This window comes from Thunnus thynnus, chromosome 8, assembly GCF_963924715.1.
Source record: "Thunnus thynnus chromosome 8, fThuThy2.1, whole genome shotgun sequence".
Taxonomy (NCBI): domain Eukaryota; kingdom Metazoa; phylum Chordata; class Actinopteri; order Scombriformes; family Scombridae; genus Thunnus; species Thunnus thynnus.
This window is the reverse complement of record NC_089524.1, coordinates 5,970,768-6,042,856: the sequence shown is the minus strand read 5'-3', so window position 1 is coordinate 6,042,856 and position 72,089 is coordinate 5,970,768. Positions and strand designations below refer to the sequence as shown.

The 72,089-nt window shown below is 39.4% G+C and overlaps 3 protein-coding genes across 7 annotated transcripts; 1 reads left to right on the top strand and 2 right to left on the bottom strand.

Moving 5' to 3' along the window:
• Window positions 1-18,111: 18,111 nt before the first annotated feature.
• Window positions 18,112-25,538, bottom strand: sirt5 (sirtuin 5). The gene is made up of 9 exons (XM_067596231.1): window positions 25,437-25,538; window positions 24,490-24,605; window positions 24,236-24,369; window positions 22,722-22,947; window positions 21,797-21,884; window positions 20,794-20,847; window positions 20,552-20,675; window positions 20,078-20,193; window positions 18,112-19,401 (listed from the first exon to the last, which is right to left on the bottom strand). Exons 2-9 carry the CDS (start codon window positions 24,590-24,592, stop codon window positions 19,332-19,334), a joined length of 915 nt encoding a protein of 304 aa, XP_067452332.1. The 5' UTR covers window positions 24,593-24,605; window positions 25,437-25,538; the 3' UTR covers window positions 18,112-19,331.
• A 1,748-nt stretch (window positions 25,539-27,286) lies between these two features.
• Window positions 27,287-63,525, top strand: phactr1 (phosphatase and actin regulator 1). 5 transcript variants are annotated; one of them, XM_067596228.1, is made up of 13 exons: window positions 27,287-27,486; window positions 49,522-49,686; window positions 53,187-53,267; window positions 54,081-54,203; window positions 54,299-54,502; window positions 54,591-54,846; window positions 55,276-55,472; window positions 56,882-57,038; window positions 59,267-59,322; window positions 59,433-59,494; window positions 60,738-60,878; window positions 60,964-61,040; window positions 61,637-63,525. In XM_067596228.1, exons 1-13 carry the CDS (start codon window positions 27,375-27,377, stop codon window positions 61,650-61,652), a joined length of 1,647 nt encoding a protein of 548 aa, XP_067452329.1. In that variant the 5' UTR covers window positions 27,287-27,374; the 3' UTR covers window positions 61,653-63,525. The 5 variants fall into 5 exon arrangements, 4 of the variants coding, with proteins under 4 accessions (XP_067452329.1, XP_067452328.1, XP_067452327.1 ...); XM_067596226.1 differs by lacking the exon at window positions 27,287-27,486 and adding an exon at window positions 44,220-44,796 and having other exon boundaries at window positions 54,081-54,167; XM_067596225.1 differs by lacking the exon at window positions 27,287-27,486 and adding an exon at window positions 44,223-44,796.
• tbc1d7 (TBC1 domain family, member 7) lies at window positions 63,446-71,814 on the bottom strand. Its single transcript, XM_067596229.1, has 8 exons — window positions 71,504-71,814; window positions 70,698-70,831; window positions 70,377-70,457; window positions 69,011-69,201; window positions 66,295-66,432; window positions 65,669-65,814; window positions 64,297-64,426; window positions 63,446-63,978 (listed from the first exon to the last, which is right to left on the bottom strand). Exons 2-8 carry the CDS (start codon window positions 70,807-70,809, stop codon window positions 63,892-63,894), a joined length of 885 nt encoding a protein of 294 aa, XP_067452330.1. The 5' UTR covers window positions 70,810-70,831; window positions 71,504-71,814; the 3' UTR covers window positions 63,446-63,891.
• Window positions 71,815-72,089: the final 275 nt, after the last annotated feature.

Below are 72,089 nucleotides of genomic sequence, written 5' to 3'. Positions count from 1 at the left end.
CTGAAAACGCTCGCACTGCAGACAGAGAGAAAGGAAAACCAGGGACATAATCACAAATACTCATTATCACCTGGAGCTGTGTGTGTGTGTGTGTGTGTTTTTCACACTTAACACTGGTACTTATCCCCGACAGATTATAGCTCCACACATCAAATATTAAAGCAGTGGTGTGAATTATTGATCCCAATCAATGTTTGCAGATCAGAGCTCTCAGTTGGCAGAGGAGGATCTAATGAGTGGGAGCTAAATAGACAGCTGAGCATCACCACAGAGCCTCAGATACACTCTACTGTACAGAGGTGCTGAAACATCTATCCAGTGATTAACACAGTGATGATCATCAAAACAGCTCACACGTTTCAAGCTGATGAGCATCGGATTTATTTATTCATCAGTCCATCCAGCAATTTGTGAACTTCCAGTAATGCAAATTCAGCCAGTCCTGGCAACACTTGAGAGAGCTTGCAATTATTTTAAATCCCTGCAGATTTTACATAAAAATGGCCAAACTAGATGAATGCCTGCCAGTTCTACCAATTACTGCAGGCTTCCACATGAAAAAATCTAATTCAAAATTTCATCTACACACCAAAATCCAACAACAATCAAATCTCAAACTTAATTAACAAACTTTGTTGTAGCTACAGTGCAGAAGACTTTTTTTTTCTCCCTACAGCTTCTCAGGTAATGCAAGCGATAAGTCGATACCCAGCAAGCTTGTCCGACTGACCGTTATTGGAGTTGCTGTTGTGGAAATTGTCTGAAAACACTAAACACACATAAAATAAAATAAGATAATACACAAAAGAAGGAGACAATAAGTTCATCTCAGCATCAGTTCATCTCAGCAAGCAAAATGCAACCCTATCCTATTATAGTTGGAGAAAGAACAAAGAAATTATCTGTGATCGATCAAATCATACAAACTTATGGATTACAGCCAATGAAAAAAAGCCACAAGATACATTTACATGCACATGTACGTTAACGAAGAGACACATCACCTAAAGACACAAATCAAGGAAGAAAATCAAGTCATATGTGGCCTTCAACCCCCCTAAACATGTCCGGTTTACCGCAAGACACAGAGATTTACCTTCTTGGGGATGAAACAGGATAGAGAAGGCCAGTGGGCCCCTCAACAATAACAAAATAACATGTCTGTCCAAAGGCAAACACATTTGTATATTAAAATGATAAGCCAGTCCTTTGGGATTTCTTTTACATTGCCGACCTAAAGAGATGAGAACTCCAGCAACACTTGTAGTATGAAGAACAACTTTATTAGTTGACCCACATGTTTCGGCTTGTGGCCTTCATCAGGGTCTCATCATAAAACACATTACAAACAATATTTAAATAAAGTAAGTTCGTTATGAAAAAAGGTCAGCCAATGGGGCATCTACAAAGATGGGTTGGATATATGGTCATGTGGTTTCAGGCCAATCATTGTCCAAGAAGGGACATGGGTGACGCCATATTTGGTCCATTAACTAGAAAGGTGCAACTAGGGGGTGGTACTTGGGTTTTTGTTAATTCAAAAATGTACCTATTAGATATGGCATACATTAGAAACACTTTGATTAGGATAATAACAATAATAATAATAATAGAAATAGTAAAGATAAAAAGCTTTATAAAGTGCTGTGTATAGAGAGAGCAGAAAGATACATAATACAACATTATAAATTGATAAAATAATAATAAAAAATGTCATCATAAAAAACACTACAAAACCACATAAATAAGAGGTATCAAAAAACCACTACAGAAACTCATTAATTGCCCTCTGGAGATAAACTTTGGAAATAGAAAATCCAAAATGCTTCTCTCTTTTTCCTAAGAAAAATAACATTACCACCTCACTTCTATGCCTGTGAAAAATAAAGATGAGATATGCTTTTCATTGAAATGTCTTGCAACAGGGCTGCTTACATCCTTTCTCTTAATAGAGCTCCTGTGTTCAGTGATGCCAACCTAAACCATCTCTAAGCTAATACAGAAAGAAACATCTGGTTTATGAAGTATGCTGGCAGCACTACATGATTACTTGATTTAGTGCAAAACAATACACCCAATAATACCCATTAATTTCAGTATGACATGAAAATTAGCAGACTCAGACTCCACTGTATACTAGGGGTGTGCCTGAATACAAATATGTTGTTCGGCAAAGCACAAATAGTGAGCTTTTTTCCGAATATTTGTTTCATACAAATATTTTTTTAAATTATTTGTTTTCGGGAAGAAGAAAAAAACATGTCAAATTCCAGTGCGCAGGTCGGTTACATCGCTATTTCAGTCTCTCTCCTCTGCTCCGCTGTTACGTCTGTTAGCAGGTCTCAACAAGGGGAGTCACATCCACCTGCTGCATGACGCACATTTCCTAATTTGGACATCACTCCCGGAATTGGGGGTGTTCCCCAGAGATAAAGCTGAACTACTGACTACTCCTAAGGGACTCTCCATAACCTGTTGTTCCCCTTCTCCTAGTTAGATTGTAAAAAATAGGCAATAAATGAAAAGTGCAAAGCAAGAATCACCTGTGAAGTTCTTCCCTACACATTACATGCTGTGCTGTCTCTGTGTTATGGGTGTATAAATAGTTCGAGACCTGGTGTAGGAACCTCCTTCATAAGTAGTTTATTTATGAACACTTATTGTAACACTTTAACTGTCTAAAATTAAAAGCGTCATAAAAACAAAAACAGGATTTTAAAGCCTCTTTCAGCTTTTATTCGAATACAAATACAAATAATTTTTCTGCCTAAACAAATACAGACACAAATACAAATACTGGGCTCTCTGCACATCCCTGCTATATACTTAACTCTTTGTAACACATCAGAGTGAAAACTGAACACGATGTTAGTGTGGACCAAAAGAGAGAAAGAGAGAGAGAGGTTTTCAGATTAAGCCATCTTTGTGTGGACACAGCAGCTGTAATGTAAAGTATGTATGAGATTTGCAGTAAATGTGCTGAATCCAACAAACCGACTTTCACATCCTTACTTTCCATCTCGCTACATAAACGACACACTACATCCTTCACTGGCACTGAATGTTAGATTCATTCAATATGAACATAATTCCTAGGGATACTGAGTAGAACATGCAAAACCATTTGTGTGGTCCGCATCCATAATGGATTGACAGAAGTCCCCACAAGTGTTGCACAAAGTCAGTGCTACAATTCTTATAGTTTACCCCAAGCTGAACAAAACACCCTCCCTAAAAAACACTCCGATGTGCTGGAAGACAACACAACAACAAAAAAAAAGTGTTGTTTTCAAGCACTGCACTGTATTCTGTATTCTTCTCTCTTGTTATTCTCGAGAACACACAAACACACACTGACACACTCACAGGTAGAGCAGCTGTGAGCCCCACATCTGATTACGTTATTGACACCGGGCAGGAAACACAAGTGGAAGCGTGCCTCATCTGAATGTAAAATACACAGAGGACGAGACTGCTTCATCACATCAAATGACATAACTAGTTTACATCACTTTACTGCTTTACTGAGTATAGGGGGAACAAAACTGACAGATTAGCACGGGGGAGCCTCGCGATCCATAAATCGATTTGTTTATGTAGTAGAATTGTTAATGCAGCGTGCTGGTTTGCCAGCCTTAGTTGTGTCTGAGCGTCTCTAAACCCCCAGAGGGTCTGCGCTACAACTGATGATTAGCATTTACATAATGAGCTAAATGTTAGCTGCTGCCTTAAACTGCTACTTCGGAGCTGTAGGGGGCAAGCTGACCTCCACAGAAACAAACAGGAAGGCTTGGGGAAGGGGCTGTGACAACGAGATGACGTGTAGGACGATGTTAAGGTTCAAAATGATGGATGTGCTGAAGATAATTTTATTTTTAGAGTGCCTTATCAAAGGATAAGGATCCATATTTGTCTTATTGTCTACAAATTCCATAAAAAGACCAAAACCAACAACGAATTGATCCACTAATGAATATTATGTGTTTATCCAAAGCCTCCGCTATTGTTGCCCAGCACATGGAAACTTCTCATATACATGCGTACATGTTCAAGCCGAAATCCAATCTGAAATATGTAAGTGGACAACATGAACAGCCCCTGGAACAACCTCAGCAACAAAAGACTACGGCCGGCTGTCTGCGGGCATGCACAAACAATCTGACATCAGTTTGATGGAGAAGGCGAGGCATGGATGTATAATAAGAGCTGGATACGGCGCCGCCGTTCAGCCTTGCATCCAATTTGGCCCATTGGCCACTGGCGGTATTGGAGCGAAAAATTCTCCTGCGGACCAAAAACATTTTCCCTACAGACCACCATTATAAAAGAGACTTCTAAAACTGTTGACAGGTCAATTATGACTCTTTCTATTATGAATTTTTGATCCATGGAGGTTTTATATTTGGAAAACTTTCCTTGAGCCGAGACATCATCAAAATGTGAAGTCTATGGGCCGAGCAGGAGCTTGTTGGTAGGGGTATTCAGTGGTCCGCATACCCCAAGAAGTAAAACTGGAAGCTAGAAACTTTTTTGGGAAATGCATCAGGCAAGCAATTATTATTGGACTGTATAGGCGCCATTTTGGGTCATCCATGAGTAGAGGTAACTTTGCAAACGGAGTGCTCAGAGCGGGCTGGCTTTTGACTTTCAGGGAGCATTTTTGCCATCTTGAACTTTGGCCATATTTATCATTGACATCCAATATTATATCAGTATAAAAACAACAGACATCATCACAAAAAGCATGATGTCCCCTTTAAAAAAGAATATATGCACAGGACATCACGTGTCCCTTTGAGAAACTCTGCATCATCTGTATCTTCATTTCACTGTTTCCCCTGAACAAGACACAAGACACTGCCTCCCTTTTTCTTTAAACACAGCCTTTTCTCCCTCTTCCTCCTCTCTATCGCAATCTGTCTTCTCAAACCATAGACAGCTTGTCTGACCGCCTGGAATACACATTCAGATCTGCTTGTCACTTCACATCTCCTACGTCTTTGTCTTTCCTCCTTCTCACTCTACCTCTATCTGTCAAGCTCTCTTCCTCATAATCTCTGTCTGTCCATATCGTCCCTTTCCTTTATGTGAGCTCGCTAGTCAATAGAGATTTCCTGCTTTTAATTCTTCTGCAGGGGAACCAAGGGAGGACAACCGGGAGCAAGAGGAGGGGGGCTCTAAATCTAAAGAGGGGGCTCTAAATGTAAACAGTGGCACGCAGAGCAGCTTAAGAGGGCTATAAATAGAGTGATAGAGCAAGAGAGGGAGCAAGCAAGAGAGAGATAGAGTGAGAAAGCTTTGCTTACGGAATAAAAATTGCTCCCGACAGTCAGGGATTAGTGCTTCCCTGGAGGATTTTCACTCCAAAAGCCCAATCTGGGGCGATTGGGAAGAGCACCAGCCTCAGTCATCTTAATTCAGTTAAACCCTGCCCAACACAGATGCATACATGTTCACACGTAAACACACACATAAAGATATACATTACATATAAACACATATAAACGCCTATAAACAACTAAAAGTCAAAGTGACTCCCAGTTGCCTCCCTGTATAGCGATGTGCCCTAAATCTATTGATACATGGAAAGCATTTACACTTGTAGGTTCAGTTTTGCCATAGGTGTTTTAAGAAAGTAATAAATATGATTAGCATTATGGAAAACACAGTTTAAGTGTTAGTTATAGTTCTATAAAACATGAAGTTTAGCACACTATGCACGTATTCTACCTGTCCCTATAATATGCTTTATATAACCATACAGAGCTCTCTTAACCCTTTCATGCATGAATTATGATAACCTCAGTCAGGATTTTTGCTCCAAGTGTTTTTATTCCTCTTTAGGCATGAAAAAAAAAATTGAACTTCATTTTTTTAAACACGCATTTTTCAAGGAGTTTGTCCAACTTAGCGGACATATCATTAATTGTCATTTTCTCCCAACATAAAATCAAAACTTGGAAATTTTAACAATTGTATTACCCCTTAGTTGTTACTTCATGTTACAAAATTTTATTTACCTGCAAGGGTCTACTATCATGGAAGGATTGGCAAGATATTCCTGAGCTGGTGAGCATTTCCGGCTGGCAGGCGGCCATCTTGGTTTTGAGCTTTTTCAGTCTATGGTTTTTGAGAAATTTGTGTTGCACTTACAAAGGCTAGCCAATGGATGGCAGTGTACAGGATGACACACTAGAGTCCACTGTGTTGGCTGATGTGCAACTATACCATTAAAACCCCCATGCATATATAAGAAAAGGGCTTTTGAATAGCTGCCCACTGTAGTGACCACTATGCATGAAAGGGTTCAAATCATAGACTGTATAAAAATATGGATGTAGTTACCGTGACGTCACCCGTTGGTTTCTGAAGAGCGGTTTTGAAGCTCAAAGTGAGCCGCTCCGGCCGACGCCATCTTGGCAGTACATGACTCTGCCTAACTCCCAGCCAATCAAAAATGGGCAAAGAGGTGGGCTAAATGGCTGAAACAAGCCACCTAGCGGCTGGCGGACCTGTCACTCAAAGCAGCCATGTCCTTCATTACGCATAACTTTACGGCTTAATAAAATTTAAACAGGTGAGTTATAAAAAAAATTCACCCCCCGTACAGTTGTCATGAAAGGGGAAATTAGCTACAGAGACCAAAACCGTTGTTTGTACCAGGCTGTAAACATGTTTATTTCTGCTGTAAAGTTGGGCATTTTAACATGGGGGTCTATGGGGATTGACTCGCTTTTGGAGCCTCAAGTGGCCATTCAAGGACCTGCAGTTTTTGGCACTTCCGCATTGGCTTCATTTTACAGCCCTGGAGGTTGCCGCTTGGTTCAAATGAGACGTAACTATATGTATCTGTTAAGCCTATTTGGTCACATATCATAATATTTAGCAATCACTCCCCAGCTGCCTCCTTCCAGATGTTTCTGTCAAGCAGTGAATCCCTTCACCTTACAAAGGTTAACAGAGGAAAAGTAGGGGTATTTTTATACTCATCTAAAGTCTGTGAAGTTGCTCCCACTGACATTAATAGCATGAATAATGCAAAAATGTTGCACTTACTGTATTATGTTTGTGTCAGAAACAAAACGTGAACATTTTTTTAACCAATATAACCCAAATGGTGGAGCAGTTCCATTTACTTTAGTTATGCTTTGACAGCTTGAAATTGTTTTTCTTTGATTCTGCAGGTTTAAAAAACTCTCTAACCACCTCTCAGGTTTGAGTGGATAAAGTATCCAATACATTTTTCTGACTCTCCTGAGTAATCTGCATAAAAAAAACATAGTAAGTAAGCTTAAATATTGGTATAACACTGCTGAAATATGGTTGTTAAGCTCATACTGTACTCTGTTGATAAAGGATTTCCAGAAAACAGAAATTCATTTTAGGAAGTTAAGGGTTCACAAAGATTATCCCATCCCAGATAACCTTTCAACACGAGTATACTGATACCAGGCTTTCCTCGGAGTGATTCGGGTTAATGGGAATTATGGTCATAAACGGACGTTCTTGAAACTGATGTTTTACCCTCGGATTGGTCTTGAAATTCCTTTTTTTTCACTGTTAAAGTGACCTGTTGAAGTAAAATGGCGCAATTTTAGCAAAGATAATTGTGCTCTGATATTTTGTCACGCAACTGCAATTACAGTCCAGATAATAATCGCAAATCCACATCTCTATGAATATGCTGTTGAGAAAAATATTAAAATTCATAAATCAGGTGCATAGCATGAATGATGACTTGTATGTAAATAGTTTTCAAAACAGCTTTTTATTTGTATTCTTTGTTTCTAATACATCTTTTTTTACTCTTTATTACCTATTAGCCTCTTTCCACATACGCTATGTCAGCACTGCAAGTTTGATCCGCCTAATCCCAGCATTTTATTGAAGCATCACCAACTGAAGCAGCTGCACCACTCAGCAAAGAGGACCCTACATATCATGCATATACAGCGACTGTGTATAATCCTTAAAGACTGCAGGTGTGTTGAAAGCACACCTTAGCAGATTTTATACTGGAAAAAACTGGAACAAGTGATTCGAATTTGTTGTCATTTCTAAATTAGTGTTAATCCAGAGGATAGTGATAATTGTGTGAATGTAATTAATCCATGCTGTAAGTGTGTTTTGGCAAGAGAATTGAATAAAAAAAGTAGTAAAAAAAAAGACAAAAAATCATTATGAACCTGGCAGAGCTGCTGGAAGTTACGTAGAAAGATGAAAAGGTACCACCAAAAGTGCAACACACTTTATTCAGGTATCAGCCAGGGCTCCCATCACCGTCTCCAGCTGGTCCAAAACGCTCCTGCTCATCTCATTACTGGGACAAAAAGGTATGAGCACTGCACCCCTGTGCTTGCCTCCCTACACTGGCTCCAAGTTAGCCTCCGTATTGATTTTAAAATTTTTATTACTTACCTTTAAGGCAATAAACGGCCAGTTACATATCCGCACTACTGAACTGGTATGTGCCCCCGTCGACCCTTAAGATCCGCAGATGGAGCCCTGTTGGTCATTTCCAGGTCACAGCTTGTGACGAAGGGTGGTCGGGCTTTTGCTGTCAGCGCCCCCGACTCCCTGGAACTCCTTACCCACTGGTCTCCAGCTTCTTTTAAAACTCGTCTTAAAACTTTATTCTTTGTGAAAGCTTTTGGAAATGTTTGATATGTTTTAATTACTGTTGATGTTATTTTATCTTATTTTTTATCATTATTTTACTCCCGTGCATTCTATTGTCCTATTATTACTATTATTGTGCATCTTCTATTGTTATTATGTACTTCTGCCTTTACCTCTTTGCTTATTTTATCTGCCTTGTTGGTCATATTTTCTTTTGTAAAGCACATTGTAACGTTGTTAAGAAAAGTGCTATATAAATAAAATATATTATTATTATTATTATTATTGTTGTTGTTAAAAGTGTGTGGAGAATCAGTAAGAGTGTCCTGGCATTTTTACCGCTGTGGTCACCGAGCCACTTGTCCTTTTCCCTACGGGTGTACGCCACAGGGGTTCACAGGGATCACATGGGATTGACCTGCACTTAACCTTTCACAAGGCCATTGAGGAAAATGCTGGAGCTCTGATTACCGTTTAAAAGGAGGCACCGTCGAGGAGGAGATGAAGATCCTCCTTGAGAGCCTTGCTGAACAGGTATATTTGAATCAGATGTATTTATTTGCTTTGGTTGTATGAAGATTTCAGCTTTAGAAAAAGTCCAGTTCCACTCACTGTCAAAGTATTTATTGCCCTGTTCCACCGACAGCAGGTACAAATCATGAAGATCTGTCTTGGGTATAAATAGTGTCTAAATTGTCTGTTGTCTTTGGAATAGAGAGGTGCTCCTCTCCGCAGACCTCAATAAAATAAACTATAGAGCTACATGCCTTTGCCACGTTGCATGAATCTTGCTGCTTTGTCTAAACTTGGGAATGAGTTCATATTTTTTCAAGTGTGTCTTAATATAACAGTCAGGAGCCCAAATGAACAGTGAGACATGTTTTTCTTTCTGTAATCATTCCTCCTGTTCATACTGACCATTAGAAGATCCCTTCATAATGCACTTACAATGGAAGTGATAGTCCTCCGTCTGTGCAAAAACATATTTATAAGTTTATCTGAAGCTAACATGAAGAAGCTTCAACTGACCAAATGAGTCAAATCAAGTGGATATCTGACACATTTACAGTCTTTTTAGTGCCAAAGTTCCTCTTTTTGTTACTATACTTCCACCACAGCTCAACAGGGAAACACAAAGAGAGAATTTGATGCTAAAAAGACTGTAAATGTGGCAGATATCCACTTGATGTGACTAACTCAGACTGCTGAAGCTGAACATAACCTCTTTCAGTGTTCATATGAGCACTTGGCTGTTGTTTTAAGACAACTTTAACTTTAAGTAAGTCTGAAGTAAGTCTGAAATAAGATTGTCGACCATACTGTTGAACCCTTGAGAATATTTAATACACAACTCTGCAATCTCTATGTCAAAAAAAATTAAGAGCATTTCTTTGCTTTCTTAAACCAGAGGGGTGCTACTGGTGGAGTCATGTATCAGAGGGTTGACAGTCGGCCTCTGGAGCTACTGGAGGGGCCTACAGTTCCTGGGACACTTCCTGAGGTTGCTGTTCTGTTGGATGGTGCTGTAGTTCTTGAGGGCCTGGATGACTTTTCAAGAGCTTTTGGGGGTGATGTTCGGTCTGTTCTACACTCTCAACATCAAATATCCAGGACTGGGGGTACACATTTGGTCTTAGAGAAATGCGCTCAGCTACAACTCAAACTCTCGAGGCCATAGACTCGTGGTGAGCTGGTACCGAGTGAGACTGATGACAAAGTTGTGGTACAAAAGACTGAAAAGGGCTCCATTAAAATGACAAACCCCCCTTTCTCTGGAGACATGAAAACAAATCCAGTTCAGATATGAGTCCTGACAGCTCGCTTCAAAGTTTTTGCTTTGTTAGTCTGTTAAATGTTTTAAGCATGTTATTACTCAGTGTTCCCTGATTCTTGCTGTTTGTGTCGGAGTAGGATGACTTTGAAACAGGGTTTTGGCGAATTTACAAAAGCTTTTGGGGTGATGTCTGCTCCGCTCTACATTCTCAACTCTGAATATTAAAAAAAAAACTTTATTAGAGATGTTCAGCTTAAATTGAAATACCAAGAACTGAATTGGTAGCTAACCTTGTTTGTTTTAATGGTGTTTTCTTTTCTCTCTTTTTATAGCTTTTCTAGAAGAGTGTGAAAGTGGGGAAAAGCTTCTCAGATGTGACAACTTTGAATATTTGAAGGGAGCGGATGCCAGTCTAATGAGTGATGAGGACAAAACTCTGTACAAATTTTCCTCCTCCTCCAAAACGGCAGGCACCACGGCTGACGAGGATTGTAATGTCCTTCCAGAAGGTGCTGGATGATAACAGGAGGAAGGGACTGGATCCTCGCTTCACTCATCACTGTATAACATCAGGACAATATAATAAAAAAAGCTGCTGCATCCAGGAGTAAAGAGGAATACTTTGTTTCAGAGAGTGAGGAGGAGGAGGAGGAGGAGGAAAGGATGGCTAGAGTTGACATTTAACGGATTTGATCTTTGAATTAATTGATGTTTTTGAAACTTTTGAAATTAAAGATATTTACATATTTATAGCTCATGTATTTTTTTGATGAGAGAGAGAGAATAGGTGTGATTTAAAGGATTTTAACAATTGAAAAACCATATCAGACATAATTCAGAGAGTATTTTTATGATCATAATCTGTCAATTCTTCTTGACACAACACGTAAATATTAAGCAGATGATACCTGTCATGTCCTGATTATGTATATTCTCTATAAGGGTTACAGGACAGTGATATCTGTAGATATAGATACAGATATTCTGTACTGTTACTGTCATACAGTTCAGGAGTAAATTGGCTCTAGATTCTTGCAGTGGTTTCAATCCAGTAAAAGCATTTAATCATATCATGGCATATTCACTATAAGGTTATTAGTCATATATGAAAGCATCCTCCTCTTAATAGACATTAACGTATATGAATCGAGACATATAAATAATTTACAAAAACATACTTTTTTGTGTGCTTCAAAATATGATGACAAGTCATATCTGAAATGTAAATTCCAGTGGTTCAAATCTGGAGATAGATACGATCAGGATATGAGTCATAAACAGTGAGCATTCTCAGTAATTTGAGAATCTTACATATACATATATTAGTCATAAAGTTTCCTTCTGTATAACACTTTCTAGATATTAACATTTAGGCCATCCTAATATAAAAGAAATGCCATGTGTGGCATTCACAATAACACTAAAAGCCAATTCAAACAATATATTAACTCCATATTTTAATATAATAAAACATATGGAATATCCAAAACACATTTATTAGTCATATCTAAGTTTCTATCCATAGATACCATATATATATATTTCAGTGGTACTGTATCATGTAATATGCTGACGCAAGAGATGTGATGTGTGTGGCATTCAAAATACGGCATCACTCATATCTGAAAAATATCTTAACTCCGTATTCTGATAGTATCAAAGTGATCCCAATCTGGAGATAAGATACACTCTAGATATGATATCTTACAATGCCGTGATCTGAGAAATCCAGCATGGATTTCATCATATATGGTTTGAAATATCCGGGCAAAAACCGTCTCCAGATTGTGAGGTGTAGCAGCACAGGAGTCAGTTTAGAAAAAAAAGGATAATTTCTGCAAATAGAAATGTAAAAGAAGGCCGATAACTTACATGCTAACTGTGTTTTGGACGGTCTTAATTGAAAGACACACACTCAAACACCATGCATGTACACACACACACACATACACACCACTGTGAGCCTCATTACCAGCAGATTACTCAGCACCTGATCCTGCTAAGCTTGTTAAACAACACTGTTGTGCAGCACACACTCATACACACACATACACACACACACACTTGAAGTGAGGTGCTAAGAATAACTTGTCAAACAAAACAAACAGCGGAAACACCTTCACTGATAAACAAGCCTACATTCACATGTTGTCACAGTCAGATGGAAATCTATTATTAGACTCGGGTCATTTGTAAAACTGCATTTATGGTTAATGCTGGGATCAGACTGCACAATATCAGCCCAACAATGGTTCATCACAAAAGACATTAAGAGTTGAAGATAATATATGAGTGTTGAAAATGCTTACATAGAAGAAGAAAACTGACACAGCATCAACAAAAAGACGAGCATGTCTGAAATTTTGTACCTTCTCTCACCCACTTTGACAACTTCCACGACATGTTCAATGACGTTGACCTATAGTTGCATACACCGCTTTTCTCTGCATAGCTGTAGATACTCCAATTACTTCTATATGTGATGCAAGTCATAAAAGTTGGTAAGCTACGATTGGTCGGGGTCCAACTTGTACTGACTGTAACAGTGACCCTCTCAAAAAGCAAAAACCTCCAGTTAACAAACAGCTGACACACAACAACATCGTCATCCAACCTGGAGTCATGTTTCTGTCCAACTGATGAAGTCCAATATTCTTTCTCCTTTTAGCTCTGTTTTGGTCTCCACCATCTTCTGAGAGAAATATCCGGCTCTTTAGCTTTGATGTTGCACTTTCCTCACCAGCCGGTTGCTAAGGTTATGCCTCCTGTTTGGTGCTGGTAGTGTTCAGTGGGTTTATCAGACCTTTTTTTTAACTGAACAGCTGCTCCTAGAAATGATGTTGATGAGAGCTCTGGGAACCAAAACAGTAAATGTGCCATAAAACCAAAACAATTAGCTACATGTGGCTAAAAAGCTCCGTAGAGCTGCAGAGCTGTGTTTAATGTTGTTAATAAAAGCCTTAAAAACCTTTAGATTAAAAAAGACTTTTTTCTTGGCAGATGAAAACTTGACATTTTGGAGATAAATGAGGCACATGCACCCCTTTAATGCTTAACAGTGTGTGAGAAATGATGTGGGAAGTGTGTATATACAGTAGCAGTGCTGCAGGCTTCCTTCCGCTGAGGTGCTACACACGTCTCAGTTCCCACAGCAACACATTAGCACTCAACTCTGCCATGGTGGAGCCAGTAAACAGAGTGTGTGTGTGTGTGTGTGTTCTTGAACTTCTATCTTTGTGAGGATCCATTTGAGTTTTGACATCGGAGTGAGGACTCTTCTGAAAAAGTGAGGACATTTTTGGGCAGTGGGGACATTTTGCTGTGTGAAAACTTAAGAATAAGAATAAATTTGGACATTTTTGGAACATTTTTGGAAATTGAAAACATTTTGCAAAATGAGTACATTTGTGGAAACAACATTTTTCGGAACATGATTTTTTTTTTGAAGACATTTTGGAAACTAAGGACTTTTTTGAGGGAATTAAAGCACATTTTGGAAAATTATTTTGAAACATTTTACAAGGTGAGAGGACCGTCCTCTCTTTTAAAAAGGCTGTAGGGTATTAAGACTTGGTTTTGGGGTTAAGATAGATTTTGGTTTAAGTTAGAGGAAAGACAGAAGTTGGGGACAAAGGAATGCATCGTCAAGACTGGATTACCTACCAGGCAAAGTGGGCAACTGCCCAGGGCCCCCAGACCCCCAGGGGCCCCAAAGTTTACTCCATATTACCACAGTGTACAAAATTTCATTAAAGGCAAATTTGTTGTAAATGTGTACCACTGACATATAATATCAACTATGCCAGGTCCTCTGTCTTGTGGCTTCAGTGAGAACTAGAGTACTACCACGTATAGTGGTGATCAATAGGGTCCCAATGACTAATTTTTGCCCTGGGGGCCCCTTAGGAGGTTAATCGGACCATGTACATTGTCACTGAGGGTATAGAAGTAAATACATGTGCACAAAGACGAAATGCACATGAAAACATATGTCACACAAATGACGACATGAACTGATAATTTGACCTGAGCTTAATACTTACAGAAAACAGTAAATCTTAAGTTTTCAAAGTGAGAAAACTTTTTTATCTGTACGAACACATGAGGTATCTCACAAGAAGAGAAATCTAAGAAAATGAACACACAAACACAGTGAATACTGTATATCCAACAGTCATACTACAGATCCTCTGGCCAGAAGTTTGAGAACGAATAAAGTCTAAGTTATCCTAAGTGTGAATTAAAAATCGATAGCACTGAGAGTTGCAGGTATGTCGGTGTAGATGGAGAGGTGGGCATCTGTGGAATCACTGCTCAAAGTTAATTCTCTTGCACAGTTTGCCAAACGAATGAATAAAATATGATGCTCCAGTTTGTAAAGAAGAGGGGAAAGATTCTCTAATTGGAATTTCTGTTGGCTGACCGAGAAGTTATGAGGAGACGAATTATTCATATACATGCATATATATATATATATATATATATATATATACACACACACTGTACATTAAATCAAGTTGGTCCAATAAGTAACCCACAGTGTTGGCACATCCTGCATCCTTGGGGATGTGGGAATAATATGAACATCTACAGTGATCAAAATGGGACAAAAATGCACTGTGCAGCCATGTGCTTTTTAAATATTATTCTACATATAGTGATTTCCACAACCTCATTATCCATCCACTGTTACCTTGCATCTTATTTTCCTTCCCTTTTAACGACCCCAACAGCTACAGAAATACAGAAAGGTAAACACGCGGGCCGAGGTGATAATTCTGAACAAATACTAATGAAATATTTTAAAATGTTTGTACAAAATAAAGCCGACAAACTTCTGGGAAATCAGCTACACTGCTTCCATCCTCCGAGTCACGCAGGCACTGGCGGACGCCACAGACAAACACGAGCCCCCCTGTCCATTAGAGGTCACGTGTGGGCGCACAGCTCATAAAACTGGTGGCGAGAGGGGTTTCAGCGGGGAAGGAATATAACCGTACTGACGTGGTTGCTGGTGACACGGTGACATTGACGGAGATATTTACCGTAACCTCGTAGCGGCCTTGGCTGAAGAGGAGAGGATGCTATAATTCTTCTCTTCATTGCAACACTTGTTCTAGCCCTGGCTCGCCTATAAAAGGAGGTCAGACTGGTTTCCATCACTGACCGACAGACAGAAAGAGAGAAGGTGGCTGCTCTGATCTTTTATTTAAAGCCCCTTATGTGTAGAATTTGTATGTAATTACTTTCTTCTCTTTCGTCATTAGGAGCCCCATTAGCAGCAGCGTATGCTTTGGCTCCTCTTCCTGGAGTCCACCACACATAAACAAACACACTATAACCACATAAACACAACAAACAAACCAGCTCATCTCACTCAATTAACAATTAAGTACATACAGAAGAGGAACAAACAGGACATTAAGCCAAGACACAAATTATAAATCAATCATAATTTCTCAAGAATTCATAGAAAACTTGATTTTTTTCCCCTCCTTCATACAAATAAATAGTTAATAAACATAAATCCTTTTCTGATTATGGTCTCTTTCAAGCTATTCTGGTTGCATATACAGTAGCTTGTATTTGTAGAAAAATTATACAATCCTGGTGGAAATTGGCGCAGTGTGTGTTTATTTTATTTTTTTTATTCTAAGTTTCCCCTCAAGTTGTATCCGAGGCAGCGTGCTGTGCTTCCTGCCACAGTATGTTTTTAGATTTTTACCTCTTGGGAGTCATAAAGATCAGACATTTAAATTCAAATCTCACAGACAAGGGCCTCAAGAAAAAGTAGAAACACCAAATCGTAAAAAAATATTCCGTTACGAGTTAAAGGCTCAGACTTTAAATTTTTGGAAAACACTGAATCTTCGTTTGTGAACTTGTGCTGCAATCACAGGTGTGACTGAGAAATCCAACCTATCAGGACTGTTGAGGACACTGAGCTCATGTCCCCCTGAATAAAATTATTATTCCCTCTAATCAATTTATTTGTCGTTGTCCTTTATCGGATTTTACCTAGTTCTTATTTTATTTTATTTACATATCTGTTTTATTGATTTTACTACACTTTTATCTTTTAGTGTGCATTAATTTCAAATAGTTTTCACTGTTTTTTTTTTGTTCTGTCTTATTATTAGCATTGTCAGTCATCCATAAACATACAAGTAACATTTGATTGATTGATTCTGTGAATTTGAGTTTAGTTTTATCAACCTGGTGGGACTTTGTTCTTAAAATACTTTAAACTAATAGGATATACATGATAATCTGTGAGCTTTAGAGATGATGGTAGGTGGATTTCGTTAGCTTTAGACAGAGCCAGGCTACACGTTTCCGGTCTTTGTGCTAAGCTAAGCTAACAGCTGCTGGCTGTAGCCTTGTACTTAACTCACAGACAAAACAACGTTATCAATCTTCTCATACAAGAAAGAGGATAAGCGTATTTCTCAAAACGTCAAACTATTCTCAAACTGTTTCACCTCTTTATCATGAGTTACATGCAATAACTTATCTTTAGTAGTGTCTCAAACACAGTGAAGGAGGCACTGTAGATTTTAGTCTAGGTCTTATGATTGTTAAGATTTTATCTATTTGTTCATAACATGATCCATGTTTCACCAACGTTACACGTGCAATATCTTATCCTTTCTAGCTGAATGTAATCAACTGGTGTCAGAGAGCACCGCTGCATTGTTTGATCATGTTGGTCGTGTATTGCTTACTGGTTGATTGCAGCTGTGTGCAGCACAGCATTGTCTAGAGAACCAAGTTTATTGTATGTCTTGAATCATGTGATTGCAGCCATGTGCAGCACTTTTTGCACATGTGCACCACTGTATTGTCTCATCAGTGAGGTATGTTTTTGTCCATGTATCGTATTGTTTGATTGCAGCTCTGCGTAGCACTTTTGCCCAAGACAAACCTCCTTCGGGACATTAAAGTTTATCTCATCTCATCTCGTATTCTTTAAAAATGTAAAGAGTCTCCCAAAATAGCTGAAATTTGTACTTCAATAGAGTTCTTAAAAAAAAATACATTGAGTTACTCTCCACCTCTGCTCACTGATGGGGGGGGGGGGGGGGGGGTTCATGAGATTACACTCTGACCTACATTTTTTCCTTTCCTTGCTTTGCTTTTCTTTTCCACCTTATTTCTCTCTCTCTCTCTGACAGGCCTGGCTGGGCAGTACGACTCAGATTGGTGTGAAATCGCCGCCTAACAGGCGGGAAATTGGCTCTGTTATTTTTGGAGCAGAGTCATGGGGGACCGTCGGACCATCATCCTCTCTCTAATGAGCAGGTGATGGAGGCGTAGCTGGGGAAGGAGGGAGGTGAGGGAGGGAGAGAGGGAGGGATTGCGTGGTGACTCAAACACCACACACATGGCAGATGTACAGATGACAGCGGAGAGGGGAAACAGCAATACAAGAGGTAGCTGAGAGAGAGCAAAGGTGGGAGAGATAGTAGAGAAATCTCCATCAGGTTAGCTTAATATTAATAACCTCTGCTGACATCCTCCACTCCTGCAAATGTCCATGTAAAGAATTGAACTTTGCCTGTGCACAGTGTGTGTTTATGCTGAGATGATGAAAGTCAGGGGGGGTTGGGAGTGTAAGGCCAAGCGGGGAAGTGTCAGGCACAATCTCATCTTTGACCATCGCCTGTAACAGAGAGCCTATAGATGTAAACACACAGCCCACCACCATCACCACACACTGCAGGAAGGGAAGGAAACAGTTTATAAGAATAGAACATTTATCTCAATGGACTTCATTTCATGTCAATATGCTATTCCAGTCATATCTCGAAATACATAACAAATCCTTCATCTCCTCATGACAGCGTGCACAGTCTCTGGTTTCCCTGGTTTAACTGCAGCTGACTCGTGGCTACTGGCAGGCATCGTACACAGTATTCATCACGGTCCATAAATTCAGACAACACAGAAGTGACACATATCCCAGACAGAGCTCACGGATTCACTGGAAGGATTCAGGTTTGTCTTTAAACTGGAGGAGAGAAGCTTACAACACAACAACAGCAGCAGCTAAACACTGCCCCCTACTGTCATACATTCATTATTCATTCACTGCAAATGGAGTGAGTTTTATACACAACACAGTTAATGCTTTGGAAGAACCAGTGGAAACTAACACACAAGTAATTGAATTAAATAGAGCTGCAATGATTAGTCAATTAATCGATTAGCTGCCAACTATTTTGATGATCAATTAATCATTTTGCGCCATTCTTTAAAGAAAAAAAAATCCAGCTTCTCAAATGTGAATATAGTGTTCCATGACAGTAAAGTAAATATCTTTGGTTTGCAGACAAAACAAACAGACAATTTGAAGACGTCTCCTTGGGCTCCAGGAAACAGTCCTCCACATTTTTCACCGTTTTCTGACATTTTATGGACCAAACAACTAATCGATTAACCGAGAAAATAATCAACAGATTAATAGATAATGAAAATAATCATTAGTTGCAGCCCTACAATTAAAGCTCTGCAGTCATCACGGACTAGTGTTTGGCATCACAGTAACATCTGCTACAATGTTGAATATTTCATTTTTTTTTAAAGTTTTTTCATTTAATAGAAATAAATCAGCTGTTGGCACCCTGCAGAACATGAACCATCAAAGCTAGAAGCCACAGAAGACAAAGTGTATCAACTTGACATTAACGGCCTAAAGTTCAGTGTGTTTAAATATTAATTATATAATCTGTTTACTCTTCATTGTGTGACAACTTGAACAAACTGTTTCCCTTTTTGATTGTTTGTTTGTTGGTTTCTTCTTATTTTTCATGAACCTTGTGTCCACATCCTTCATGTCGGGTACTCATCATATTCAACCCATTATTCTTGGTATTTGTACCAATAAAGTCCTCCAGTGTTAGACAGTCTGGTCTGTGAAGAGCCGGACTGGTTCTCATTATTGTTCGGTCTCGTGGCGGGCCAGTGCGGGGGGTAAGGTGGTCCCACAGGGGCCATGGAAGTGGAACCTAAAACATACACAAAAGGTTGTTAGACTGTAACAAAGAGATAAACTGCTTTAAAGGGGACATATGATGCATATTTCCAGCTCTATATTAATATTCTGAGGCTCTACTGGGATATCTTTGCATGATTTACAGTTAAAAAAAATCTATTTATCTTATACTGGTCCTTTATGCAGCCCCTCAGTTCAGCCTCTGTCTGAAACAGGCAGTTTTAGCTCCTGTCTCTTTAAGGCCTGCCTCCTGAACCCACTCTGTTCTGATTGGTCAGCTTCCTGAAGCTGCCCATCAGCAGACATCCGCAGGCTCCAGAGGCTACATAAATAAACAATAGTAGTAGGATTCTGCTTTTTTCTTGTTCTTTACTCAAAATGGAAACTTCTCCAACATATCCATACATGTTTGAGCCTGAATCTGATCTGATACATGCGAATGGACAACGTGAACAACCTGTGAAAAAACCTTAGCAACAAAGATTACGTAACAGACGGCTGTTTGTGGGCATGTGTTAGCGATCTGACATCATCACGAAGGGGAAGTAGAGATACCTTTTTTTACACACGTTAACCTCAAGTTTTGGACCATGTTTAACATCATAACTGTATACAAAATAAAAGAGAATCACAAAAAGCATGTTATGTCCCCTTTAAATGATGCATGTGTGTGTGATAGTGTGACGTACTTGAAGCGCATGGTGGCCGGTGTGTTTTCCATGTTGAATTCAGCCACGGGGACGCCTCTGGCTGCCACCTGAGGAGCAAACATGGCTGCCGGATACACGATGGATGAAGTGCCAACCTGCAGAGGGGGAAGTTATTTAGGAATTTAAAAAAAACAGTGGAGGGAAAAAAAAAGGTTTTCCAAACATGTCAGAAATAACAAACACGGAAAAAAAGAAAAGGGGAGCTGTTGAAAGCAAAAAGTGACAACATGTACTATGATAAATATGTGCACAAATACAGACATTTTATAGACAAAACTAAGTCTAATCGGTTAGTTAGTGTGTTAGTAAAAATAATCAACAGATTCATCAATAATGAAAATAATTATTAGTTGCAAGTCACAGCTCACATGTAGCAAATTTGGTGAAACTGGCCTCAAATTTCCTGCTGGGCCAGTGATTAAAACGCCGTTTTACAAGCTCACACACACTCACCACCAGACACAGGTCACAGTTATCCAGCACTTTCTCTGCGTGGTTGAGGACGTCTGAATCCAGAGTCTCTCCAAACCAAACCACAGCTGGTCTCAGGAGACCGTGACAGCCTGTCTGATCACACCTGAAACACACACACACACACACACACACACACACATACACACACACTTCGTCAACAAACAAAATACCTTGATCTGCAAAGAGCAGAGCAAAGAAAAAGCGAATGTGAGTCATCCTACCTGGGCAGATCCTGGACAGGGATCTGAGCGTCATGTGTGTCTGGGTCTGGAGCTCTGAGGAAGCGGTTTGATGAAGAGGTCAGGTGAAATATAAGAAAAAGGTCAATTCCACCCAAATACATTCTCAAACAATGTTAAATGTAGAGACGCTTGCAGCAGGGATTTCCTAAATCTAAAGCATTTTTCCCTTCAAATTCACGTCATTTAATATTGATACTGATCCCCTATTTGATATTTATATTTCCTTACATGAAACAGCTACACTTGAAATACATTAAAGTTAATAAATCCACAACATTTTAGCTAAAGTATGATTGACAATTTAATAGTTCTTAATTAAGAGAACATTGAATGCATCATAATACAAGAAATGACAGAAAAACCACAACAAACATAAAAATACTGACTGATTAAATAAATCAGCCTGAAAACTAACATCCAAAGGGACACTTTAAATAACCGTTTCATCTATTTTGTTTCATTATTCATTCATCTTTTACTAATTCATGATATTTCTCTCATCTTTTAAATGTAACAGTTCTCCATCAGCGATGTGCAGGAACTCATCGTATTCCTTCTGATGTTTTAATAAAACAAAAATGATATTTAGGACACTTAAATGAAAAGAGAAGAGTGGATTCAAATTTAATCAGAATTATTATTAACAGAGCACAGTACGGATCAATTTAACTTGACGCGATCAGTTCTGATATGAATTTTGAATTTCAGCTCAGGACGTCTTTCGTTTAATCTGCAGCTGAGATGGATTTTAAATAAACCATTTTAAATGTCAAATAAGAGACAAAGTGACATTTCAGGTGAGTCAGAGTTTCCTTTTCACCGTGTTAGCAGGTGTTATTTAGCTCCTGACATCTGAATTAGCCTGTTTTCTCTGACATTTTGCGCTTAAACGAATGTGATCAATATCTCTTGTAACAAATGTTCATATTATTGAGGGAAGAACTGTGCGGTTCACCAGTTTATACTGGGTGAAGCAACTTACCCTTTGCCCTTCAGAGCTGCACAGATGGGGCTCTTGTAATTGGCTGCTTCATGACCACAACTCATGCAGCGCGTTTTAAACAGACTTCCTGAAGTTACAGAATACAAGAAGTCAGTAAGTCAACAGAAAATTCTTCAACATTTTAAAAACTGAAGTAATTAATCACATAAAAATAGCAACATTTCACTGTGAGGATGTGTGACTTTTCTCTACTGTTTATATTTTCTTATTTTTCAAATTTTCTGACATTTTATGCACTTAACAATTAATGATTAATCTAGAAATAATTGATAGAGCAATCAACAATGAAAATAAATGGTATTAAAGGAACAGTTCAACATTTTGGGAAATTGCATTCTTACATTGAGTTAGATACAAAAATTGACACCACTATCATGTCTGTATGGCTCAATTCAATTCAATAAAACTTTATTTATTCCTGTAAAGGTAATTGTGTGCAGCCACTTGTCGCTCAGATCAACAGATACACCCACAGTTGAAAGAAACTACAAACAAAGAAATGCTAGAATCTTAAAAAACTATATGTGGAATTGTTAAAAGCTACGGTACATATGAAGCTACGATAGCTTAGCTAACTCCAGGAAGTTAACGGTCCTAACCAGGAAATAGTCTGATATATAACCCTCATGACACACCGTTTTGTCACTTTTACACTTCAGTTTTTGTACAAATTGAAAAAATGATGATGAGTGAGCTTCAGAGGTGTTGGTAGGTGGATTTTGTTTGGTTAGATCCAGATGAGCTCTTCCCCGTCTCCAGTCTTTACGCTAAGATAAACTCAGCTATCCGGCTGCAGCTACATACACACTGTACAGACGTAAGAGTGGTATCTGTGTTCTCATGTATTTCCCAAAATGTCGGATTATTTCTTTAAGTGTCTTCGCTCTTTATAAATTTTACTTACCGTGGATTTCCAGGATGTTTTTGGATCCGGCGCGGCGGTGGAGCTCGTCGATGTTCTGAGTGACGACGGTGACGTTACGACCCTGTTTGCTCAGCCGCTCCTCACACTCTGCGATAGCCAGGTGAGCAGGGTTAGGGTTTTTCGTGAGCATGACCTCGCGGCGGTAGTGGTAAAACTCCCAGACACGTGAAGGATTCCTGGAGAAGGCCTCCGGGGTGGCGAGTTCCTAACAGAGACCAAGACAATAATCAGTGTAGATCAAAAAGTTCACTATAAAAATAATATTACAAAAGCTCCTTTATTTACAACAGATTTTGCTTGTTGGAAATTTAAGCTAAATTACGTCCTACAACAGAAGACAAAGCAACTTCCTAAAGAATTAGACATGTTGGTGTCTTCTGACTCAGGACTATTTTAGTTGTAGTCAGCTCACTTCCTGTTATAATCCCTAAGAGACGCTTGACTATATGTAAGCCCTGGGATTGACTGGCAACCTGTCCAAGGCGTACCCCGCCTCTAGCCCAGTGTCAGCTGGGATTGACTCCAGCTCCCCAGCAACCCTCTAGAAGATAAGCAGTAAAGAACATGGATGAATGGATGGAAGCTTGATAAGTACAGACTAAACCAGAGCAGGACAGAAGAGTTTGTTATTTCCTACAAGTACTCTAAGCAAGATATTCTCTTTTGAGAAAGAATATTGCTGCTTTGGGGCTGCGACTAACAATCATTTTCCTTATCAGTTAATCCGGTAATTATTTTCTCGATTCATTATTTATCGCCTCTCAGAGGCCCGAGGTGATGCCTTCAAATGTCTTGTTTTATCAGATCAACAGTCCAAAATCCAAAGATGTTCTGTTTTCTATTATGTATGACACATAAAAGCTTCAAATCCTCACTTTTGAGATGCTGCAACCAACAAGTTTTTGGCATTTTTTCAGTTATTCGATTATCAAAATAGTTGCCAATTAATTTTCTGTCAACTGACTAATTGATTAATCCTCAGTGGTTATGCTGTGGATTCAACACATTAAAAAACCTTGACAGACTGATCTAAAAAAAACCATCACTTGTGGCTTTATGATCTGCTACTAAGCATCTAAATATTTGCCTATAAACATGACCTGTGTTTTCCATTTAAGGATATGAATGGCGACTTTCTATAATTCTCTTCTCGTGTGCAAACTCATGTGCAAACCAACAATGAATTGATCCTACTTACAAGTATTGTGTATGCCTGATATATTTTATTCCTCTGTGTCTTAGACCTGGAAGAGTTTGGGCAGGGTAGTTTGTTTAGAAATGGCTCCAAAGACTAATAACAGTGATCACTTTTATTAGTCTTTACTCTACACAAACTACCCTGCCCAAACTTTTTGGCTCTGCACATGAGATTTATGACAGTAAGAAAAATATAATGAGAATAACATGGAGAAATCCAAGAAAGAAAAAGCTGCAACAGCAATGCATTCAATATGTTTTGACAGCTGATAAAAAAAACAGAAGTGGATGTGTACCTGTGCTTGCCATTTTCTCCAGTAGCCCCCGGCTCCTCTGAAGGTGGGGACTCCACTCTCGGCACTCACACCTGCTCCAGTGATGATGGCTATGTTTTTGGCTTTGGAGAAAATCTCCCTGAATGCTGCCAGGTCTAAACAGTGACACCCCACAAACACACAAACTGATTAGAAAATACACAAAGTGACAGTAATGGAAATAATATTTACTTTCGCAAGAAGACATTGTGAAGGTGAAGCTGCAGAAAGTCTACCTGAACTGGGCCTCGCCATTTGTTGACCACCTGGGGGTTTCTTCAGGTGAGCACAAATATGTGGGTTTATTAAACCTCTACAGGCGAACTGGCGCACAATCATTGGACTTTGGTGCCTGAGGAGAAAAATTACACTGTAATTGCAGCCAAAACTAACAGCAACTTATGTCTTTCATGTAATTGTTGATGATTATATTTTAGACTTTTCAGTACCAATTAATAATTCAAGTCACGAAGGTAACCATGTTTTTGTGAATTAAACATAAGCAAGGAGATATGTTACTTCCGGCTGCCATCTTTGTTTGGACAAATAAAGGAGTGGCAACTTGAACAACACTTTATACATGTCCTTCGTTGTGCAGCAGACGGATTATTTATGTTCCAGATGGATAAAAAGAGTCTTTGGTCCATCTGGAAATGCCTTTAAAACAGAGGTTAAGGCTATCATGAATAGACATTGACGGTTTTCTCAAAGTTTGCCTCATAAAACAGTTTTCTAACCGTGACTTGAATGTAACTATCGTTTTAAAAGTCTCAAATGTAAAAGCGTTGAGGCCCTTCAGTGTGGTTATTTTTGCTCTCAGTAAGGTCACTGTCACTTTATAAAGCTAAGAGGTCACCTGAGTTAACATATAAAAGCATATCCAAGCCTCTTGACTTGTGTTTGCTCATGCTGTCAAAATAGTTGTGATTTCTGCAGCACTATATCTCGTTTTTTTTTTTACACATTAACTAGCAAAGAATACACTTTCCCTGCGTAGCAGCTAAGCTAGTAGCAGCCTCGCAGCTGTCTGTTAGCGAGCTAAGCTAGCGCCGGTTTCCACAGTAACAGCGGTTTAACCGGCGTCACGTCACGTCGTCATGGCAACTTGGTATTCCAACATATGCATATTTCCAGAGACGACTAAGTTCCTTGGTCAAATCTCTGGTTTTCTGAGACCGACTACCTGTCAGAGCGAAGCCTCAGACCATGAACTGTAGCAACCAGGAACTCAGTCGGTGTTTGTTTCTCATCCAGCAGCTCAGCAGCTGAGATGATTGGTCACGCTTACAGGTGATGAGCCTATCAGGTGGGACAGCGAGGTAAACGAGTTCAGGTGATGAGCCTATCAGGAGGGACAGCGAGGTAAATAACAACTGCTCCAAGCACAGAAATGACCAGCAGAGGGAGCATTCGTACTACAATAGTCGCTTTACTGCATGTTTCCATCCCTGCAGTATAGAGGCCTTATTAAGGATAGAAAGGTAGTTTCATGCATTTCTGGATAACTAAAATTTCATCCGTCAGCTTCACTTACTTTTAACCAGAACTGTCAATAAAGAACAGATCCAGATTTGCTTGCTGTGCTGCCCCTCTCTTGTGTATTGTTATTGATTTAATGGAGGCATGCCAATGCTACAGTGATTTTTGATTCCCCTTTCCCACTAGAGGCCAGCATTGGAGCAGTAAAACATGTGTTCCAAATGTGATTGTAATTGTGTTTTACTCCAATAACCCTGTTTGATCTGAGATAGATAGATAGATAGATAGATAGATAGATAGATAGATAGATAGATAGATAGATAGATAGATAGATAAATAGATAGATAGATAGATAGATAGATAGATAGGCAATATTAATCTATTGTCAAATTTCCTATTTCATGGCATGTGTTTATTTTGTATCATGTTTTCCATTATGAATTATTGTAATTATAGCGGACAAGTTTTGGTCGGCCCTGCAGCCTGACCACTCTCAGTCTTGTTACTTCTACTTTCTTTGTCCCACCCTGAATGTATGTCTGTTGGTTAGTCTGTCAAACCAGTAGATAATTTTATTGACTGGTCGTGTCACAAAGCTTTTCTCAAAGAGCCACAAATGATCCATATCCAGCTTCATGATGGCAGCTGCTGGTTGATTGCATTGCTTTTAAGGGGGGTTTAAAGGAGATAAGTGGACATTTCTTAAAATGGGAGGAAAGGTGCCTGCAAGACCTGTTATATTTACAGCCAGCAGAAATGTATGACAACTTATGATCCAAATTAATAGCCCATAACATCCTAATTAGAGTGCGCAAGCATGTTTTGACACAGCCTCATAATTATTGTTGGCTTTTAAAACTCACTGGTGAGATTTTAATATCAGGTCTGACCTTGATATTTTACCTTCCATGTTTATGTTCCTATAAAAGTGAGTTTTTATAGGCCTGTAGTTTTTGTGATTTAATGATGGTCAGGTCCATTTTAGTTATTTTTCCTCAATGATGTCCTTGTAATTTAGGCTTCTGAGCTTGATGATCATAGCTGCAATTATTGATTATTTTTATTATTGATTCATCTGATTATTTTTTCAACAAACCAGTTAGTCTTCTAAATGTCTCAAAATTGCCACACAACAAAAAACCCATCACAACTTCCCAGAGCCAAAGGAATAGATGGCATTTTCTTCTTGATAAATGGCTTAAAGGATGACTCAATTATCAAGATTGTGGTCGATTTACTTTCTGTAAATCGATAAATTATTTCCCCTGAGGATATAAGCCACCCTGGCAACACTTAAATGAACAGAAGAGGTGATTGTGGTCTCTTGCTTTTCATTGGCCAATAGAGTTGGAACTTGAGCAGGTGGAGCTGACTTACAGGAAAAAAAAATAGGAACAGATCATCAAGCTCACCATCTCTCTCTCTCTCTCTCTCTCTCTCTCTCTCTCTCTCTCTCTCTCTCTCTCTCTCTCTTCCTCCCCCCCTCCTACCGTCCATCACCATTACAATAGCCCGCCCGCCCCCCCTCCTACACCGTCTGCCCGGGCGGGTGCACGAGTGGCTGCTGCTGCTGCTGCTGCTGCGGCGCCGAATCTCTCGCAGTCCCGCCGGTCGCCTGTGGACGCTGCCCGGCTGGCCGAACATGGCGGCGGCCCCGGAGGAGGAGGTAGACCGCAGACCGATCCGGAGGGTCCGGTCCAAGAGTGACACGCCTTACATCAACGAGGCGAGGATCTCATTGCACCTGGAGACAGGTAGGCAACCAGCCAGCGACACCGATGCCCCTCACTTCATGTCTGGGTGTATTACAGTTAGCAGCCTCTACGGGGGGGGGATAGCATATTATAGTGAAACGCTGCTTCGCTATGAGAGCAATGGCTCAATCGTTTAGTGACAGTTCCCACACATCAGCATGACTTTGGGCTTTCATTGTGCAGGTCTGACGGTACCCATAGTGCTCAGCTGCACCTTGGTGGACGGTAACCACACAGTGACTCATGCACTAGGAGATGAGCGGGCAAGAATCTCCCACATAGGCTGTTTTTTTTAATTCTAAGTATGCGTGCGATTTGCGGTGTGCAAGGTACGATTAGGTAGTGGAAACCTAATTATCCCTATAGGACGATTGATTGCTGTTGCTCCAACCAGACTCCGCCTTGATTGTCGGCTGCAGTGAAATGTTGTGTGAACTTGGCTGCCTCGGGCCACTCGTTTAAAATGCAGTTGTTATCACTGCGTTTGGAGAAGGGTGAGGGACGGATGCTCTTGAATGCGAAATCCTATATAGTTTGTCTGCGTGAAAACAGGAGAGATAAGTTATTGTTTCCTTTGTTGCCATGGTCACGATGGTACGCTGTCACGAAGCCCGGATCATGGGCATCTTGGGGGGGGGGTTACAGCTACATCCATGTTCGTTTTCATCATGTTTTTGATTTGAAAATAAGCAGTTTCTCCTATGAAAAGCTCTCCACATCCCCGGGAGGGAGGCTGCTTTAATATCACATCAGCGCGGAGCTGTCCACCGGCCCTCGGTGCTGAAAATGACACCGAGCAGGATAGACGAACAGGAATCGGCATTTCTCCATCCATGATCATCCACGTTACATACATGAGACGCTTTTCTTTTTTTCTTTTTTTAAAAAAAATGAGCCCCTGCATCCGAATAGCTTGTGGCAGACCCTCCCCCAGAATTGCCCGATGTGACAAATCCCTGTCACATGGTGCTTGGTCGTCTAGGCTAGACTCAAGCTTATATTTTTCCATTTCCGGACAGATGCCAACGCTAGAAAATTCTCCAGCCTGGCTATAGTTATTTATTTACCTTCATTTTCCTTTTTTTAAACATGTAGACTGCAATGCCTTAGTCAGCAATCATATTAAATTTACTTTACATAGTCACTGTTAAACCAAATCATAACAGTACTGTGTGAAAGGGCATGTGTGGCTCTATTTATATTTTTAAGTCCACCTTTATCTTTAGCCTTAAGTACAGGTGAGAGCTGTATGTGAAAAACCAGCCTTACATAAATCTTAATGAGATCAGGAATTACTCACATGCTTGCTCTGTAATATGCCCTCCTCCTCCCCCCTTTAGCCTGCTTAGACCTTTATGACTCACGGTGTTCAGACCCACCTACTCATAATCTCTCTCAGCTGCCCTCTCTCTGGCCCTTAACAATCTTCCTCTCCATTTTGTTTTCTATTAAACAGCAGCACCTCATGTCAGCTAGATTAGCCGAGCCTCCCCAATATGAGTACCACTATTCTTTCTTGGAGCTTTGTGTCAGGCTTTCCATCAGACATGGCTTGAATGTGAAGGAGTCAGGGGAGGAGGTAGAGGAGGGGCGGGGGCGGGGGGCGGCTGCTGTGTCTTGCTAACAGTGCTGCTCCTGGCTGTTAGCTAAAAACAGAGCAGGCAGGCTGCAGCTGCGTGACACTGGCATGGCATCATCGAGGATCCAGCGGGCACTGCCAGCTACGTCAAAGGAGGGATGTTTTTCTTCACACCTTTCACTCGAACCACGAAGCATCCCTGCCTTCTTTCCCTTTCCCCCCCTTTTCTCTCTTCCCCCAAGCAAATCCCTCTGCCCACCCACTCGCTTGATTCCCATTTACTTCATGTCTGTGTGTTTAGCTGCTGTTGTTTTGCATAAATCCAGCCCACTCTTTTCTTTGATGTGTGTCACCATTCATATGTGACAATATCCATGCCATCCTCACTCAGTGTGCTTGTGTGTGTTGATATGTATGCGTGTGCCTGTGTGCGTGTGTGTGTGTGTGTGGGAGGCTGGAAGTATTAGGTTTACTAAACAAGAGTTTATCACTGTGGCTTTTGCCAGATGGCATGTTGTTGCTCTCTTGAGCCTGACCCTCTCCAGCCATGCTCACCACTGAACCAGGAATCAGAATTTCATTACAGTGCATTAAGCTGCTGTCCACCAGTGCTCCCAGTGCAGAATCATCACTGTGCTACTAGATGGTGTAGACTAGGCTGTATTGACCTGATTTATTTGGATTTTAGAGGCAGTTTGGGGAGAGTAAGTGACATTTTTAAAACATAAATCATGTATGCATGCACAGATCCTTGATCTAAGATGCAGAGGGGACTCATGTTTCTGTCCATCTGATGATTGTAAATCCAATATTCATTCTCCTTTTAACTCTAGTTTGATCACCATCAACTGCTGAGACAAATGTGTCTTTTTAGCTGTTAGATGTTCGCCTTTCTTCATCAGCTATTCTCTAAGTTTGTCCATCTACCAAATGGTGCAGGGCAATTAATATTCAGAGGGTTTGTCAGAGCTTCTTTGCCGAAAACAACGTTGATGAAAGTGCTGAGACTGAACCTCACAGTGAATGTGCTGTAAAACCAAAACAATGAGTCAGAAGAGGCTAAAAAGCTCCATAGAGCTGCAAAGTTGGTTATAACTGTCTGTGAGTTCGTCACTAGGGGCAACCTTTTATCACGATACAGTGATATGATTGTGTTAATATAAAAAATACTTATTAATGCAGCTTTAAAGTGAAGTTCTGTGGGTTTGAACAATGATGGACCAGTACAACATGCACTCATAATAATGGATCTACTAGTGTGTCCCGCAGGAAGTTAAGAATAACACAACATTTCAAACTATCAGTGACTTTTTGTTTCACTCTTCCCTGTTTTTTATGCACATTATTCAGACCAGATCTGTTTCAAAGCCTGTGTGTTGGAATTTCAACTGGTTTCCATCATCTTGAGTCAGTCCAGAGCGCAGGCAGCACAGCTCTTCTCCAGCAATATAAATCCAGGTCAGCTCAGTTGGATGTTAGCCCTTCGCACAAAGACTAAGACGCAGGCAGTACCACACTCTCATTCAAGCATAGAGAGCCTTAATACAGACCTGAATGAAAGACTGAGACAAGGAATGAGAGGAGGAGGTGGAGGAGTGGGAAGAGGTGGAGGAGGAGGAGGATGAGTAGGACAGGGTGGCAGGATGGAAGCTTTAGTAGATTGTAGTAACATAAAGGCTGGCACAATGAAAAAGAAACAGAGTTGGCTGTATTCCATAGAATATGGTGGGAATGGTGCACGTAAACCACCTCCCACCATCTGAGTGAAAACCTTTTGTCTTTCTCTCATGCACATACCATCACTACTGCTATCTGCATACTTTTAAGAGGCCTTGAGCAGAATGCCAGAACTACCTGGGCAGAATACAAAAGCACAGGGAGGAAGTGAGAGAGAGCTTTAAATGCAGAGGAGTACTTCCACTGCCTTGCTGCCTCCCACCAAACACACAAAACCCCTCACTCTTCCTCCGCTGGCACGTGGGTTCATCCATTCAGCTCAGACAAGCTGGCCATTGTGCCGAGAGAAAACCTGAGCCAAGTAAGGCCTGTGACTCAGACCCAAGCTGACACCCAAGAGAGTGGGAAGGTCTCGGCCACTGTGATGTCAGTGTGTATGAGCATATAGTGTCTCTTAAAGTAGAATGCCCTTGGGTACCTGTACACTCTTATAGATAATAAGTCTGCGATGCTACGTGTTCTGGGTGGTTGATTTATCATGATAATGATACACAGCAGCACATAAAAATTCCTTTCTCAAGGCTTTATGTTTATTTTTTTGTCTAGACTATTACAGTAAGACCAGGTAATTATTATTGACTGGAGCTGAAGCAATTAATGGATTAATCAATTGACTGAAAAATAATGAGTTTCATGTTTTAAGCAAAAATGACAAACATTCCCTTGTTCAAGGTCTCAACTGAGTTGTGGGAATTTGTAAATTGACTATATTTAGGCTGTGGACTGTTGGTCGGACAAAACAAACTCATTTAAGGCATCATCTCAGGTTTTAGCAAATTGTGGTGGACATTTTTCTTTTTTTCACTTTTTCTGTAGACTAAATGATTAAATAATCTGTAGACTCAATCAGTAATGAAAAATAAATAGTTAAATATTAGTTGTAGCTTTAAACAGGACTCTTGGGTGGTTGTGGCTCAGGAGGTAGAGCGGGTCGTCCACCAATTAGAAGATCCGTGGTTCAATTCCCAGCTCTTCCAGTCCGCATGTCGAAGTGTCCTTGGGCAAGATACTGAGACCCAAATTGCTCCTGATGGCTGTGCCGTCAGTGTATGAATATGTATGAATGGGTGAATGTGACTCGTAGTGTAAAAAGTGCTTTGAGTGGTCAGAAAGACTAGAAAGGCGCTATACAAGTACAGCCCTTTTACCATTTGGGATGATAGGTTGGTCGATGCCATAGATTTCAGATATCCTCAGTTTAATTATATTATATGGAACAATTTATTTATTGAAAACTACAGTAACAATGTTGGTAATCTGATGAATTTGGTTTATTGTCCAACCTTACTCAATGCAATCATTTGGTTGTACCCACTTTTCCTCAGCCTGCCTCGTCTACTTCTATACTGGCTCAGGAGGTAGAGCGGGTCGTCCACTAATCGGAAGATCCGCGGTTCAATTCCCGGCTCCTCCAGTCCGCACGTCGAAGTGTCCTTGGGCAAGATACTGAAACCCAAATTGCTCCTGATGGCTGTGCCATCAGTGTATGAATGTGTGTGAAAGGTTAGATTCCTCTGATGGGCAGGTTGAGACCTTGCGTGGTAGCCCCTGTACCCATTCAGCATATGAATGTGTGTGAATGGGTGAATGTGACTCGTAGTGTAAAAAGCACTTTTAGTGGTCAGAAAGACTAGAAAGGCGCTATACAAGTACAGTCCTTTTACCATTTGGGATGATAGGTTGGTCGATGCCATAGATTTTAGATATTCTCAGTCTAATTATATTATATGGGATTTAGACCATTTATTAATTGAAAACTACAGTAACAGTGTTGGTAGTTTGATGAATTTGGTTTATTGTCTAACCTTACTCACTGTGATCATGAAGTTATGTTGTGTTATCATTTGGTTGTACCCACTTTCCCTCAGCCTGCTTCGTCTACTTCTATACTTATCTTACTTATCTATGCTTATACATATTTGAATCTCTTTGCAAACCTCATCCTACATGCAAGTAGCATCTCATTTCTTTGTAGACCAAATGCAATGAATCTGCAGACTCAATCAGTAATGAAAAATAAATAGTTTATTATTAGTTTTAGCTTTAGACGGGACTTTGGGATGATAGATTGGTCGATGTCATAGACTTCAGTTCTCAGTTTAATTATATGGGATAAAGACAATTTATTTATTGAAAACTACTAATCTGATGAATTTGGTTTATTGTCCAACCTTACTCAATGCAATCATTTGGTTGTACCCACTTTTCCTCAGCCTGCCTCGTCTACTTCTATACTTCTCTCATTCTCTTTGCAAACCTGGCATCCTACATGCCAGTAGCATCTCATTTAGACAGTTGATTCAAGGAACTGACCATCTATAGCAAATATTTATTCAGTTAGATTTGGTTTAAAATGCTCTGCTATTTGAGCAAGCTCAATATGAATCCAAGCAGCAGTGAATATTCTGCTGGGAGGACTAATCTTTCCCAATGAACACATAAATAAACATGAAATCTTAGTTAAATCAACAATACCAAAACCTTAGTACACAAGGAGGATTATCAAACAGTATCACTATAAACGTGTGAGTAGAGTAACAGTGAGAAGTGTTGAGTCATAACAGTCTCGATGTACACCTGTATGACATCACTAATCAGCTGGTAGCCAGTATGAAATAGCCAATGAGGATGAAGCAGCTGATGTGAATCAGTTAAAGCGAGCACGACTTTGGTTCTCCTAAACTAACATGATACTCTGTAAAGTAATAATAATGATAATAATAAACTTTATTTATATAGCACTTCTCATAACACAGTTTCAAAGCTCTTTACAATAAAAACAGAGCACAGTATTTTATTTTATTTTTATTTTTACCTTTATTTTACCAGGCAAGACATTAAGAGCAGTTTCTTATTTACAATGACAGCCTGGTGAGTTCCAGAGGACAGTTGAAAGGTGGAAGTAGGGTAGAGGACAAAAAAAAGAAGAACTAATGAATCAAACCGAAGTAAAACAGTATAAAGACACAACAAGGTTAAAACTAAATAAAACACCATAAAATAAAATATGTAGTGCATTGTTTTTGCAGTTGTTACATAAGAAATCAGCGTATTTTACTGTTTTTGTACTAACATGAAGTTATGCAATACGTTCGCTGACAGATGACGACCTGCTACTGCCAATCAAACTTCACAACTAGAAAGTTTTTCCAAATATTTGATGCTTAATTTAGATGTTTTCCTGAGTTCTTCCAGAAGCTGTCTCACCACCATTTAAATGTTTTGCATTGTGGGAAAATATCAAGATCGAGAGAATAGTTCAAAATCATTTCAGTGCTGGTCAGGCTCTGTTTCTTGTTCTTGTGTAGGTGTGATGTGCATTAAGTTAAGTCATTTCTGGCTCTTAATCACTTATGTCTTGCTTTCCTGTGTTGTACGCCTTGTTATGCAGCCTGCCTGCGAGCCTCTTTGATATTTGTCCCCCCTGTGGCTGCTTTAAGTGAGCCCCCTCATGGCTCATCCCTGGGCCCTTCAGCCATGGGGGGTGCTGCTTGAGTTCTCCTCAGGCAAAGGAAAATACACGAGCAAAACCCGCAAAAGGCCGCCAGAGATGCAAAGCACGTTCCCAGTAGCTGCTGTTTTAACAGTGTAACAGCGTGTTAGGATGGATTTTTTTTTCTCCCCCTTAAGTATTCTGTCTGTATTGGTGAAGGCCACCTATCAAAACTGATGAGCTGCATACAGGAGACAGAGAGAAGGAGAAGAGAGGGGTGACTCATATCCCTGTGATATGCCAACTCTCACATTCACACATTTACAGAGATGTACACACACAAACAACCACACGCACACAGACAAGCTCCTACAGGCTCTGCTGTTCTGTCACTTTGTATTAATTCAGCACATAGCGGGTCCAGTCAGAGACAGGAGGGAGGGGGGAGCAGAGGGGTGGTGGGGGGCTTTTGAACACTGAATGGCAGTGAGAGAGAAGGAGATAAAGAAACTGTTGGAAGAACACTGAACTTTCTGTTGCCTCTGAACTCGCAGACGTCTTTTGTCCTTCCTTATCACATCACACGTTATTCAGCGCTGTTGTGTTCGGTGCTTTCTGTGTTTGGTGCCAACACATTTCTAGACAGATTGAGAAAGAAAAAGAGACCAAACCAGATAAACAGTAGCTCATGTTGTCATGAGAAAACCATATATCTCCAGTTTTGGCTGGTCCTGTGTGGGTTAAATACATTTAATTAGTCACACAACTCTCATCCAGTAGATTAAACTTTTCTGTTCTTGTTTTTGATTGTATACATTCATTTTTAGTTTATAAGTAGACTTCAGTATTTTGACATAATGTTGTTTGGTCTGATCATTAATTCTGGTTCGTTTTTTTGTACAGATGACATTTATAACAGTTGTAGTTGGTTTGGTTTGGGATGGTGGGAGAGCCCTTATGTGTATGTCCTTGTCCTTTGTTTTGTGTCGTTGGATTGTATTATCATTATTATTATGTATATATTTTGTTTTTTTGTTTAAATATTTAATAACGTTAATGTTTTGTGCCTAAGGACCCCATTGAAAACGAGTTGGTGCATCTCAAGGGGTTTATCCTCTTATTACATTTTAAAAATAAAAAGGTTTTTGTCTCTCTCTTACCTTCACCAGGTTGGTTTCCAGTCTATGTGTTGATAATCCATCAATTAGATTCACCAAACACAATAAATACAAAATATATGTGACAATATTACAACTATCTTTTTACAAAATACAATATAATTTTTGGTTAGAGAAAGGTTAAATCTTCATATTTTCAGTACAAAATAGTAAATTCTCTTCTCTTTCAACCTAATTTTTCAAACCTACCACCCTGAAGAAGGCAAGATAGCCAAAAACATTTGCGATATAAAACATGGTATACTGGTATACTGGGGAAAAATTGCACAACTTGTTTAATTTTGATGGACTTCACCTCGCTCTTCATTTCGCTGCGTTTGCCTTCTCAAATTTAGTTTTTGAGAGGAAGTTTGAGAAAAGCTGCAAATTTGTGGATGCAAGGTTTTCAGTTAATGTCATGGTAACTATCAGAGCTGTGACAGTATTTACTAAAATATTCAGAAAGGTGTGAAAATATGGGGGAAAATCTAATGTTCATCCAATCTTATCATTTGTTTTTGTGTTTCTTACCACAAAAAATAATAATAAGAAGAATCATTTTATATTCTGGTATAAAAATTTTGAAACAAAATTCAAAAGTTACATTTTTGGGGCTTAAGTTTCGGGGAAAAGATATCCTTAGGACTTGCATATCTATAGTTTTACACTCAGAAACTCAGCTTATCTGCCTCAGCAGGACTGTGTGGGTTGTGGTTTGATCAGATTCAGTTGACAACGGCCTGGCAAAAAAAAAAAAAGCGAACAACCCACAACTGTCATCAGAAATATGTCAATGTTCGCATTAAACCACTGAGAAGAGGTCAGACAAAACAGCAAAGACATAAATCTCAAAGTGAGTTACCAAATCTGTCACCATCACTCATAGCAAGATGATAGAGGAAGTATATTGTTCGGGCTTTTTGAGATGTCAAACTATGACTGATTTTGGTAAAACTTTAACCATGTTGTGTGACCCACAATATCTCAGTTTAACAGTTGTGATGCAATTATAAGTTGATGGATGATAATGACATTTCATCCAGACCTACACTACATCAATGTTTGGATATCCCTGTAATTGCCCGTCCTGGAGTGATGATGATTTTGTCGACTCTGTGAGGTTTATCCGCTGGAAGCCAGAGGCAGTGACCTCTCTTTGCCCCACCATGCTTTCTGCCTGTCTCCTGAAGTCTGATGCTGTGAAGTTGTGGACAGTTGTGAATTGGGCAGCGCTCCTGCTGTGCAGCTAATTATCTACAAAACACAGCATGTTTAGCCTCTTCCAATCTCTCTGTCCTCAAATAAAAACAATTAACTTCATTCACCTGGAAACACCCTGAGCTTTGTGTGTATGTGTGTGTGTGCCTCGGATGTGACAAGGCGATTCCTCCGCGGCGTTAAAGCAGTCAGCATCTTAATCGGAGATGTAGTAGGTGGACGGATGAACCGGTGGGAAAATGGAGGTAAAAGGAGCAGCGTGATGGAGATTAATAAATGGCAGAGGGAGTCTGTTTTAGACTCCAAACAGCAGGTTTCTACCTATCTGTCTCAGCAGCAGGGCGGCACATTAATTTTCACATACTAAATCTCTGTCAGGATTGTAGTCTCAGTCTGGGGCTTAAATTAGCAGCAGTACAATCAAAGGCCAGAGGATGATTAATATTTTTTGGCTGATGGAGACAGAAGCCCCGTTGGGATGAGTAGGTGATATGTGGGGTAATGGGGAGAGATCAGAAATAGACAAGAGGTGTCAGTGGAAAGGAGGGGAGGTTATTTGCTTGTCCAGTAAGAGATCAATCATATTGACAGTAATGACTGTGAGTGGCTCAATTAAAGTGCCCGTTCAACCAAATAATAAAAAGATATGTTTAATCACTTACTACAAATGGTTTACAGCCATTCAAAGAGTTTGGGTTTTATTTGGTGAGGCTTTGAGACATATGCTCTTAGGACTTCAGTCGCTGGCCCAGTAACAATGGAGGTGAATGGAATTTCATTTGTCGTGCATCAACAAAAGCATCATCTTTCCAGAAACAGTGTCCTGGTTTCTCAGGATAATCCAAAGACCTCACTGTGGACTACTTCTTTAGTAGAGAGCAGTTCCATTAGCATCATTCAATTTGTAAAAACATCTTTGTCTCTGTGTTCCAGCTCTCTGTCCAGACTAAAACAGCAATATTCTTGTGAAAAAACAGAGCTTTTCAAATCAGCCACCAATGTGTAAATCTTAAAATAATAAAGTTAAAGCTCTACATTTATATTGTGCTCTACTGGAACACCTTTGTATGATTTGCTGAACAGTTCAAAAAACTCCTTATTTATCTTATACTGAACCTTTATGCAGCCCCTCAGTTCAGCCTCTGTCTGAAACAGGCTGTTTTAGCTCCTGTCTCCTTAAGGCCCTCCTCCCAATTAACCCACTTTGTTCTGATTGGTTAGATTTGGAGGCTACATAAACAAACAGTAGTAGGATTTCCTTTCGTTTTCTCGGTCTTTACTCAAAATTAAAACCTCTCAAATAGATCTGCACATGTTTGAGCAGAAATCAGATCTGAAATATGCAAACAGACACACGTGAACAACCCATGGAACAACTTTTAGCAACAGAGGCAACAGAACTGACGGCCATTTGTGGGTAACTTTACAACTGTTCAGAGCAAAAGCCCTGGCTTTTGACATGAAGTTTCATTTTTACATTCACCTCAAGTTTTGAAACTTGAAAATAAACTTGCATAAAATAAACATAAAAATGACAGAAAATCACAAAAAAGCATCCTATTTAAATGTAAATGTAAGTTTAAAAGATTCAAGCAAAGTGCATCTTAAAACCTCAGCTAATAAAACCAAACCATTAATGGTGAATTTTTTAAAAAAGTTGTGTTTGATTTTGCTGAACTGACCCATTAAAGGTTCACTTTTACACTTTCTCTAAACACTTCCTCTTGGAGTGGAGCAAAAGTGCATCAATAGTACATCTGTCTGTTAGTCAGCAGCATTTAGCTCAAAGGCATGGTTTAAAACTTTGTGAACAGTGAGCCAGGCTATTGATTATGGCGTTTTCATTCGACAGTTAGTGCCGAGCTGTAGAGACCCAGACACATGACCTCTGGACCCTGATCAATACCCATTTTATTTGTTTGCTTAATTTATTGTGTAATTCTAACTTAATTTATACAGTCATAGCACTTATACAAAGGGCATTACAGGAAGAAGCAGAAAGAGGAAGATAAAATACACAGACAAGACAGTATATTAAAGGGTCATTTTCTGTCATTTATATACTGTTATAATGTCAGATGTCTATATTAAGAATAGTAATAGAATAGTTCCAAAACTTGAGGTAAACACGTGTAAAAAGTGACCTTTACTTCCTCTACGAACTGACATCAGATCATATTTCGGATGAGATTCAGGCTCAAATATCTAAGGGTATATTTGATAAGTTTATATTTTGGGTAAAGAACAGGAAAAAGAAGAGACAGGAGCTAAAATGATATTCCAGTAGAACCCCAGAATAAAAATATACCTAGACATGTGCATGATATGTCCTCTTTAAAACAAGCTGAATCAGGTGTTCAACCCACAAAATGTAAGGTATAAAATCAAGGGATGAAACAGAAAACAAACAGGTTTTGAGGTGCACTGATGTGGCTTCTCTTAGACTTTGCAGCAGGCAACTGCAAAAGCACAATCACCTTTAGTTTTCAGCTTCGATATTAAAAGAAAGGTAAAAAAAAAAAAAAAAACAGCAGTGAGACGACAGAAACCCAGACAGGAAGTGTCTTCTAAAAAGCAAATCACAAACCACCATAACACATACTGTATGACAGTGCAGTTCAACAACTCTGTGTTTTATTTTTACATCCTTCTAATGTTGGAGGAGTTTAGGTAACAAGCCTCAGACCCAGTATGTGTCTACAAGTTGAAATCTCATTAGAGTTGTCAGGCAGACTCAGTACCATGGAGATGTGAATCACCGCTCAGGCAGGTCAAGGTAAGATTGATTCTGTCAAGGCAGATGTGGATCACCATCACAGCTCAAAAGACACAGAGCGATAAGAAGCTATATAGGCTTTGCTGGCCGCAGATGTGGTCTTGACTGACAACTGTATAGTGCGCTGAAGAGTGTGGAGTCCTAATCTGGGCGGTTCATGAGAAACACATGCTTAGACTGCTTGCACCCGTAAGAGAGATTCAGTTGGACAGAATAGTTTATGGTGAGACAGAGAAGAGCTCAATGTCTCACAGATAGAAAATAATCTGACAGCTGCACCGACCACAGGCTGTCTCAAGGAGGATATGCTGCCATCTCTGATGTGACAAGCACACCTGTGGTCTAAGTAGGTGCAGCACATGCTTTCATGCACTGTGTGTGTGTCTCTATATATATATCTATATATATAGAGAGAGAGATATATATACACACATACATGTACTTCTGTCTGTACTTGCGTGTGTGTGTTACAGTATGTTTGAGAGCTTGTCATCTATCTGAATGTGCTCAGACTTGTCAGACGCTTTGAGGCATGAAGTCCATTACTGTCAGCAGCACATTGAGCTGTAACCTTCCAGACCTCTGTGGCCCCACTAAGACCCTCATCTGTGCAGAGTACAAGCAGGACTGGAGCTGAATTATATCCACCCACCTCACCTCACATCATCGCAGCTCTGTTTCTTCTGATTCTTTTCAATGCGGTTCGGGGAATTTCAATTCAGATAAACAAGGAGTGAAAAGTCATATAGTGCTGGGAGTTAAGACCTATTTCAATGTACGTATTGGCACATCAGTATTGCTTTAAGGCAAAAAAACCCTGAACTTATCCTGTAAAATGCTGCTTACATGTCACCTTCTACAGCTGATACTTTTGCTGATAGCATCTCTGTATTTCTACCTCTATTTATGCGTTCTTCCTGTAAGTGTAGAACAATCAAAGCTCTCCTGTGTCTCCTCTGTATATACAATATGAATCATACCTGCAGTTTTTCATGCGTCACTCTGTCTATGCAGATGCCACCACCTTGGCTTCAATCACAAGGCGCACTGAAGGTCTTATAGCCTGTGTGTAAGTGAGTGAGACCATGGATTTATTGATTAGCCTCACACCACCACTGCTCTAGTCTCATTTCTCTTCCTCATTAAAGAGACCAACAACAGTCAAAGAGTGGTGTTAATTCAGGCTAGTCATCAGAATAAGACAGACAAACTGTAGAGACTTAAACATATTGGATAAAGTCCAGCTGCCTTTTTTTATCTATACATTTCTGCTCAGTAAATCACTTAATGTATATTTTAAATTCTTTGATTTAAAGATGGAGCCCCCTAGTTTTGCATTATTTCAATTACATAACTTATTTCAATACAGCAAATCAAATCTTGCAGAAAGCGTTAATGTGTCTTTCTATCATCGGCAGAGCAGGCGGTCACACTGAGCCTGATTGCATCCTGCTACACAACACAAGAGCCGCAGACTCTGAACAACAACCCACATTAGCTTTCCTGCTAAAGTCTCCTTCTTATCTAACTTACAAACATGAACACACATCTTGTCCTGCAGCTTAGCTTGTTGAACGAGCCACCAAACAAACATTCACCGTGTCAATTCGGACCTGTTAGATGCCGGTTTGGTTGTTGCTCTTCAAAATCCCTGTTAGCAACACGCTAGTCTGTCCACGACTTGTAGCTACAGCAGTTAGTTTACTTTGTCTTTGTCCTGTGTGTTGTAACACCAGTAACCTGCCAGCTAATGTCAATCAAACAAGCCTCTGACGCACTCCTTCCCCAAAGACTTTTTTTCTTCATTCTAATAATACAAAACTATTAACAGTACATTTAAATAAACATGCGGACGTTAGTTTTGACTGCAAAGAGGGATGGTTTCCTCATCATAAATCGATGTCTTTACTTGCAACTAAGAGGATAACTAGAGGCCTGATATTTATCGGAGAAGAGCTCATTCCAGACAAGAGGCTCGTTCACTAACTGTTCCCCTTTTATCTTGTGATACACATCCTTGTACTTTGAATTTGAAAGCCTCCTCATCATCTGCTTCAATCAGCACAGCCAGAGAGACACAGCTAACGCTTTTGATGGGAGTGTTACGTAAAACAGATGAACATCAACACGTACACACAGTGTACATGAGTGAAATGACAAAATATAGCCTTGCATAAACACAAGTCATAGTCACACTCATCCTTGCACAAACACAATCTCAAACACACACATCCGAGGCGCCGCAGCTCAGTGTTAAAACATGAGGGAGATAACAGAGAGTTGGCTCTGATTAGACTGAGACTCCTCCTAACCAGTCTGCACCCTGCAGCTCAGAGTCTGTCACTGTTTTTAGAGCAAGAGATGAATTAATTTCATCCACGTTTCTTGTAAGTGAGCTCCACCTGCCGGCAGAGAGTTGTAACTACAGGTTGTGACCCTTTACTAGCTTCCACAGAACATGACTGTCTCTCAGAAGCATGTTTTATTTGTTCAGTCATGCTTTTTTCTATCTTTAGAGACTTTCAAAATAATATATGTGTTTTTTTTAATTATTTAAGCCCCCCTCCACTCAAAAATATGTTTTCTTCTTCCTTTAGTTGGATGTTTGAGCTTCACTGTGCAGTTTGTTTTAACATTCATCTGTTGAGCGGGAAAAGTTTCTCTTTTCTCACCTTAAATCTGAGTTTAAGGCTGCATGTACCTGTAAGAATAATTGTAACATCACAACTAGTTTAGAGTCATAGTCGTCGTCCAGTATGCAGTTTACACATTTGATGTTGAAACTCTGGTGCGCATACACTGAAAAACTTTCATTTTAGTAGGAGACATCTTGCACCAAGCAGTTAAACTTCTGAAATGAAAAAATCTTTTCATAGATTCTGAATTTTTCAATGAGGGGGAAGGGGTAAATGTCATTTTAATCTTCATCTTTTATGAGGGTAATTGAACTGTTTTTTGTGTAAAAAATCATATTAGACACAAGTTATCAGTATTATATTACTTTTCAGTAATGTGGTATTCGCATCGTGCTAAATATATATCTTGCATCAAGCAGTTAAACTTTGAAATGAAAAATATTTGTCTATTTATAGATTCTGTATTTTTAATACCTTTTCACAAGGTAATTGAACTTTTTTGTGGAAAAACTTTATTAGACACAGATTATTATTGAAAGCAGAGTATTTTTATGTATTTGTATTGTATTATATGTCCATAGGGATCTTTAATAAGCTGTTATACATGCTGTCTTTTCTTGCAACTCACTGCACAGTCTGCAAACTCTTCCTACAAAACAAAAATGATTTTTTGAAGACCCGCAGTAGTGATGTTACTGAGCTCTGAACCCCACATGAGTACAATAGATATGTAACAAATTCAACAACTAGGATTTTTATGCTTTTATTCTACTTTTCTCTCTTTTTTTCTTTTTTGAAAATAATCTTTTTGTCTTATTTGTACTTCTTTGTTTTATTATTTTATTATTGCTTAATTTGGGATGGTCTGTTCAGTTTTAGATGCTAAAATACCCGATTTGTTTAACTTACAAATCTCTTATTTTCATCCTATTTTTATTAGCAATGAGTAATTTACTAATCAAATCAAGCAAATACCAAAATATGCTTTAACATCCGGAAGAAAGGAGCCCGTCAGAATGTGATGAGTGTTTGGATGTAAAGAGAGAGAGAAGCTACATGTTAGCTGCAGAAGCTCATCTGGTTTTCAGTTGATAATGTCAGACTGAATCATCTGAACAGTATCAAAAATTCTCATTAAAATTCTAAATCTCCCGGCGCGTCACCTCATTGGCTGCCGTCACGAGTCCGGCACGCAATAGCGAGCTGTGATTGGTTGAATCTATGTAGGCGCGGAGCTGTGGCAAGCTACTGCTGAAAAGGTGAACCGCAACCGGAAGTAAGAAGATGAGGCCTTCAAAATAGAATAAAGAAGAAAAATGACGTGTTGATTTGTACAGAGGAACAAAATATCCAGTCAGTACAGATTGCTAAATATGTAACCATCAAAGTAGGATAACCTGTGTTTTCAAGTATATACATTTTGTAAATCTGAATTACAGTTTTCTTATTTCACAGCACATTTTTTCTCAAATATACCACAATGTTTTTAAAGTATAGATTATAACTATATGGGATTTTCTTGGCTGTAAAACTGAGCTGATCCTAGATGGAGCTCTTACTTTGTGGAAATCTGAAATACTCAGATGAGTAATTCAGAATTTAAATCTCATTAGACAACAAAGTAGACGTTTTCTTGCTGTATGTCATTATATTTAACTCACTTTTTACTCCTTACAACCTGTAACACCTCCAGTGTAGAGCAGATTTACTCCAATACTGTATTGAAGTACAAAGTATCAAGTATTTCCATTCCATGCCACTTTATCCTTGCGCTCCTCTGCAATTCTGAGGGACATTTTGTGTTTTTTAATAAATGTAGTGGACATTTATTTAACAGTTAAAGTTACTGATATGCTTATAAAATATGATGCAAAATATGATGCATTGTTATAGATAAAACTACTCAACAAAATGTAAATCGCTCCACCTACAAGAGTAAAATGCTGGCCTGTTATATTGATGGTATATTCAGTCATGGCCAGAACTCTATGTCCATTGTCTCCAAAGACAATAAATAGAGTATATTCAATTTAAGAACTATACACTGTAATATTAGATAAGTCATTGTGTGTGTATCGGCTTCAGGAATAGGTCTATACTGTGAAGAGCAGTGGTTCACAAACTTTTATAGATGGAATTATAACGGAAATAAGTTATTCCCCTTTTTTGCTGGGGACCCCCTGGAGCCCCCTCAAGGACCACTGGGGGTCCACGGACCCCACTTTGAGAACCGCTGGAGAAGAGGACACTGGGGGAGGAAAAATAGTTAATTTGCAATAAATTTTAACTTAACTATATGTGGTTCAAAGGTCACTCTGATTGGCCATAGCTTATTGCTCTGTCAGAGGGCTTTTATTTTGTAAGTTGGGAGCGGAAATGGTAGTTTTATTCTGGGAGGTTGTCATTGGTGGACACAGAGATGCAAACCATTTAAAATCCCCCTCCACGGAGCAGAGGGCGAGAGGGTCCAGCCCTGCAGTCCAGCGCAAACATGGCGGGTTGTGGAGGCGACGTGATGAGTTCACGGTCCGACTCCAGATCTGCCACCGACCCCCCGTCCTCACCGGCGGCCGCGTCCGAGGAGCAGAAGCCGAGGAAGAGGAGGAGAGCGTTCTGCCTGGCCAGGATGAAGACGTCCCGCAACAGCTCCGGGAAACAGCTCCAGCATCAGCCCGCCGCAAACAACAACAACACGCCGTTTATGATCCACTGCCAGATCGGCAAAGAGATCAAACACATCTGCAGCAACTGCCGAGGAGCCGAACCGCTGGACGGTGAGAGGACGCGGCTCGGTTATCTAGAAGAGCAGGGAGCGAGGAAGAGGAGGGTTTTACTCTTCTGTGACCGCTCCCTGCCCGCCTGCCTGCTGGGGGAATCTGCGCCTCAGCACCGGTGTTACACTGTATTTGGTGTCCCATCAGAATCTGTGACCTGCAGTGTTGGCATAAGTATTCAAGATTACTTAAGTAAAAGTACAAATATCACTATGTAAACACACTTGATTACACGGAAAAATCCTGCGTTTAAAATCCTACTTAAATACCAGCTACATTTACTACCAGCTAAAGTACTAAAGTAAAAGTACTCATTTTTGCAGAAAATCAGCTGTATTTTCGTATTTTGTGACCCATCAAATTCTATGATCTGCAGTGTTGGAAGAAGTACTCAGATCCTTAAGTAAAAGTATCAGTACCACGATGTAAAAATACTGCATTTGAAATCCCACTTAAAGTAACTGGGCACAGCACGTTTTTCTGCCAAAATTAGTACTTTTACTTGAGTACTTTAAGTAAATTTAGCTGGTAAAATGTATATACTTCTACTTAAGTAGGATTTTAAACAGAATACTTACTTGTCATGAAGTATTTTTACATTGTGGTATTGATACTTTTATTTTAAGTAAAGGATCTCAGTACTTCCAACACTACAAGTCACAGAATCTACATTAGTACTTTTACTTTAGTACTTTAAGTAAATTTTGCTGGTAAAACTATACCACTACTTAAGTAGGATTTTAAACAGGATTTTTATCTGTAATGAAGTATTTTTACATTGTGGTACTGATACTTTTATTTAAGGATCTGAGTACTTCTTCCAACACTGCAGGTCACAGAATCTGATGGGTCACCAAATACAGTGTAACACCGGCAGCAGCACTCAGAAATCTCTCTTAATGTTTCTTTTATTGCAATATTTACTTTATAGTGACCATTTAAGAACTTAATGGTATTTGTAAATCTTGCAGCGTCACTGCAGTGTTCCTTCAGTGTCAAACTAGCTTGTGTCATGCACGTTTAGTGGAGATTATTGGATTTATTGTGGAATATGATTTGAGATTACAGAAGCTCAAATCCTAAATCATTTAGTTCCCCCCTGCTCGCGACGCGGCCCTTTGATCCTCCTCTGATAAATATATCTTTTGACTTTTTTTGCAGCAGTGTATCATCATCCCGCTCTTGATGAAATAATTTTTTATAATTTATTGGCTGGAAACTGAATGTTCTTTGATTAATCCAGCAGGGATTTTAGCCTAAGTGAATAGTTGGTTTCCAGTATTAATATCTGTCTACAGACGGATCCACTCACGTAGAAGAAAATCATTAATGCTTAGTGAGATTGAACCATATTTCTGAGCCAGATATGTGTGCGTGATAAGTGATTAATCTCCATTAACTCTAATTAATTGCTATGTCAAAATGATCAAATTCCTTATTCTGTCCAACCAGCATACCCAAGAACATACTGTGTATATATTATGACTGAAGGGCTGCAGCTATTTCATTTTTGATTATTTTCTTCATTCTTTGATTCGTCGTTTGATCCATAAAATATCTGAGAACAGTGAAAAATGTCCGTCACGGTTTCTTAAAGCTCAAGGTGATGTCATCAAATCGCCTGTTTTGTTCAACCAACCGTCTGAAATCCAAACATATCGACCAAGAATAGCAGCAAATACTCACAAATGACGAGCTGGATCTGGGAGATATTTGACATTTTTCTACTTTTAAAAAGGACTTTAACGATTAATCGATGATCAGAACAGTTCCTGATTATTTATCTGTCAATGTATCACAAATTACAGTTACCAAGAGTCCAACGTGACATCTACAGATAGTTATTTATTTGTGTTCAACCAACAGGCTGGAACCAGTTTGGTATTTTTACTTGATAAATGACTTCAATAATTAACCCGTTTATGAAAAATTCTTAAGTCATCAATTCTGAATCCATCTCTCAGCAATCTGGTTATTACTTTGTCAAATATCTTAGTGGACTGATGAAGTTAAAGTAATTGAACTTAATTTGATTAATTGACAAGTTGATTTACTGTCTGTCCAGTGTTGCTGTCACTTCATCAATTAATCAGTCACGCAGATGATTGATGCTTAAAATCCGTTGCCTAGTCAACCAAAACCATACTTCTGAACTGTTTTCAGTATTGATTAATGACAAAAAACCCCATCAAAAACAGTGAATTACGTCCAAGAACTCAGGATTTAATCCGCTAACTTGAGATTAGCGGTTTCAGCCTCGCCACCAGCAGCAGTATGGTGATCTGTTGTTTGTCTGCTGTGATTTGTTGTTTGTGTTGTGTTGTGACTGAGTCAGCAGTAAGATAACAAACCCGGAGTCTGACTGAAGGAATGTCGCCCTGCAGTGTGAGTCTGAGCCCCTCTGACTCACCGCTGGGGGGTCAGACAAGACCAGCAGAGACAGGAAGAACTACCACACTACTCACTACTACTACTCACTACTACTACTACTACTGTTTACTGGGACAAAGACGTGACCCACAAACATCATAATGTGATGCATTAAAGGAGTATTCCACCTAAAGAAGTAAAAACACAGTTTCTCCTCACTTCCCAGATCAGCTGGAAATCACTCATGCAGCATAATTTAAGTGCTTATAGGCAAATAATTCACTGTGGGCTGTTTTGATAATCCAATAATTGTTTTAGTCATTTTTGCACCAAACATTTGCTGGTTGCAGCTTCTCAAATGTGAACATTTGAAGCTTTTCTGTGTCGTACGTGACAGATTTTGGATTTTGAACTGTTGATCAGCCGAAACAAGACATTTAAAGATGTCACCACCAGCGACTTTTCACTGTTTTGTCACATTTTATAGACAAAACGATGAATCAATCATGAAAAGAGTCCTCAGTTGCAGCCTTAGATACCGTAGACGTTTCCATTTTTGAGAGAAACTACTCTGTTATTTGTCCAGGGAAGGAGCGCTCTGACATTCACACGAGGGTGCTACACAGAACAACCACAAGCAGATCTGGAGCCGCTGGAGCAGCTGGGGAGAGGAAGTGGGTTGGGAGGTTATGGGGGGGGGGGGGGGGGGGTTAGATGTTGTTGTTGACGGGTTTCTCGATAGAGGAGCTGCTCGAGCTGCTACAGATTTGAACTGACATCCTTCTTGTAACAAGGCCACCTCAAGGCTGACGTCTCCTCCCGTCTGCAGCTGCTTAACTGCTACCGATTGATTTGTTTTCCCCTCCGACCACTGACATCCCCCCCCCCTTCAACATTTTTGTTATGTTTTTGGCATTTTTCGCTGGTTGCAGTCGTCCAAGGAAATCATGTTTCAAATCCTATTTGTGTTTGTTTTTCTGTGAATTTCCCTAAATGGTTTCTGTAAAAATTTTGTGGAATCAATGGAGGATGCTGTTTGCTCTCTAATGTGTTTTATAGTTATCATTTATGTCGTTCATCTGTGCTCTTATGACTGTATTTATTATATACTGGCAGACCTGCAGTGTCCATTTTACTGTACATGTGCGTCAGAGTGTAAAATCACCGTTACGGACATCTTGAGGTGTATGAAGCTGTGATATTTCTGTCACATGATCACATGATCTGTTCTGCTTTTCCAGTATTTCACATGTACACGTTGCCGTTCATGTGAAGTATATCTGAGACCCAAAAGAGCAGAGAGCTGAGTCCTCTCACTGTGTTTGTGTGTGTGTGTGTGTTTACATCTTTTCCTGCTGAACTGAAATGTCGGATTCCTCCTTCTTCTTTTTTATTTTTTTAAATTTTTTCATCCATCGCTGCTGGCTCAGGCTGCGTGCCCTCGTTCCATAGACTAGTGAGTAATGGGGGAAATGTGTAGTTTCAAATGGAAAAAACTGGAGCACGCTTTTACAGAACGTCCCTCCAGCATGATTACTTTCATACAAATCCCCCGTAGAAGGGCCGAGAGGAAAAAATCACAGCTGAGGAGTGAGAGACGGTGAACAGAAGAGGCCGGAGGAAGGAAACGAGGTGGCGTCGCTGAGTAGAAACTGGTTACGGATGCTCACCTCCTGTTGATGTATTTTTTATGTTCTGTTTTCTTATTCATATTCTTTACCGTTCTGTCTGTCAGACTCTTCCTCAGGTTTTTTTTTTTTCTTCCCTCCATCGTGTTGCGTAAGGTTGTTGCCGGCGGAGCCACCTGACTCTCTTAAGTGTGATTGAGAACGATCCAAATAAGCTTTACTCAACTTGATTATGCACAAACTCCCTCCGGGAGAACTTGTCCCTCGATGTTTGCATCAGAGACGATCTGTTTCTCTGACTGAGGGTTTAAGAAGCTCGTTATTAGAGTAAATATGCAGGATGATAATAGAAGAAATTATAACACAAAGCAACATAAATGACATGTTATTCAACCCTTTAAATCTTGAGCGTGTTTTACATCAACATGGATATTATCTCACTACTTTACATGTAGGAAAATTAAATCACTTCAAGTCAGAATTGATTTTTCTGAGTATCTCCTTGGTTCAGGATGTGACAGGTCAGATTTATGGATGCTCCAGACTGATGTCATGTGACAGATGAGGAGTCATGACGAGGCTTTGTACGTCTGGGGTCATCGCTGACTCTAATGATCGAGTATTTTAAGTCCCGAGCGAAGAAAAACAACCACAAGGGATGTTGAAAAACACATTTTTTTTGCAGGTGTTGTTGATCCGCTCGTTAATGAACCTGTTTGTTTTCCAGCTGAGGAAGTGGAGAGGCTGGCAGCGATGCGCTCTGATTCGCTGGTACCAGGCACGCACACGCCTCCCATCCGACGGCGGAGCAAATTCGCCACCCTCGGACGTCTCTTTAAACCCTGGAAGTGGAGGAAGAAGAAGAGTGAAAAGTTCAAGCAGACGTCTGCGGGTGAGAAAGCAAAACACTGTTAAACACAACATTTCTATTAGTTTCCTCTCAGCCGACAAACCCCCCCCCCCCATCAGCTCCACCGCTCACATCTCCAACGGCAGATAAACGTCTCCCCGTTGCACCTAGCAACAGTGGCGTTGATGAATGGGAGCTCAGAGGTGCTGCGCTGCAGAGCAGGGGGTGATATAGGGGCTGCAGCAAAGATCTACTATGTATTCTTATGGTTATGTAAGAGAAGTAAGGAAGCTGCTGCTGCTTGAACCAGACCATCAGCCCTGTGGGTCTGCTTCTTACTGGACACTCTGGTTTTTAACAGGAGGATCAGCTTTTAGTTGATTGGTTTTATTTGACAGATATTCTGTATTACAATGTAGAAGAAATATAAAAACACTCTGCCTGGAACAGTAACGTGTGTCTGATACAGTTTTTCCCCTAAAAATAGTATAATTATCACGTTAAAATCCTTAAAATGACACTTCTTCCTCATTAAAAGTGCAGAATCTATAAATATTAATAAATAATAATTAATAAAATATTAACCTACTTCACAGAAAAGCCCAGTTTTGTAAGTTAAATATTAGATCAGGATTTGATTCCAAACTAGTTGTGATGCCCCTTTAAAAAATCCGTTTTTATAACGAGCACAGAGAAACTTTCCACTTTCAGCAGATGAATGTGAAAACTGCACATACATCATCCTGCACAGCGGAGCTTAAAGATCCAACTATGGGAACAAGAACAAGAACATGTTTTTAGTGGAGACTTTAATATACACACAAATATTCAAGAATAACACAATAAAGTCGACAAAAAGCCAATTTATTTCCATTGTGGTCCTGCAGACAGAACGATTAAAGCTTTATTTAGATGTTAATTAAACCAACATGAGTCCTTGTTAATTCCCATTGAAGATACAAAAAAAACCATCTTTTACTGCTATATGAACTCTAAATAGACTCTCCTGAGTTCACCTTCACTGTGGTCCAAAGTGAAGCCTCCATAATCATTCATGTGTCTTCTGGGTTTGATTTTGTGAGATGATAATATTATATAGATAAAAGCTTTTAAGCTGCTAAGATGGAAATCCTGTGTGTTACCCTTTGATGTCAGGAATGTCACACGTTTGACAAAGTGTACAACCAACATATTTTATGTAAAACTACATGGAAAGTGTTATATGATCTGCAACAAAAGAGCGTGATGATGCTTTTTTATTTTTAAAGAAAGCCTTGTGGGATAAAAGAAATCAGTCATTCATCTTCATTATCTTGTGAACTGAACCTTTAGCTATTAGTTCACCAAATTTTATCAAAATCCATCTGTCACTTTTGGAGATATGATGCTTTATGCTGCTATATGCATACAGAGTACACTGTATATGAATGTGTTTTTGTACTTAACATGTTGAGTAAAACCAGTTTATTTATGAAGCATATTTAAAAACAGCAAAGTGCATTAACAGAAAAGTAAAACTACAACTAGATATGAAAATTCAACCATAAATCAATAAGAAATACAAAAATAACTGTTATAGAAGAGTTTAGTAGCAAAAACAGAATATAAACCTGTTTACACATTAACATATATTTTATTCCATTCAAAAAATATGTCTAAAAGCTCTTAATGACAGTATTCGTCCTAATTGCAAACACAACAGCTGATAATTAACGTTCCGCGCAGCAACGAATCAGCTGTAAACAGTTACGGTCAGTCTGCCGTCCTGTTGTTGTCTCTGTTACAGTGACTGAACTCTTCCTCCAGAGAGACATTAGCTCCACTATCTGAAGAACTGTGACTGTTTATTACATATGTCTGGTTCAGAGCTACAACATGTACTCCGTACGAAAGCTGTGAAATAGAAACAAGTGTTTGGACGATTTGGACGGATAGATGGAAGCTGTTGTTGTTGTTGTTTCTCAGCTGGCCGGATCGTTCTACATCCTGTTCTCGCTGAGAGACACAAACACAGCCGAGGGGTGAAGAGAGGCTTCCTACAGCCAAGCTGTTCTCCCAGCTGTCGCAGTAGTTTTTTTTTTTTTTCCTTCTTCAACTAATATCTACCTCCTTTCTGTGCATCTAAACCACAAACCGTATATATATTTTACAGCAGACACAGGTATGTTCCTGTTGTGTGCACCATGTGTTTCTGCTGGACTCCTGCCATCATTCAGTCAGGATGCATTAAATGATGATGATGATGATCATTAATGGTCTCATAGAGTGAAAGAAACATACTTATGGAGATTATTTTTATATCAGGGGCAGGGAAAAAAAGAAATCTATGCCTGAAATAGATGGAATTCACAAACATTTGATCTAATAAATACATAGAAGTTCAGTTTTTTGAGTTTTCTGTTGATTATTTAGCAAGAATTTTAAAGAACATCACTTATATTTCTCCACCGCCTACAGATTGTATCACATATGAGTATGATGACAATTATTTTTACTTCATGCTGACAACCTGTCAACAACTACTGTAATAAAAGTACTGAGGAGAAAACTCCATAAAATATAAAAACAGTTTGTAGCACAGGTTAGTTTTTCTTGCACAGTAGGGATGTGCAGAGATCCCAGTATTTGTATTTGTATCTGTATTTGTTGAGGCAATAAAATTATTTGTATCTGTATTTGTATTTGAATAAAAGCAGAAAGAGGCTTAAAAATCCTGTTTTTTGTTTTTATGACACTTTTTAATTTTAGAAAAAGTGTTAAAAGTAAGTAGTCATGAATAAACTACCCTAAGAAGAAGGTCCCCACATCAGGTTTTGAACCGGAGTCTCTCAGATCATAGACGACTGCGCTGATTACTGAGCTAAAACTTTACTCATCGCCTCATTGCAGACAGACCTCAACCTATTTATACACCCATAACACAGAGACAGCACAGCATGTAACGTGTAGGGAGGAACTTCAGAGGCGATTATTGCTTTGTTCTTTTCATTTATTGCCTAACAAATAATTTTTAAAATATTTGTATGAAACAAATATTCGTATAAAACCCACTATTTGTACTTTGCCGAATGACGTATTTGTATTTGTATTAATACACATACAATGATGATTCTTTATATTTTATAAGACAGAACTAAAAGGAAAATACAACAAATATACAGTCCTCCAGATGTCCAAGATGAGAAAAACTTCAATAATACCAAGAAACAATCTGTACAGATATGTGAATTAACAATAAACAGTGAAAAAGAGTTAATCTGATAATATAGTAAAACAGGCAGACGTGTGTTTGGGTTTAACTCTAAAATAACGCTGCTGTCTCTCTCAGAGGATCAGCGAGCTGGCAGAGAACAGTTCAGTCACAAGATTATTACTGTGTAGCAACAACGATGGAGGCAGCAAGTCCAGACGAACTTCTGCTGCAGACGACACATTCCTCCTCACTAATAACATTCTTAGTATCCAGCACACAAGCGGCCTGACAGTTGTCTTTGTTGTTGTTGTTGTTGTTGTTGACATCATGTCCCTTCTGCCTTCCTCAGTGTTGGAGAGGAAGATGTCGACTCGCCAGAGCAGAGAAGAACTCATCAAGAAAGGAGTGTTGAAGGAAGTTTATGAGAAAGGTCAGAACACAAAAAATTAATAAATTAATGATAGCAAGTTATTAGTAATTCAAAGGTATTCAAAAGTTTTTACATTTGCCAGATCATGATATATACTGATGCTGGATTTTGTTTTTATTAATATAATTTCAGATTTTCCAACACAACACAACCTTCATAAGCAATTTAAAGACATAAATAAAGCTCTGGTTACTTGAGTTTGCATTTTTTTTTTTACATTTTATTGACAAATGAGTCATCAAATAGTTGTAAACAATGAATGAAAAACAAGATGCATGAGTTGCAACCAAAGATTATTTAAAATATAGTCTATAAAACCCAAAGATCTACAGTTTCCAATTAAACAAAACAGAGAAAAAACATTTAAGAAGCTGGAATCAGTGAATGTTTGACGTATTTGATTGATAATTTACAAGTAATTATCAAAATTGTTGGTATTTTATTTTCTGTTAACAAACTGATTAAATGACTAATTATTTCATCTTTACTTGCAGCCATAAATCCACATTTTTATTGTATAACAAGAAGCAGAAATGTCTTTTATCTATCTACTTGTCTTCTCTCTACTTCCTGTTCATCTTTTCTTTTATTGCTTTATTTTACATTGCACTGTTACTTTTATTCTCTTGTTTTATCTGTTTTATTCCCTTTTTAGCTTCTTTTTTATTTCCAAATGTAACACTTTTTAATTGTTTTTATGTCTTTGTACTTGTGTTGCTTTTATATTCTGTTTTATGTTCTGTGTAAAGCACTTTGAATCGCCTCGTTGTTGAAATGTGCCTTCTCCTGCTCCGTCTCTCTCTGTTTGTGCAGACGGTTCGTCCCCGGCTGTACGGGAGGAGGTGAAGATGGAGAACGGGCGTTCGCCGGTGCTCGGCTCCAGCTTGTCAGAGTCTGAAGGTACTGAGCTGATGGAAGGAGCAGCCGCAGCTGTAGGTAGGCGGCAGAGTCTCGGCGCTATATTGTTGCATCATCTCTCATTTGTTAACGTTTGCGGCCTCTCACTGCTTTGTTACTACTTCCCTCCTCAGGCTCACTGGAGTTTCAGATGCCTGGCGAGGGGGCGTGTCAACAGGACCACGGTCAGAAATCCAGCCAGGCTCCGCCCACGAAGAAGCCCTCTGTGTATCCGGGTGACGGCGCTGAATCATCGCTCTCCAGACCTCCTACGCTACACAAACAACCTCCTGCGCTACCACCCAAACCCTTCAACAGGCTACCTAATCACATTACAGGTGCGCCCGTCTTCGTGCACGCTCGTAATTGCGTTGATGACCCTGCACGTGCACATCTAAACCTCTCACGTCCCCCTTCTCTTGGCAGACGGCGCCCCGGTGAAGTTGCCGTGCATGTCGATGAAGTTATCTCCTCCTCTACCTCCAAAGAAACTCCTGATCTCCGTACCCGCGGGGAGCATGGAGCCCTCCTCGCTCGCCTTCCAGAAGTGCCCCGCCCCTCCCAGCCATGCACCAATGGGCGGGCACCCCATGCAGTACGGGGCTGTTCCTCTCCACCCGCCCAGCCGCATCATAGAGGAGCTGAACAAGACTCTGGCCCTGACCATGCAGAGGTTCGAGAGGTGAGGGACAGATCCGGAGAGCGAAGGTGGAAGCTGCAGTGCAGTTGTTGTTGTTGTTTTCATCACCCTCGGTCTCTTTCTTAATGGAAGCATAGTAGTTACTCCTGCCCCTCCTCCACCTCACACACCTCCACATCCATCAGTATGATTGGTTGCCTGTCCGAGGGTTCATTTTCTACAGGCCTGGCTCCCCTTTAGGCATCTGTTGTTGTTGTTGTTGTTGTTGTTTGTGGAAGATGCTGCAGATGTGCTTTTTTGAGTCATTTTACAAATCACTTTACACTGTTTTCTTCTTCTTTTGTGTTCCAAACACATCTGATTCACAAAAACCAAAGGGTTTGATTGGACGGAGACACTTTGACTCTTACATAGTAGCTGCTCCTCTTTTATTGACCTTACTGACCTTTGACCTTTCCCTCCAAACCGCAGCTCCATGATGCACGGCGTTCCCACATTGATGATCGAGTGCAACGACGACAAAGAGAACCTCCCCAACGAGGCGGACTACGAGGACCTGCCCGGTATGTACAAGGACGAGGAAGAGGAAGATGAAGAGGAGGAAGAAGACGACGATGAGGAGGAAGAAGAGGATGAAGAGGAAGATGACGATGATACGCTGTTTACAAGTAGGTGTGATGTTTTTCCTCGGGGGTGTGAGGCGTCCACCTGCTCATCGTGTCTTATTTAAGCTCATCACACTGAGTTTTTATCATCTACCAGTCTGTCGTTATTCATTATAATCAATATTCATGCATGTTGTTTTTAGTATATATGAACATATGTGTGTTCGTGTGCATCCATATGGTTGCATAAACACAGAAGTCTCGTATGGCTGGAAGCGTTTATAGCTGTAGTAATCAAAGATGTGAATTATTCATCACAGGAGCTTTATGTATACGGTGTATTTAGTTTATTTAATTATTAAGTAAGTGAGTTACTTACACATAATACATAATTCTTAAGAAAAGGAAGAAAGGGATTGTGCTAGTGAGATGGAAACCCCCCCCCCCCCCAGATGGGTTTATAAAAGCGTCTCACCAGAGAAGAAAATAACAACAACACAAAGACAAATTAAAGCTGCAGTAGTTGATTTTGTTTGGCCACTAGGGGGCAGAAGAACTCACAACCCAGACATACTATCAGCTTATAAAGTCATCATGGCTAATATGTTATAAGATACCAGCTGCCTATTTATATTATCATTCACTGTTCATGTTTCTGTCCACCTGGTGAATGTTAATCCAACATTCACTCTCATTTTAGCTCTGGTTTGGTCTCCACATCTGTTTATCTGCAGTTTGGTTCTGGGCAACACAGATGAGATGCTAACACTGAGCTACACAGTAAAAAAACAGTAAAACAATGAACTGCAAAGAGGCTAAAAAGCTCTCTAGAGCTGCAGAGTTGGTGATAATTCTTTGTGTTTCGCCACTGCGAACAATAATTTTGACTTTGTTACTCGACAAGAAGAGAAGTTCACCTTTTGAAATTACCCGACAACTAGCAGTAGCGTTTCTCCTGCTGGCTCCGCCCCCGGGTTCCCGCTCAGCCCGCAGACTTTACTTTGGGATGACGTCACAGATTTTCTAGGCTCTTGAAAGTTTTACAAATAAAAAACCTTTTATTGATTTAAAAATTCATAATACAAAGAGTAATATTGACCTCATTGCAGTTGGAGGTGTCCTGTTGACAGTTTTATAGACGTCTCTTTTATAAAAGGGTCTTTAGGGAAAACACTTCCTCTTCCTTCCTCTTTATTTTCCATCTTGTGTTACATTAATGTGTTTTTTTTTTTTACGTTTTCTTGTCTTTTTTCCATGTGAAGCACTTGGTACACGTCATTTCTAGTGCTTTGAGCTCCATTTCCTGTATGAAAGGTGCTATACAAATAAAGTTTATTATATTATTCATAATAAACAGGCAGTTATTTGGCCAACTGAGCATAACCAGTATGAAAATATTATAAGTATATGTATTAATTTCAGATTATGAAGTAAGACTTGGATCTGGAACATTTTCCTCTTTTATAACATAGGCACACTGGCCATGAAGGTTTTACGAAAGGACTCTCTGGCCATCAAACTGAGTAACCGTCCGTCAAAGAGGGAGCTGGAGGAGAAGAACATCCTGCCGCTGCAGTCGGATCAGGAGAGACTGGAGTCCCGACAGCAAACAGCCACCAAACTCACCAGGTGAGCTTCCGGATTAACGGCACACACGGAGGCTTTAAAAGGGACGGAGCCGCCTGTTCTATGATATATCATACACATGCACACACCCACGCAGTAATGCCACATGCAGGCTCGGTCACCTGCAGAGCGCTTTAACCCCATGTGAGCTGTCGTAGATGTGACCTGGCTGCTAAAAGGAGCAGATGATGGATGATGAAGTGTAATGGAGGGAGGAGGTAAAGCTGAGAGAGGGAGAGATGAAAGCTGAAGCAGGATGTAGAATGAGGGTTGAAAAGGTGAGTGTGAAAGGTGCAGATACAAAGATTTATACACTTATAACGGCCGATATAATCATATGACGTCCAATCATTTCTGCTGTATAATTGAAACTCATTTGTGTCTCAAGAACAAACCATATATCTCCTTCAGAAATACAGTATCAGGCAATGTTTTAATAAAGTATGAATGAATACGTTGTATAGAAATACTAAATACTGAGCTAAATCAGTTAATCTGACATTTACTTTTATCTTTTATTGAAATTTATTGGAAATTTTCTGGTACCAGATACAAAAACTCCACACCAGACTACAACTCAACAACACAACAATATAGCTTTAGTTAATTGTTTCATCTATTAAATGTCAAAATAGTGAAAAAACATCACAGTTTTGCTGTTATATGTATAATTATTGACACATTTTGTAAAAAGAATGAGCGACACCTGCACACTGTCTTCACCTGCTCAATACTGTAATATATATACAACGTTTCAATCAACGACCTTCTTCAAGTATAAGCATATTTTTTTAGTATGTGGCGACTCCATGAAGACTTCACATGTACAAGAGATTTTCAAAATCCTGAGATAATGCACTTCATAATCAAGCGGCAACATCCAGGGCTGGAAAATGAAGCCAATGCGGAAGTAATGCAGTAGTAATAGTGCAGTTCCTTGAATGGCCACTTGAGGCTCCAAAAGCGAGTCAATCCCCATAGACCCCCATGTTAAAATGCCCAACTTTACAGCAGAAATAAACATGTTTACAGCCTGGTACAAACAACAGTTTTGGACTCTAAAGCTAATTTCTCCTTTGACAACTGTACGGGGGGTGAATTTTTTTTATAACTCACCTGTTTAAATTTTATTAAACCGTAAAGTTATCTATAATGAAGGAAATGGCTGCTTTGAGTGACAGGTCCGCCAGCCGCTAAGTGGCTTGTTTCAGCCATTCGGCCCCGCCTCTTTGCCCATTTTTGATTGGCTGGGAGTTAGGCAGCGTCACGCACTGCCAAGATGGCGACGGCCGGAGCGGCTCACTTTGGGTTTCAAAACCGCTCTTCAGAAACCAACGGGTGACGTCACGGTGACATATTTTTATACAGTCTATGTTCATAATGTACTTTAATTTCCCAATAAACCAAACATAGAACTTATAAACCCTCAAGAACACAGCAGAGATCATACTGAGCAGCAAAATCAGTTTTCCGAAGCTCAACGTGACGCCTTTAAATCACAGAAACATTCCTTTGACAATATGAAACAGAGAAAAACCTTAAACGATGATGTCAGCAGATGTTTTGACCTTTGTCTTAGATAGCTGATAATACAATTTTAGATTATAAAGTCATTTTATGTCTATCGACTAAGACTATCTTCTATAAACTTACTGAATATTATTTCATAATGCCTGAAATGAATTCCATTATTTTACATTTTTTTAATAAAAATGTCACCACTTGCTGTCACTTGAATGATATTAAGCACACAGTACGGACGTGGCTGCCAGGAAACTTTGAAAAATGGATGATGATGATGATGATGATGATGATGATGATGATGATTTGAAAACCAGTGGCCCTTTTTTTCCGTGCAATAATACACTCGACTTAACTAGACGGTGCAGGAGGTAGTTATAGAAAATAACGGCCTCTACCTCCACTTCAGCCATTATTTTTTTTGTATCTCATCATGTATTATGGCTCAGTTATATTGATTTTCATCCCACCGTTAATAAAGTGACCTGCAGCAAATTCACAAACTCCATAAAAATTACATCACATCTCTGCCCAGTACAACCACGATTTCTGCCTCGTGTCAGTTTTTCATGAGTCCATTACAATTATGATTATCAGGAAACACACATACACACACACACGCACACACACACACACACACACACACACACACGTGTAAGAGAATCATATAAAAATAGTTTTCCAGAAATAGACGTCTTTTGATTTTTCAGGCGGTTGAGTCAACGGCCGACTGCAGAAGAACTGGAACAGAGGAACATACTCAAACGTAAGTCCCTTTAATAGGAAGAGAGAAAAAAAAAAGACAAAGTGTCCATTGTTGTGTGTTTGTTTGTGTTTGAGTGTAATCGAGGTCTTTCTTTTGTTTCCCCCCCGAAGCTCGAAACGATCTGGAGGAGCAGGAGGAGAAGAGAGAGATCAAGAGACATTTGTCCAGGAAGGTAAGACGGAGGAGGAGGAGGAGATGATGATGGACAGAGAGTCTTTGATCGCTGGACGCTCTGTACACGTTTTAGACGGGTTAGTTTATGACCTCCAGCTGGAAATATGAACACGGTTGCCATGGCGACGCGCACTGCCACCCTTCAAATTGCAGCCCTTTGAGACGATGATAGTATTATCCGTTACGTCAGCCTCTCGTTCTGTATTGCGGTGTGTGTGTGTGTGTGTGTGTGTGTGTGAGAGTCTTATTGTGTGTGCGTGTGTGTGTGTGAGATTATTATTGTATGGGAGAGAATAGCTGCCACAATATTGATGATATTTGATTATATGTATCGATTTATGACCCAATTTAAGCCGCAGACACCACTGCAGAGCAACAACCGCCCACTTCATCTAGTTAGGTTTTTATTTCCCTTTTATATGATTTTATATTTATTTTTAAACCTTATAACATAAACGGAAATAAAAAGTGGGAAGAAAAAAGATTTTTGTGCAATGTTGAAACAATAATTTGGTTGATTAATCTACAATTAACAACTATTTTGATATTTAATTAATCATATAAAGACATTAATTAGGTAAAAATGTCAAACTTTCTCTGGTTCGAGCTTCTCAAATGTGAGGATTTGCTGTTTTTATGTCACTGAATTGGACTTTGGATAAAACAAGCAATGCAATTAATCAAATACAGAATCAACAAATCTACAGATAATGAAAATTATTTTTATTTGCTGTCGTAATTTAGAGCCACTTCCACTGAGGAGGAGATTTTCAGTCACATTTCACTGTTAGTTTTCAAGATATCTTTGAAAACTACGACACACAGATATGAAGTTCAATGCCTTTTAAGCAGATCAGGGAATAAAAAAATAACATTTTTGTTATTAATTACAACAATCTGGCAAATGTGTCCTTTAATTGTCTGAGTGCATATTTTAATGGTTGAATATTTAACATTTTCTATTACTAAAACACTAAATTTTGAGGATTGTGCAGCTTCAGCAGAAGTATGAGCCCTCTGAGAGCTTTTTAGATATTTAAATTTTACAACATATATCCATAATAAAAACATGATTTTATAATGAACATTTAATTGAATTTACTTGATATGACACAAATATTTTTCCACACAGAGAAACAAACCTGTCATGTCCAGTTTTTCATCCCTCAGCATGTTGCAGAGCGCTGAGCAGGTTTGTATATTTAGCTTTCGTCCTTCCTTTTCCTTCTTCCACCCTGCAGCTCAGCCAGAGGCCCACAGTAGAGGAGCTAAGAGAGGCTAAAATCCTGATCCGCTTCAGTGACTACGTGGAGGTCGCCGAGGCTCAGGACTACGACAGGAGGGCAGACAAGCCCTGGACTCGGCTAACAGCTGCTGATAAGGTTACTGCGCAATGACAACAAAGTTTCACATATATATAATATACTGTATATTAATAATAAAGGTGTGTTTTTGTGTCTCGTTCAGGCTGCCATAAGAAAGGAGTTGAATGAGTTTAAAAGCACAGAGATGGAGGTGCATGAGTCCAGCCGCCATCTGACCAGGTATGAAAAGGTTACACTGACGCTGGCTCACAGCGCTAGAATCAATTCATCACAAGACGGGCAACTAAATTGTTTGTTTGATTTAAAATAAATGGAGCTACAGATGATCTATTCTTAGATCCTTATTGGGGGCAAAAAATGTAAAGTTTATCCTGAAGGTAGCGGTAGAGGAATGATCATGAAGGGTTATAACTCTGGATGAAGGCTGCGTTCATGTCAAAACATTCGGTGATTATAAGCAGTTGGGTGGAAAAAACTAGTTGTAGTTCAGGAATTTCTGACATTTATCCCCCACTTGGTGAAAAGAATTACACAAGTTGCAACAACTGGTAGCGACATGGCTCCAGAACCACAACAACAGCAGCTACATCTGAATAAAATTAACACTTATACAGTCGACTCATTTAAAAAAAAAAGAGCATGTCAGCATTAACTTCGCTCATTAGTTTTAGAGATTTCCTGTGGTGAAGTGAAATTTTTCGGATCGATCCGTCCAGTTCCATATTAACTCTGCTAGAAGCCACAGACTAACAACTTTCTGGTAGAGTTGGCTAAAAAAAGTAACACATTTTCTCTTTTTTTTTTTCTCCCTGCAGGTTTCATCGGCCATAAAATCGTTCAGCCAGACCTCGGCCATGTTTTTATATTCCCACACAAGCCTCAAGTGTTATAAGACTGCTTTTCTGCTGCCCTCGTACTGCTAACCGCTAACCCTTTCCAACGTCGGCGTGTCAAACCGACAGACCGGCCGTGGACAACGATCTATGGGCTTGTCGCCGGGAAACGGGAGCAAACACTTTTTAGAAGTACAGACGGATTAAACTCTGGACTGGCGTCTCCCCTCGGCGGAGGTTTTTCAGACTTCTTGATATTCAAAAGCTTTTAATTGTCATTTTTTTATGATGAAGAGGTGGCAATATGTTTACTTTGCAGCACTTTTTTTTGTTTGTTTTTTTGTTTCGAACAAGGCTTTTGTAAGTCAAACACAGAATCTGTGCCAACTTTTGATGTGGGGATTTGAGGATGGGAACTGTAGGAGGAGGGGGGGTGGGGGGGGGGGGAGACTGGACTTCTTGAAGAGCCGGATTGTTTTCTTGCCTTTTCACCATGTTTTCACTCTATTCTCATTTCTCCATTGGACTTAATCTTACCTTGGGGGGGGGGGGGCGTGCTTGTGTTGGCACAAATTTTATTCCACAGATCACATCTCAATGATCATTTATCTCATTTTCGCCAGAGGAATGGAAATATTTACAACGGCTTACGCTGTTGTAGGCAGCTGAATATGAAGCCAAAATGTCCTAAAAATCCTGTTCATAGTCCCAGAAAGGCAGTAAAATGAAGATCTTCTGACGGTGTTTGAGTTCTACTGTGTGAGGGATTTGTGACAGGGTATTAAAAGCATAGCCTACATACGAACAACATCATAAAAATCTATTTATTCTATGGTCAGACTGTCAGAACCGTGGACAGCTTCAGGAGGAAAGAGAGGATTTATTAGGCTGTTTCTGCCTCTAATACCAAATATTATAAAGAGAAAATTTAAAAAAAAAAATGATATTCACCACATGAATGAGGAATTTGGGCTTGTTTCTACATAATTTATCATTACGTAGGTATTTTTTTTGTTGTCGTTGCTTCCAGGGGAGCTCATGTCTCTTCTCTCCCGGCTCCTCCGTAATTGGAACAGTATCTCCTAACGACACATCGATCGACTGAGCAATAATTTCAGATTTTTTCTCCTGATTTGTCCATCTTGTTTATGGGCTGCATTCAAGAGCTCAACCACTTTTCAAACTTCAGATCCCTCTCCCTCTCCTCCTCCCCCCACCTCCCGTTATTTGAACCAAAGCAACTTGACTCGATGTGGAAGTCGCGATCTTGAATGCATCCCAGAATGCCTGCTGTTGAGAGTTCATGAACCCACTGTGTCACTGTGCCTACAGTATCGTTTACAGGGATTTAAAAGTTGCCAAATTAATTTCATTTGATACAGTATATTATCTGTAGACACAGTAAAATGGTGCCGAACTCTCTGATGAATAACAAGAAAGTATTTTTTTTTGTTTTTTTTTAAAAATATTTCATTGTTTATTTTCTAAGACTTTGACGGTACAAAATCTGGAAACCCTGCCATCTTTTTGTTTTTATATTGTTTACAGTCCATATTAGGTTAATTAGTTTACAGTTTTGACCACATTAATGGGAGGACTGGTTGCTCTGTTGTGTGTTATGATGATGATGATGTGTGTGTGTGTGTGTGTGTCTGAGTGTGTGCGTATGCTTGTGTGTTGAGAAATGTTTTGAGAGGAAAATATTCTCAGAATTATAAGACTTGTAAATAGCAAAGAAAGTAAGCGACTTTTCAAATGTTTTTTTTTTTTTTTTTTTTTTTGTAAAGCAGGAAAAACTGCATGTGGGTATTAATTTATTGTGAGTCTTCTATGATGTATGCAGTTTCTTAAAGAAAAGAAACAATAAGGTGTTTATGCCTGCTCGTCTTTTTCATTCACATATTACAGGCTTCGCTGATCACCTCCGGCAGCTGCTCGCTCCAGTAGCTGCTTTCAGCTCAAGTCCTTTTTTTTTTTTTTTCCTTCTTCCTCTGTACGAGTTTATCATATTCTTTGGTGAAAGCTGGGAATTGACTTTTCAATATGGAAAGGCTTATCCGCAGCGACCGTGATGAGTTTTCGGTTCAGTCGAACGGAGACAAAAGCCCCACGGACGCTGAGCGGTGCAGTCTGGTAGTCTCTCAGCGGAGGGAAAAAAAAAGGGGTTTAGTCCTGATGCATCCTGGAGGGAGAGCGACTCACATCTGGGCCCAGATGTCTTCAGTGACCGAGGGGTGTTATACGGCGTGCATCAGGGTGCCGCAGTATTTGTGCCACAAGTCGATGGCTTTAGTCACGATGGCATCCGTGTTCTCCTGCGGTATCTGGAGGGGAAACGTTATTGTGAGGTTATATAAAGGTTTCTGCTATGAGAAAGACAAAAACATAAGTTACATCAATTAGTCGATCGACAGGAAATTAGATAATCAATTAATAGTTTTGAGTCAATGAGACATTTTCTGGTTCCAGCTTCTTTACTATGAATGTTTTCTGGTTTCTTAAGATATTTATGATAGTAAACTAAATATCTTCAGGGACTGTTGATTTAAGTTGCATCGTGGGCTTGATTGACATTTTTCACACTTATCTTCTTTTTTCTTTAATCAATAATGAGAGTAGTTGTTAGTCGCAGCCCAACTCACGTTGCACAGAAACCCGATGACGCCGTCCGGCCGGTTGATGCCCATCAAGATGATCTTGTAGCTGAGCAGGATCTCCAAGGCAACAAACACCAGGATCTTACAGGAGCCGCTGATCACCTTGTCCCAAACCCTAAAAGAAATGAAAGAGCTCGGTTTATTTCCACACTGTGAAGAATTTAAGATCAATACAAAATAAATGTCTCTTTCATCTGACTATAAAAGCATTGAGACCCACATATCTGCAGTTTCTGAAGGCATTGAGGTTGAGTGAAATACAGATTTTAGCCTCGTAAACAGTTCATGCAGATAAAAGGAAGCAGGCTTATTTTCTGTGGGAATCAACAAGCAATATATAAATAATATATTAACCTTAAACCTGCATTAACTGATTTTTTGGCCACTTGGCAGCAGCAGAAGCAAGTTATAACTACAACATTAACACGTTAGCAAACCGTTAGCTTATTTCCACATCCAGCATTTACAGATCAACATTATCATTCATGTGGAGTCGTGTTTCTGTCCACCTGGTGAATATAAGTCTAATATTCACTCTCTTTTAGTTCTGTTTTTGTTCTCTACCAACTCCTGAGGGAAATATCTGGTTCTTTAGCTGCTAAATGCTCCACTATGTTCACCAGCTAGTCTACAGCTAACTGTGTCTGTTTGCTATTAGTGTAAAGTGGCTTTTTTAGAGCTTTTTCTCTGAAATGATGCACTGAGAGTGAACCAAAACAGTAAATTTGCAGCTGGACAGCTAAACAATGAGCTGAAACTCGCTATAAAGCCAAGGGGGGACTGCAGAGTCAATCTGATACGTTGCTATTATAAAAGTATTGATTATAGCCACTTTAACTGGATCTAATCTTAATGGGATCAGGCAACATAACAGCCTGATCAAACAGATGTGCGAGGTCAGAAATGACGGTTGTTAAATCCAGAGTTGCATGTTTCAGTGTAAAACTATTATGCATACAGGAAACTTCACATGTCCCCGACAGACGAGCACGTTTCTGATCGTCTTTTACCTCGTTTAACGTCTCAAATATCATCTGTGTGACTCTAGCCCTCTGCGTGGAACATGTACTCCAACATGTCTATCAGCCACATCCATCAGAATTAAGAGCACCGAGATTACCTCATCTGACACTGATGAAATTGAAAAGACAAAAATCTAATGTAGTCTGATCCTGGCATAATTCAGTAACCAAATCTAGGCATAAACTCAGTTAGAAGCCTAATGGTAAAACAATTATGTTCTGCTACAAATATGATTTTCAAAAACTCAGCCTGCTGAAACTCTGTAGGGATCTTTGCTGTATGTTTGGTGAAACAGTGATCAGGTTTCTGTGGTGAACAGTGGACTACTTGTAACCTCTGCAGGCTCGATTCCGGCAGGCATCCAGCGAAGCAGCGTCTGAACCAGAGGCTGTACGGCAGCTGCGCCAAGGCTCCGGTGTTCTTCAGATGGTTGAGCAGTCGAGGTTCCTCCTGACTCAGATAGTGCTCCAGGCTCTTTGGCTACACCGGTACAGACCAGACGTAACAGCGAGGGAGAAACAACAAAGTCTTAATTCATAGTGACGCAGCTGAAACAAATAATGTGATCTTGACTCCTGAATCATGAGAACTTTGTCGTATCCATTCTGGCATTTTACAAACTATATTTACACCATAATCCTTCAGATGTTTGGTATCTTTCTTAAATTGGAGTACCATGATGCACGTATAAAACAAAAGGACTAAACAGATAATTATTCTTGTCAGTATTTGTTCTATAAATACTGACAGTTTTATCCTGTAAACAATAACTGCACTGTTATGAATATTCAGCTTCTTTTTGACATCCAGTTTTATAGGTTTTTCCCTGGAGAACAAAAAATAATGATGCAAGAAGCAACATATTATAAGGAACCTACATGTATGTTTTTACTGATGTGTTCAGGGGCACACACACGTCATTTGTGCCCCAACAAGCGTCACGTTACATTCATTACTTACAAGATGAGGTATCGAGTCTCCGAACTTCGTGTGGAACTGATTGACGAAACATTTAATCAGCCAATAGCAGTCGACGGGATCGTCTACGATCTCCTCCATGGCTCGGCTGATGGAGAGGAAGTCCTCGTTCTCTTCGTCCTGAAAACAGCGACGTCGTGTATGAGAGAGAGCGAGAAAAGGGCGGTGACAGCGGTATCTATGACAACGTTAACAGAGCAGAGCTGTGAAAAGTGTTGATATCTGTTAGTGCTGAGGTTTCACTGATCAACCGAAACACAGTTTGATTTGAATGTGAGAATTCTGGTTTTTCATAAAGTGGAGCCGTATTACGTGTCAAAGTTTCAGTAGTTTTATATCACTTGAAAATAGAGACAATCACTTTTTGGGGGTGTAAATAAATAACACTTAGAAGTCAAAATGCAGCAGAGTGGATGGATATTCTTATATTACGTAGACATGCAAAAATATTTGAATAATTGTGACTACGGCTGCAACTAACGATTATTGTCATTATCGATTAATCTGTTGATTGTTTCCTGGACCAACTGATTAGTCATTCGGTGCATAAAATGCCATAAAACGGTGAAAAAACCGTCGATCACTGTTCCCCAAAGCCCAACATGCAACCTAAAATGTCTTTTGTCAACAGTCAACAACACAAATATTCAGTTTACTGTCATAGAAGACTAAAGAAACCAGAAAATATTCACATTTATGAAGCCATACCAGAGAATTTTAGCATTTCTTTCCTTAAAAACAACTCAAAATGTTTATCTAAATTATCAGCAACCAAATCATTGTTGTAGCTCTCATAGTGACTCACTTAAAAATGCTAATATTTGCATTTTTCAAGGCGACGTCCACATTTTCTGACTCTAAGCACTACACATGAGAGACTTACTCTTGAGGGTGTTTAAAGGCACCATATCTACTGCCAAATGTAAGTCCGTGAGGTTTTCCTGTTTAATTATGGCCTCAAATATATGTAATTAGTTGGTTACTGATGTGGAAGTGAAAATGCAAAAGGGTTGTTTTTGTGGTGATGGTTGAAAGTTATGCTCTAACATAAATGTTTGCATAGCAGGCTTACAGTATTACCAGTCATGTCAGTCATTTACCACTTAGGCTCCAGGATTCTGTAACTTTGCACTCATAATGAGAAGTTTGGTGCTAACCTCAAATACTCTCTTTACAGTCATTTCATCGAGCCGCAGTATGAGCCCGGATGCGTCTACGGAGCCGAGGTTGGTCAGACTTTGGTCATGTGATCATGTCTGAACACGACAAAAAATCAGCTTGTGATCACATCACTATCAGATCTTTATAACAAAATGTATATCAGGGTCACACTGTTATTACGTCATCTGGTTTCAACCTGACCACTGTGTAAATACTGAGATGTAAACCAAGACGTAGATTTGAATAACAGCTGCAACAGGACGTTCATTTACATTTGATATGTTAATTACATATATTCACATGTAGAGAGCAACTATTAGTCAATTAATCAATTGATGGAAGCTTTTCTTGATAATTAATTAACTGTTTCAGTCGTTAATCAACCAAAAAACACCAAATATTCTCTAGTTTCAGCTTCTCAAATGTGAGGATTTTCTGTAAATTGACGACATCACCGTGGGGGTTTTTGAGAAATTGTGAATGGCGTTAAGTTACTAGTTTTTTGACATTTTAAAGGCTTGAATAAAAATTAGAAAAAAACTCCCACACAGTAAAGTTAGACAGACGGGAACGTCGTCGTAAACTAATAAATATTCCAGAAGGGAGCGAGATGTTGTGTGGGAGTTTTCCTCATTTTTTATTCAAGTTGTGTCTTCCTCCAACACGACTGTCACATATTCAGGTGTGCAGAGAGAACATTTTAAAGACTAGATTCATTGAGAAAATAATCCGCTGATCAATAAATAATGACAACGATAGATAGGCTAATTACAGCTCGACTGACACTGTGTCTGCAACACTGATGTTACATGAAACAGAATCATCATTACTACTACGGCAGATTTTTATACAGATACATATTTAACAGACCTGCATGTCTTTATGGATCCATGCTGGTGGAAATTCTTATAAAGTTGTTGATGAGAACAGATGCGTTTTGAAAGATTCGGGACACTTTAAAACCTTCTATAACATCTTTTATAGTTTCTCTAACAGATGGACTGACTTCCCTTTTCATCTTCTCTTTAAACATTTGCTGTATGTTTGCTGCAGGTCTTTCCTCTGTTAGTAAGTAACACCCAAAAATCTTACTAACTACAAACCTCAACACCACAACTTGCTTATATTTCTGGTCCTACTCCTTCCCATTTTCAGTTACTGATACTAATATTTTATTAAATAAAAGAAAAATAACATTTCTAGTCCCATATAAGCTCTTTGACAGGTACAGAGGAGTGAAGGAAATCCTTTCATTTTCTGCACCAGACTAGAAATTTTTCTTAACGCAATAAAGACAAAAAAAATGATGGGAGGAGATGACAGTGTTGAGAGTCCTCTGGGAGATTTTTGGACAGATAGATGTGCGTGTGTGTTTTGACACTGATTACTAGGTCAGTATCACATTCCTCTTTGCTCATTTAATCAGTGCATCAGATCCAGCCATTAAATGTCACTATATCTCACCTAATTTCTTTTCCTGATCCTCAATCAGTCTCAACGCCGACTTGATAAAAACACATGTTCTCGTTCGTCTTACCGGAGGTGAGGTTTCGGAGCATCGTGGGAGCACCTGGCTCTCCAGTTGGAACATGCGCAGATAGACATGGGTGGAAGGCGTGGAGGAGTTGATGTATCTCATCACCTCCAGAGCCTCCAGGATGTCCTGGTACTGCTCCTTCCTGTAACCTCCCACCAGAGCGTGAGAGTCACTGTGGGGTGGCAGGATGCCTGGAGAAACAGCAGAGCGGGAGTCAGGGAGAATCCTGCTGTCGACAAAGACGACTGCTGAACTGATTCTTTTGACTGAAGAAAAAAGGACTTTTTACTGTCTCATCCAAAACACAGATGTCTTCTTATCATAATCTAGTTCCAGACTGGTGAAACTGCTGCCAACGTTTTTTAAATGGAATGGTGATAAAACAGCTGTTCAGTCTAAATATCAGGCTGCTACTATCAAGCTGAACCAATTACATTATATTTATGTTATAGTATGAAACCTGGAAACTGTCAACCATGCTTTTATTATATCCCATCTGCCACAGCGAGACTCTTACACAGATGACAAGAGATGAATATAACCCTGATTTTAGTGTCTGTCTCTAACACTGGTTACCTGTATGTTCTGCAGTAGATAACGTCAGGTGGGATCAACTCCTGACTACATTTCTGTCCCCTGAACTGCATGCAGCCTCTACTCAACTAACATCTATACATCTTTTGAGTTTTATGTCTTTTTGTGAAGCATTTAGTTATTTTTATTATAATCCTGTGTTGCATTCTACTTAAACTGTCAGTAAAATGTTACTTTTAAACATTTTGCATCTCTCAGTGAAATCATGTTGTGTTTTGTTTTTATATCATGATGTACAAATCTGCTGTTTTCATAATAAAAAAAAACTCTGACAATGACTGAAACACTTTACAGAATACAGCTTTGTTTGACATTACGAAGTGGTTTAATGCAATAAACACCACATTTTGATATTTTGCACATAATAGAGCTGCAACAATTACTGGATTAATCAATTAGCTGATTGACAGAAAATAAATTGGCAACTATTTTTATAGTTTATTAATTGTTTGGCCATTTTTTAAGCAAAATAGCCCCGAAATAGTTGTCTTCGGCTTCTCAAATATACAATTTTAATGCTTTCCTTTGTAATACAAATATTAAATTGTACATTTTTGGGTTTTAAACTGTTGGTTGGACAAAACAAGATATCTGCAGGCGTCACCTTTGTGTTTAATTAATCGATTTATTGAGAAAGTGATCAGCAGATTAAGCAATAATGAAAATAATTGTTAATTGCAGCCCTACACACATAATCCAGTACTTTAATATAGTGTGGATTTTACCCATACTGCCCCACCCTGCCTGCATATTAAGTGGGTGTGCGTCTTACCTAACAATACCTTCCACACATGGATCCTATACATGGAGGGGAGGGGGAACCTCTGACTGAAGGTGCTCAGCTTTTCTAGATCTGTCAGATACATAAAAACATTGTTTACAGAACACAAAGTGAATAACACGGATCCATATAGACATATAATATAAGCAGGTTGTGTAAAATAAATCATCCATATAGCAACAGATCCTTGTAATTCTCTGTCTTTAACCCAATTTCTTCCAGTATGTGAGACATATTTATATGTAAATGCTGGTAATTATAATACATTTAATTTGTGCTGCACTTTTCATTTGTGGTGAAAGTGTTACCTACCGAGGGGATTATCCTTGAGGAGTATTTCCAGTGATTTCTTCTCCTCCACTCCTCTGAAGCCCACTTTCTCATAATATGCAGAACGGAAATTTCTCTGAGGGTCGTCTGCCATTCTTTGACCTGGTCAGTGACACCTGCACAACACCAAAAATCACAAGTATGTAGCTTTCAGTGGTCGAGACTAACTAAGTACATTTACTCAAGTACTACACTTGAGTACAGTTTATGGGTGCTTGTACCATTAATCATCTCAGGACCCCTCACATTTATCTGGTGACCCTTTGGAGGGGCCCGACCCCTATATTGGGAACCACTGGACTAAACTAGCTAACTGTATATAAAGTAGTTGAAACTAGCTCCACCTCCAGCAGCTACAACAGTAACATGCTGCTCTAACACTGATGCTTCAGTATTAATAATCTGATAAAGTCATATATAATAATATATCAGTCAGAGGGACAAAACCACTACTTTTACTGCAATACTTTAACTACATCAAGCTCATAATACTTATGTACTTTTACTTAAGTAGGATTTTTCATGCATGACTTTTACTTTTAATGGAGTATTTTCACATTGCAGTACTGGTAAAGGATCTGAGAACTTCTTCCAACGCTGGTAGCTTTATATCTCATTTACATGTGATGGATATTGATTTATGTCATTGAAATGCAAATATTTAGCTTCAAGCAGAAAAACACATTCAAAAACAGCAATGCGACAAAACCTTCGCCAAGCAAATGTCAACACATGAATCATAAACAAGGCTCACAAACATTTGTTGAATTATATAACTAGACTCCTACCTTAGTGTTTTTCGACGTTTCCAATTCGTAACTTAGTGTCTAACTACAAACGTTACAGCTTCAAGGTAGCTGCTAGCTACATGACTTCGGCTAACAAGCTAACGTTAGCTTAGATAAAGAAGCGAACAAACTCCAAACGGTGTTAATGTAACACTAACTTTAACTACGAGGCTACTATTTGACATTTAACAGGGCGCCACTGCAGCAGTGGTGCTGCCACATTTCCAAGAAATAAATTGACGTTTTGTTCTGCTAACACTACATGTTAGCTACCGTTATCTGAACGCTTCCGGGTAAACCTATCAAAATAAAACACTTGTAACAGAACTGTAGATTATTCCAGTGCTTCTCAAAGTGGGGTCCGGGTACCCTCAAAGTTCCAGGGGGTACCCAACAAGGGTAATAATTTATTTTCACTATTATTCTATCCATAAGTAATAACAGAATATATGAATATTTTAGTCATTGGTTTCATACATTTTCTGTAATAAAAGACTAAAACCAAAAATTTCATCAGATGGGGGTCCCTGGTCTTATTAGTATCAGTTTAGGGCCTTGACGTGAAAAGGTTTGAGAACCCCTGGAC

Coding starts and splice junctions, on each gene's coding strand:
- tbc1d7 (XM_067596229.1), bottom strand. CDS start 70,809: ATGGCAGACGACCCTCAGAGAAATTTCCGTTCTGCATATTATGAGAAA. Junction 70,458..70,697: donor CCTCAAGGATAATCCCCTCG/GTAGGTAACACT, acceptor TGTATCTGACAG/ATCTAGAAAAGCTGAGCACC. Junction 69,202..70,376: donor TGTGTGGAAGGTATTGTTAG/GTAAGACGCACA, acceptor CTGTTTCTCCAG/GCATCCTGCCACCCCACAGT.
- phactr1 (XM_067596225.1), top strand. CDS start 44,514: ATGGCGGGTTGTGGAGGCGACGTGATGAGTTCACGGTCCGACTCCAGA. Junction 54,204..54,298: donor AGGAGCAGCCGCAGCTGTAG/GTAGGCGGCAGA, acceptor TTCCCTCCTCAG/GCTCACTGGAGTTTCAGATG. Junction 55,473..56,881: donor CGATGATACGCTGTTTACAA/GTAGGTGTGATG, acceptor TTTATAACATAG/GCACACTGGCCATGAAGGTT.
- sirt5 (XM_067596231.1), bottom strand. CDS start 24,592: ATGATTGTGCGCCAGTTCGCCTGTAGAGGTTTAATAAACCCACATATT. Junction 21,885..22,721: donor AAACATCCTGGAAATCCACG/GTAAGTAAAATT, acceptor CTGTAACTTCAG/GAAGTCTGTTTAAAACGCGC. Junction 20,848..21,796: donor GCAGCTCTGAAGGGCAAAGG/GTAAGTTGCTTC, acceptor CCGCTTCCTCAG/AGCTCCAGACCCAGACACAC.